General features: G+C 40.8%; 1 protein-coding gene across 1 annotated transcript; it reads left to right on the top strand.

Moving 5' to 3' along the window:
• The first annotated feature begins 13,810 nt into the window (after positions 1 to 13,810).
• Positions 13,811 to 68,075, top strand: cdh2 (cadherin 2, type 1, N-cadherin (neuronal)). Its single transcript, XM_058066613.1, has 16 exons — positions 13,811 to 14,143; positions 15,883 to 15,991; positions 45,632 to 45,837; positions 49,627 to 49,794; positions 50,658 to 50,813; positions 51,346 to 51,490; positions 52,027 to 52,199; positions 54,650 to 54,787; positions 55,844 to 56,029; positions 56,427 to 56,680; positions 57,531 to 57,673; positions 58,460 to 58,693; positions 59,755 to 59,988; positions 60,172 to 60,311; positions 63,136 to 63,300; positions 66,934 to 68,075. Exons 1-16 carry the CDS (start codon positions 14,075 to 14,077, stop codon positions 67,138 to 67,140), a joined length of 2,727 nt encoding a protein of 908 aa, XP_057922596.1. The 5' UTR covers positions 13,811 to 14,074; the 3' UTR covers positions 67,141 to 68,075.
• The last annotated feature ends 4,014 nt before the right edge of the window (positions 68,076 to 72,089 follow it).

The following is a 72,089-nucleotide window of genomic DNA, read 5'->3' as shown; positions in this document are numbered from 1 at the left end:
TTCTAGTAATTAAAAAGTCTCTAATTTTTCAAAAAATACTACACACATTCTCATGAGAGCAGACTTTTTTTAGGGATATGGTTTATATAATAAAAAAAATATTCAAAAGATGTTGCTGACAATGAAAATTTTAAAAGTTACTCAATTTGAGCTCATTAAGTTCTTCATAATTCTTTTAAAAAATCTACTGAAATCAGGCTCCTTTGGGGTAGATTATGTTCATTAAATAATAACTATGAACATTACTGTTGCACTAAAGTACCTTGCAATGTTATGTAGTAGTTACTATGTGTTGAATAAGTGCATTAAGTCAACTGAAATGTGTTTATATATCCTAAATATGAAAAGAATTCAATGACGATGACACCCTGGTGAGCCATATACAGTACATAAAAACAAAACAGGCGGAGTACAATTGAAAGTTTACAAACATAACACTTGCATGAGGCTGATTCATGTCAAGATGCCACAGTCTCGCTGACAAAGCAGTTGTGAGCTATATGTTTGTCCATGAATGTGTGTGTGTGTGTGTACTGTATGTGCACCCTCCTGTGTTTGTTCATAAGGGGAAGTGGGGAGGGCAGCAACGTCTGTGAGCTGAATACCAAATCAACCTTGAGGAGCTTGTCTTATAATCAGACATTTATAATGCATGACAGAAGGTGGACACAAGGTGACAGGAGCAAACAACGACACTGTTAAGACTTTTTTGGAAATGGATTTCCCATCCATATTCAATGGATTTGAAACACCTTCTCTTTCCACAACATGAGAATGTGTTTGCTTTCACACTATTTTAGTTTTTCTTTCGCTTTTCAGAATCGCACAAAAGGACTCTCAGTGAAGGCCAAAGAGGAAGTTTTGGATTTATTGTCTGTATGATTGAGAGATACTGAGTAAACTATGATCAAAATTTTGGGCTATTTGTACTGGGTTGTGGACTCCTATAGAGCAGCTACACAAGATAACCAGCCAAGAAAGCTTTGTAGTTCTTCCAGAATATGCACCTATCTGGCTGTTTTGTGCTGCTCGCTGCAAACCCAACTTTATAGGAGTTAATAAACGATGATGTATCTTGTCCGCTTTTAACATACAGCCATTCGTGTTGAATCCGATGCATAAGTAGAGACTGGACAGTCCACAGTTCCTCAAGAAAAGAGGTTACTTCACAAAGTTTCTCAATGGTAAGTCACTTTAGCATTTTAGCATTACATTTCTACAGCAGTATACAGTAGTTTAATTTGTTTTGCAGGACTACCTGCAAAAACCTGGGTAGAGTCACTAATTGCTGTGGGAAAAGGCAATTGGCAACCCCACTCCCTGTATGCACACTCTTTAATGCTAGACAAACAAGCGCTTTTGCTCATTGGCTCACACAAAATAAACACACTGAAAATTTGTTACGTACTAGTTGCTCTTCTGACTCAACACGACCAAGTAATTTTGGAAAGACGTCAAGCCCCAGCAAGTTTGTCGGCTAGTCCAGCTTCATACTTACCCATGTTCACAAAACAGTCCAATGTAAAAACTGTTTAAAATGTATTTGTTTTGCTGGTAGGAAATCAGAAACTCCAACCACTTCTGCCTGATGGTGGCGTCTTTAGGAATTGTAAACAAATGTGGCTTTCCCTTATGAGCCATTTCTATAAACGTAAATAGAGAAGCAGAACTTGGGAGAGGGCGGAGAGCTTGTCTGGCTTACAGCTACGCCCATATAAGAAAGTCTGCTCCTCTGTGACATCACAAAGGGGAAGTTTAACCACGCCTTCTGAAACAGAGCGTTTGGAGCCATCCCAAGCTTCTTTCAGGGCTCACTTCCAAAAGCATGACAGGTCCCCTTTAAGAGCAGTTGATGAAATTATATTTTGCTCTGTTGGATCTTAAAGAAATAGAGAGTAGAGCTTCAAAATTCAAAATGCGAACAAAACAAAATAACATTGGAGTAGGCTGTTTGTTGTAAACAACATTTCAAGTGAAATAAGGTGTTTGTCATCTGACCAAAAGTTTTAGCAAAATCTTGGCAAAAATGTGGATTCTGCGTCATTTTCTGTTAGGTATTCACACTGTCATGATGGCAAAGACCTCCTTTAGGAGCTATGGTCTTCAAATGTTTGATCAGTGAATGAACAGCCTATTTCAGTTTCTCACATCAGTATCTGATGCTGGAAAACTGTAGCACGCTTCATAACACATTTTGGAACCCATTTTTAATGTTTTATTCAAATCAATGGACGCTCAGTCCTCATTCACGGTCGCAGTTGTTGTCACATATGGACAAGTGGGCACCTGGCTCGACTTCCCCTCCGGCCTATCCTTCACACCCTATTCCCAGCAGGTTTTCGTCCTAACACTTCCTCCAGAGAGCCCAAGGTGACAACGTGGTTTCCCGGTGAACAGCTGACTGGCTGTTTGTCACAGAGTCTCTTGATGATGCGCCATTTGGCCCGCCGCCCTCAACTCCCCCGCCCCTACCCACACCGCCATCCAACGCCACACCGCGAGACCTTTGGATTGTGTTTTTGTTTTTTTGTGAGCCACTAATCTATGGTTCCACTGTGAGGGGCACAGTAGCAGCAGGTTGACTCACTTCCAGCTCACTGACACAATCATTCACTGCTTGTATTGGGAATTTTATGTGTGTGTGTGTTTGCAGGGTCAGCAGAGAAGGCAGCCAAGTCACCATCGTGCCCGAGTAAATCAATGGAACCCAATTAGAGGCCATGAAAAGGTGTGCGAGAAATCCAGCCTTTCAAAATGAGAGGTTGAAAAAAAGATGATCTTAAAAAGACCTTTTGTGAAATGACACAGGGGGGAGAGAAAGAGGAAATCAAGCATCCTTGACAGTCTATTTTTATTTTTTATTATTAAATAACACAGGCGGATACTAGTCAAACCATGTGCTGGATGCTGAGTGCTTTGTGTGTTGTTGTCACGTGTGATTAAAGCAAATAGTCCCGTCAATGATTGAGAATGCGAAATTGCAGAATATATTCGGGGAAAGCTGTATGACATATTGACATTACAGTCATGTCGAGGGAGGGTAGAGGGTGCATTTGTGTGTGAGCCTGTGTGCGTGTGTGTGTGTGTGTGTGTGTGCACAAACAAGAGTGAAGGCTGGGAATAACAGCAATATGTCTCATGATCACCTCCGGAGTGAGCCAAATGAGCAACCTGCCACCAACATCTGCTGTTTTGGCTGGAAGTCTTCTTTTAAGTTGTATAAATCACTTGTGTACACTGCCGAATAGTGAAACATCTTCAACATTTAACTTTTTTTTAATACCAATTTGCTTTTCAGTGCAACACAGAGGCTATAGAATGCAAATATTCTAAATCGCTACTTCGATTTGGATTTTTTTCTTCCCTTAATAATAAAAACTTTCATTTTAAAACTGCATTTTGTGTTCAGTTGTGTTGTCATTGCTTAATATTTGCTTTGCTTGATGATATGATATGATATATTAAGTGTGACATGCAAAACATGCAAAAAAAAATAAATAAACCACCACTGTATGTGACTGTGGGATACTTTTAATTAGGAAACTACTCATGCACTATATTTCGTATATAAATTTACTAAAGTTAAGTAGTTATTTTTTGTTTGTGCGCTGAAAAAAAAAATCTGGAGCGACATTTACATATAACAAAGCCCAGTAACTTTTTCCATATAGACAATCTAAGTAAATATTACAAGGGTCAATCTCATGTAAACTCTGCTTCCTCTGCTCTCGGGGGTGTAAGACTAATGTGATGCTGGTACATGAATACAAATGAAAAACAATTAGCGACCATCACAATTGTGAGTGTGCTGCACGCCTGTGCTGCACATTCTCTTGTTCTTTTGTTGTTGTCGACTTATCCTCTCTTTAACAGTACTATATTGACGGGCAGTTGTTTTTCGTTGTTTCATAAGTTCCTGGTTCCTGTGGTTAGCATCACATTTGTTATCTTTGCCATCATTTACACCCTTCTGTGGCGGTATCACAAAAAAAGTACATACACATAAAATACGCATGCAACTTTAGAGATGCATTATTCCAGGGTATGTTATTGAAAATTCATCATTGTAGAAATTCAGTTATAGCTGTCAACTTTTGCATCAAAAAAGGGACATTTTGTCAAAATGGGAGGTCGACCAAAAAAAGGGCAACATATGGTAGGGTTGAAATGGGTGTTTGACTGGAGGTTCTACTGTTTTAGTATGGATGCTAGTGCTATACTTGACTGAAATCAAAAAGTACATCTCCAAGTACCACGATTAATATGTAAGTTGTGTTTGAAATTATCTGCAGCAGTCTCATCTTTAAAAAAAAAATACAATTAAACCTGCATTTGAACGATGAGATAACCTGCTGACTGCTAATGAACTGTGGAGGTAGCAGGATGCATCACATAATAATCTTCCTGCTCACATTAAAGGATGAAAAAAAAGATGTGAACACCCGCCGGTTAGTGTGGAATATCAACCATAGCAATTACAATAAATGAGGATCATCTTGAAATGCATGTATCGAATCAGCACTGCTGTCTGCTGTAATGTAACATCTTGTTCATGTAGCTCTTTTTCTAAAAAAAAAAGAATACATGCATATAATAATAACAATACCAACATATCCTGTTATATCATTATCCATTTATTATGGTTATCACAATTTCATTATTGTAATGAACACACTGTACATGTATGCAAGTTGAAAGACCACAGTAATTATTCACACATTAATAACCATCTCCTGTGCCACTTGCATAAAACTGGCCTGATGATTTTAAATTATCCCGTTGATAGCCATGTCAAAACAATATATTATTAAATTAAGCCCCAGTTTGTGATTAAATGTAATAATAAACTACCTGGCTGACTTTTGGCAGGGTCTTTTCAACATAAAAGCCATGCTGTGAAAGTGAGTTAGAGATCAGGAGGACAGGCGTGGAACACCAGCAACAAAAGTTCCCTCCAAATCCATCAAGGACCCTGCGCCTCCACAGCCGGTGACTCCTGCACTCCTTAAATGAGAAAGGCCACATGCAGTGGACCAGAGACTTTGGACTTTTAGCAGATCAATAGTGGAAAAAGGCAAAATTCACCACATTTTTTAGATATAAATACCAAGGATGTACACCTGCATGGTCAGACACTGTATTCCTTGTATGTTTTGGAAAATATACAGGTGGTTCAAATGTTTCTACTTGCATTGCAATGTTGTTGTTTTAAACTAGCAGCTGCTTTCCAAGGTTGCATTGTGGGTAATATGGGTATCATGCTTTTCCTTTTTGCTATCACTGCTACTGCAAGGCTATGCTGTCTACCATAACCCCTGTTACCACACCCAATGGCCAAAGATTATCTATATGATGGGAACTCTCGGTTGTTTTTAACGATTTTTTAACGTATATCACGAGGGATTATGAATGGAAATAATTATTTTTTATTTTATAATTATTAAATTATATTCATTATATTCATTCATTCATTTTCTATCGCTTTTTCCTCACGAGGGTCGCGGAGGTGCTAGAGCCTATCCCAGCTGTCTTTGGGCGAGAGGCGGGGTACACCCTGCACTGGTTGCCAGCCAATCACAGGGCACATATAGACAAACAACCATTCACACTCACATTCATACCTATGGACAATTTGGAGTCGCCAATTAACCTAGCATGTTTTTGGAATGTGGGAGGAAACCGGAGTACCCGGAGAAAACCCACGCATGCACGGGGAGAACATGCAAACTCCACACAGAGATGGCCGAGAGTGGAATTGAACCCTGGACTACTAGCTGTGAGGTCTGCGCGCTAACCACTAGACCGCCGTGCCGCCCATTTTATAATTTTGAAAATAAAAATATTTTTTTAAAAAGTGCACTTCCCCTATAAGTATCTACAACAAAAAAGCATATGACAAGTCTGCTAGTAGAAGTTCCTCTTTATGACACTAAAATGTGCAAAAAAACTTTCCAAGTATATATTCCTCCCATTTTTCTATTAAAACATGCTGGATAATATTCAGTGAGCTTGGCCTGCTGTGACCTCACCAGCCATAATTAAAACCCAAGAGTAGCTGTGAATATTAACGGTACAGATTGAAGAGTCCCACTAAATGTTTAAACATATGCAGGAATCGGTTGCTGAATGCAAGCAGGACTCTATTTGGCTGCACTGTTCAATAGAACATGAGATTGAACGAGCTGTTTTTTGGCAGGGGAGTAGAATAATCACAGTATTACTTTGGTCCAGAGAGGTTCCTTATTGAATGCATAACAATGAGGCTTGATTGGAATTGATAATGGCTCTGAAGAACAGGCCTCCAACAAATTTGTTTCAAAGCAACCTTTGACCTGTACCGGATTGCCAATGACAAGGTAATTAGAGTTGAGAAGGGTCAAAATATGTGTGCTTGTACAAAGAGAATATATTATCCCACCGTGCTGCCATGCTTTCACACAAAATCAGCAGAAAAGAAAAGCGGATGTGTGCATACTTTGTTTCAGAAGTTCATCTATATTTGGCTTATGCATTGCAGCATGTGCGAGCTCGAAAAAAAATGTGACCTGTGGGATATTCCTGTATCAACACAAAGTCAGCATGAAGTATTTGGTAGTGCTGCTGACCTCGTCCATTTTTCTCCTTCAGTGTCATCAAGGCCACTGTACTGCAATGATACACAATGTAACCATTTGTGCCCAGTACAAGGTGGGGGCCTCAAGGGCTTAACCACGCGCTCTCAGACACCCGCACTGTCGAGAGTCAAGCGCAGTGTCAGCATCGTCGCCGACATGAATCATACAACTAGCAGTAGAAACAACCTAATCTTCAGCAGCCTGAGAATATATAACCTATAAACTGCAACCTTGGCGGCTCCTTTGACTGCATATTTTACACAGGCATCGCATCCCCAGATTGTTTTTATGACACATAGAACATGACCGCGTTTTGACTCAACTGCACGGAGACCAAATCGGCTTGTCGGGTGCCTCCGAGACAAGCCCTGATGAAAGATAGCCTCCTCTGTATTAATCAAAGAGATGAAGCGGTTTGATCCCACTCTCAATTAGATTAGATTACATAAATTGAACAAAATGTGATATCAATTTTCAACAGGTCATTTGGTTTGATCTCATGCTCTGTTCTCCAATGTTGAATGGGGAATGCCTTTGATGAAAACATGGTCTTGTCACGTTTGCTAATTACGAACAGTCTTATTTTCATATGAAACTTTGGCATTTGGCATAAAAGCAAAACAAATGACAATTACCAAATCCCAGAGTTGTAGGAAGGGATGACATTGGACCAATCAGCTCAGAGGAGTACATTCATTTTTCCAGTTAATGTCAGTGGCTGAGAAGTGCAGAACACTGACAAAAAGTAAAACAAATTGAAATTAGGCCACCCAGAAGTAGGGTTGGGCATTAAGCATCAATGGGAACAAGCACTATGATTCCGAATCATTCATTTTTTACTATTTCGATTGTACGTTTCATGACCAGCCCACTGACTGGAAAAATGGCTGCATAACACCAACAAAGAAGAAGCAGCAGGAAACATCTGACTTCATCCATTTCAGCCATGGACATTGAAATTTTGGCTGTGCAACGTTTGCAACGCTATTGTATCATGCAAAGGAGAGTGTGCCACTAAAATGATTAAACACCTCATGTTTTTGACGTGCAAAGCCAGACTTCTTCAAACAAACACTGTAGTTGGGATAGCAGTGACAATAGGGAAGTAGTAAGACTCAAATGTGATTATTTAATTCAAGGTATTTTAAAGAATATTTTTGTTTTTTCTCTCACATTTATGTTTTAATCTCACTGAAACAATACCTTAACATTGATGTTTTTATATCCATGTTAGCTTGTGATGACTGGTGTGGTGACTGTATAGTTGAAGTGGTTTCATTCTTTCTTTTGTACTGGACTACGTACGATGCGATGACTAGTAATGAACTGGTTGCTCTTGGCACGTAGTTGGGTGCCTCAAGGTGGGTGAGGGTGGTTGGATGTGGTGTTTTCATTCTTGTAGACAAGGAATAATATATGTTTTGTTGGGATGAGGTTGGAATCTGGGTGGTAGGGGGGTGGGACTAGATAAGTCTTGACTTCTTCCCATTCCCTTTCGAACATGTATACGTTTATATAACTCTCCAATTCTTAAGTAACTGGATTTGTTTTGTCATGAGGTTTTCTAAAAATCAAAACTCCTATGTAAAGACTGGATAAAGTCAGTATTTAAGAGCATTAAATACTGGTTAAAATAACACAGTGAGAAGTTCATATAATCGAAAAGAGTAATGGATATATTCGTTTGGTTAGCGTCCTGAAAGCGAGCCCTACCTCTGAAAAGAGTCAGAATCGAGAATTGTTCGGAACCAGAATCAAAACAACAAATCTGAATCTGAACCAGAATCACTCAAATTCAAACGATGGCCAACCATACCCAGAAGGGGATTCTACCACAAGAATCAGACAGGAAGCGGTAACATTTGGACTTGTGGCAGGTTAATGAGGGATCTTGGAATTATGTTTTCCTGCTTTTGTGGCACACACTAGAGCTGTTTGACGCAATTTTATAGTGCTTGGTCATTGGAGTGGTGAAATGGTACTCACCAGAAGGAAGCGACAGATGTACTACAGGAGTCCATCAAATATTTTAATGAGGGTATAATAGGGGTACAATCCCCTTCTGGGTTGTTTAATTGGAATTAGTTTTGCTTTTTGTTCAAGTGTTTTGCACTTCTCGGCCACCAACATTAACCGGAATAGGAATGTACCAACTCCCCGGAGCTGATTGGTCCAAACGTGATTACTTGCAGTAACTCTGGGATTTCATACATTCCCCTTCTGGGTGGTGCAATTGTAATTTGTTTTGCTTTTTGTTCATGTGGTTTGCACATCTCGGCCAGCGTATAATTCTGATTTAATGCCTTTATCCAATTTTCGGACTTTCTCTATCAGGGGGTCACCAACATTTTTTAAACCGAAAGAGACTTCTTGTGTACTGATTAATACAAGGTGCAGCCAGTTTCACTTGTTTTTTTCTGGGCTTTAACTACAAAAATCAATTAGAAATGGAGAGCTTTGAAATATACAAGTGCGTTTTTATACTTCAATAAGCCATTATCATGTAATTTGTTTTCTGTTGTCAATAACATAGTTTCATTTGTGTCTCAATTTCTTTCAAACAATGTTGTAATTATTGGAAAACATGAAGGGTCAGGCATGATAATAAATGACAGAAATATGACGAACATGAATCACCAGCAGTGAACGCTCCTCTTCCTGGACATGCTGGCTGCATGCAAGTGGGCTGCAATAGCACTGGCTGTTTGTTTAGGATTACAATTCCCACTCAGGGGGAGGACGGTTTGATTTGTAAGGAGGAGGAGGATCAGCATTGCACCCATTTCCTTCCCTGCGAACACCTCAAAACACCAATACCATGGAAAACAATACATTACCCTGGGAGAGGTGAACCAAAAGTCAGCCCTTGTTTTTTCTTCGAAGGTAGATAAAAAAAAAAGAAAATTGAAATATCTCTTTGTCATAAACACTATACAGTATATTCCATCCCTTAATAGTTAATTAGGTGTCAGAGGCCCAACTGAGGTAATTTAACCTTCATCAGCCATACCACATGAGCCGATAATGTAAGGGGAATTATTCATTGCATATTTTAGCAGAGCATGAAACAAATGCTTAAGTGGGCATGAATGAATAGAATGCAAAACTCAAAATTCCACAGTGGCTCGGGCCGTTTGTGAAACAGAGAGCTGATTAGGGCAGACACCAGGGACGACTGCACGTGCAGAAGTGAGAGTTTTTAATAAAGACATTGCATAGATTAGCACAGTGACAATTAACAATCCTAAAAGGGGACCTATTATGCTCATTTTTCGGCCCTTTGTATTGACTCCTATAGAGCAGCTACACACGATAACCAACTCAGAAAGGTTTGTAGATCTTCCAGAATCTGCACCTATTCCAGCTGAATTTGTTTGGATTCCGTGCTCCCCGCAATAACTGGATTAATTAATTAGCTTCCACAAACAAATAAATAGGGGATGATTTACACAAAGTTTACCGAAAAAAACGACTGAACAACGGTGGTAAAAAGCCCTAGTTTTGGTATATGTTGTGTTAAATATTATTATTATGTTCAGTGTAAAAACTTTTTCAATAGCATTTTCAGTCTCATAGCATTTCACAGAACAATTCTCAGCATAATTAGAGTTGCACAACACTCACAGACAACACATGGAAAAGTACTGAAAGGAGAACATCGTAAACAGACACATTTTTTTTTGCTATAAATGAATTACGTTCTGGCATTTTGTGCCAACTATGAATATGAATTGTGCGTAGCTATGAATAGGACCAACTAGGTCCATAAAACAAACATTCGGAGACAATAACTCTAACACTTCCATTAGTGCTAGTGAAGACATTACTGGGCAGAAGCGGGTAAATGCCTCACGTCGCTAACAACACACCAAGTTGCACAATGGACAAGTATTTAAGTCCACTTGATCAAGGGCAAACCAGCTATGTTTAGGTAATATGAGGACAGCAAGCAAGTTTTTATGACCCTACTCCTGAAAAGAGTCAGAATCGAGAATTGTTCAGAACCAGAATCAAAACAAAGAATCTGAATCTGAACCAGAATCACTCAAATTCAAACGATGGCCAACCATACCCAGAAGGGGATTCTACCACAAGAATCAGACAGGAAGCGGTAACATTTGGAGTTGTGGCAGGTTAATGAGGGATCTTGGAATTATGTTTTGCCCGTTGAAAAAATTGGAGCAATTTTATAGTGCCTGGCCGTTGGAGTGGTACTCCAATAGTACTCACCAGAAGGAAGCAACAGATGTACTACAGGAGTCCATCAAATATTTTAATGAAGGTATAATGGGGGTACAATCCCCTTCTGGGTTGTTTAATTGGAATTAGTTTTGCTTTTTGTTCAAGTGTTTTGCACTTCTCGGCCACCAACATGAACCGGAATAGGAATTTACCAACTCCCCGGAACTGATTGGTCCAAATGTGAAATAGACAAGTGTGTTTTTATACTTCAATAAGCCATTATCATATAATTAGTTTCATTTGTGTGTCAATTTCTTTCAAACAATGTTGTAATACTTGGAAAACATGAACGGTCAGGCATGATAATAAATGACAGAAATGTGATGAACATGCATCACTTGTTACCAGCAGCGAACGTTCCTCTTCCTGGACATGCTGGCTGAAAGTGGGCTGCAATAGCACTGGCTGTTTGTTTAGGATTACAACTCACCCTTAGGGGGAGGACGGTTTGATTTGTAAGGAGGAGGAGGATCAGCATTGCACCCATTTCCTTCCCTGCGAACACCTCAAAACACCAATATCATGGAAAACAATACATTACCCTGGAGGGAGAGGTGAACCAAAAGTCAGCCCTTTTCTTCGAATGTAGATAAAAAAAAAGAAAATTGAAATATCTCTTTGTCATAAACACTATACAGATACATACAAATTCCAAATAGACAACATTTTACTGAGAGACTTGAGACTTGGTAGGAATGGTGGGAGATTGCTGCAAGCCACTTCACTGACAATTATTATAAATAATATTCAGATGGGGCTGCACGGTGGATGAGTGGTTATCACACAGGGCTCACCGGTAGGATACCCGAGTTCAATTCCACCCTCGGCTATCTCTGTGTGGAGTTTGCATGTTCTCCCCGTGCATGTGTGGGTTTTCACCAGGTACTCCGGTTTCCTCCCACATTCCAAAAACATGCTAGGTTAATTGGTGACTCCAAATTGTCCATAGGTATGAATGTGAGTGTGAATGGTTGTTTGTCTATATGTGCCCTGTGATTGGCTGTCTCGACTGAAGACTGCTGGGATAAGCTCCAGCACCCCGCGACCCTTGTGATGATAAGCGGTAGAAAATGAATGAATGAATATTCGGATGACAAGAGCTTTTGCATCAGTGAGTACTTTTATCCAAGTCTCGATAAGCGCAGCAATACATACCATTCAATAATGTATAGGTCGGGTATATGCGACCTGACCATTCATAATGCAGCAGCATCTCATACATATGATACATACGAGTGAGGCCTTGAAGAAATAGGAATTGTGCTGTTCACACTGACATGAAAAAATCATAATCACATGTCACGCACCCTGTGATGGTGTAGTAAGTGTACTCCGCCTTCCTTTCCTCGACTTTGTGTTCTGGTGGTGGGTTATACAGAAGGGGGTCTTGATGATATTTGATGTTGTTTATTACATCTGCATTAAACACAATATTTGCTTTGTGCTCCTCTATGAATTTTCTTTCTCCTCGTCCACACCAGCAACACGTGTGGACGAGAGCGTGCATGCACTGTGACGCAATAACGTCACACGCTCCACACACTGACGCAACACCCGCACCATACAAAACCTGTACATATGAATGTATTTACACATAAGAATATAACAATAATGAGTTCAGTGATTTGGTGAAATTAACAATAATTGTTTTAAACTCGCGAATAACACAGACAAGAACATTCACAGACCTTGGGTCATTACATGTTTGTTTCTTTTTGCCGAGGCATACAACTGCAACCCACTGAAAGCAGATGCGCATCCCACTTTTGGGTCCCGACCCACCAGTTGAGAATCACCGCTTTAAGTGTTATTATGATGCATCTTTGAGGAAACTTGGAGTATGATTTTAGTATGTCATTGCTGGGCCAAGTGTCCTGTTTTTCCAAAATATGGTCACCCTACTTTGGAAGGGTTCAAAAGAGTTCCTAAAAACTGAAATAAAATAAAACACAGCTTTATAAATTTAAAATTATCATTGATTAATGATTAGAATTTGACTATAATTTCTCTGTATAATGCAGTAGTGGGGTGGCATGGCGGTCTGGTGGTTAGTGCGCAGACCTCACAGCTAGGAGACCAGGGTTCGGTCCCCGCCCTCGGCCATCTCTGTGTGGAGTTTGCATGTTCTCCCCGTGCATGCGTGGGTTTTCTCCGGGTACTCCGGTTTCCTCCCACATTCCAAAAACATGCTAGGTTAATTGGCCACTCCAAATTGTCCATAGGTATGAATGCGAGTGTGAATGGTTGTTTGTCTATATGTGCCCTGTGATTGGCTGGCGACCAGTCCAGGGTGTACCCCGCCTCTCGCCCGAAGACAGCTGGGATAGGCTCCAGCACCACCCGCGACCCTCGTGAGGAAAAAGCGGTAGAAAATGAATGAATGAATGAATGCAGTAGTGTTGAAAGGCCCACTGATTCAAAGGTACTACTGATGATGTGTCTCAAAATGTACATCCTTGAGATAAAGTCTAAAGCCTCATGTAACTGCCATCCATTGGCACAAAGGACATTTTCTATCATTTTCCTGTGCATTTCCAAACTGTAAACTACCAGTTTGAAGACAAAACACCTTGTTTGCATAAATCTGAATGTGATACTAATTTTTAAAATATGAAAAGTAGGTTTTATTTGTTGCATTTTAATAAACAGATCCAATATTATTAAATATTTACTCTTGTGAATGTGTAATAAGTTTTTAGAACGTTGAGATTATGCAAAACATGAGGTTGATTGGACAATACCGGTATCGTTTTGCTCTTTGATTACGACTTCTCGCATAAAAGGCCAACACTTTGCTCATTAACCTTTTTTTGAAAGTGGCACTGGAGCTGATGAAGTGTTGGAAAAAGACGATCTTTGACTTATCTTAACTCTTGTAGCAGTAAGTGTGACCAGCAGGGAGAGACAGAGAGAGAAAAGAGGAAGCCAGGAAATAAAAAGGCTTTCTAGTGGAGTAGCTGGAGCTCTTTTTCATTGTTGTGTTGGAGTGGATGGGAGGCAGCAGCGGCAGCAGCTTCAGTACCAGCCAGTGCTCTGCTTCACTCTCCAGCGGATACACTCAACCAGGAGGCTGCTACATGCTGCAGCCCGACACGCTGTACAACAGTGCATCTTAAAAAGACCAAAGGAGAGGAATCGGGTTTTTTTTTTGTTTGGTTTTGCGAGCTAAAGTGGGATTGTGGTTTTGTATCTCCCCTGGTTTGGAGGATTTACCGCAAATGTACCCACCACGACGACGGGAGGGCAGCGGGCTGCTCCTGGTTCTGACGATCTTGGTCGGGCTGCAGGTAATTTCCGAACACCGACCGGGACACCGGTTTGTGTGGAGGTTGCTTAAACGTATTAGCGTCTTCTTCGCAACTCACCCTTTTTTTTAAACCCGAACAATGCCCTTTAATAAGACTCCAACGACCACTGATAACGTCTGCACTACGTTTTTTATTTGTTTAAACTACCACATTTCGACGCTCTTCAGTTCGTAGCTATATATTACAAATTCAACCGGTATTAACCGACTTTGACCTTATTTAAAAGGTACATACATGCCTCAAGATGAGTTGATAGCATCATCGTTAAAGACATTATCCTCATCAGTGCTGTTTAAATACCGAGAAATACATAACAATTTAAGTGTCTAGTCTAACACGCAACAGGGTAGAGCGTTTAAGAGACAGATTCAGGCCACAAATAGACAGCAATATTAACCAGGAATATGAGTTTTTAAAGCTGGAAATCATGGATTCTCAAACTGTGGTGAAAGTGCCACTGGTGGTACGCCGGATCCATAAAGTGGTAAATTCATATTGCATTGGTAAGGGTTAAGTTCTTTTCAAACATGCTGAAGAAAATTACAATAAGGAACATTTACATACTTCAAAATGAGGTAGGAAGAAGGTTATTGCTCAGGCGTACAAATCATGCATATATATACTGTATAGTTGAAATTGTATACATGAAATAAACAGAAATTATTAACTGACTGAAAATAGATTTGCTTTTTCTACAATATTATATGTTAGCTAATCTTGTAATGTAGTAATAATATGAGGCGGGGGGTTATAATTGAGAACATAGTCGGAATGTTACATGATACAGCTATGATACTACTAGGAAAGCCCCTCGATATTACAAATCCGAATTACGAATCATAATGTTTTGAGAAGAACCTTGTAATGACAGGACTGAAGTAAGGTCATATATTAATGACCAAATGGTGACAGTTTAAGGCGGCACTTTATTCGTTCCTGTAAATGTACTACTATTCCAGCTCCACTTCTCCCCCTCTCTCTTTCTGTGTGAGTATTTTCTATTTTAATTCCTCTCATTAAAACACCACGCACCCACAATGCTCTTTTTTTAGTCACAGCAACCTCTCGACTTACATTCAAATCTTTAGAGATGATGAATGTTGTATTGAGAGTGTACACTAGTACACTAGTAGTAGTGCTGCTTCATTCTGTCTGGGAACACGCCCTAATATTGAAAAAAAAAACGTGCCCGCTGATTCCCTGAAGTCTTCTTTATCATCTTGATGACTCATTTCAAGTGTGGAGGAATTCAAATTCCATTAAAATCCACAGTTGGTCATCGTTAAATGTCTAGTTTCTCTTCCAAATGCGCGTCTAGGGTGTTGGTATCGCCACAATAGCAGATTGTTGGCATTGCCGTTTCATTGCCTTGTTCCTGTTCTTGAAAAGTACACAGTTTGTCCAGAGTGTGTTGATCAGAAAAGCCGCCCATGCAGACTTTGGCAGTAGCACCACCCTGTGCCTAGGCCCCTCCACTGGGACAAATGGAGCTTGTTCTTGCCCAGCCATGCTTTTTGGCTAATGCTTAACCCTTTTGGCCTCATTATCCTAATTGCAGTCCCCGCTATAAAAACAACAGATGCTTTTGTACAACTGAGAGAGGGGTTAGGGAAGGGGGGGGGGGTGTTCAGAACGTGACCGATAGGTTTGGTGGGGTGCTTTTTGAAGTTGATTTATGACTCTTTGTTGGACCCCCACTTTGTCTCTGTCCACCGCAGATTGCAGCAGAATGCAGGGCCACCCCACCATGCAGGCCAGGCTTCTCTGAAGATGTGTACAAGGTCGTACTGCCCGATATCACAGAGAAAGGACAGCCCCTTTTCACTGGTAAGTAAATTTTGGTCTATTACCGTCTGCTTTTGATTGACGATGTGTGTCAGTATGCTAGTCTGTGTGTGATACATGGTTACCCTAGGTGTGGTACGCGTACCCCCAGGGGTACACCCATTTTAATAGAGGATACGTGACTAAAAATGAAGAACAATTAGTGCCTGACACTGTGCCTGAAGGCATCAAGGTCTAAGGTGAATGGAGCAGAACGGAGACAGAGCATGAAGTTGTTTATTGCTCTATGTGCATCAAATGAACAAATAAGTAAGTTTGATGATTAGTTCGTCCAATAAGAGTGTTTCATCTTGAAGATTTAATTTATATGGGTGTTTATGTTTTTAAATGTGAAGGAGTAGTGGGTTCAAAGCCTCTGGTGAAATATCTGAAGGGGTGTGCAACTGCAAAAAGTTTAGGAACGACTGTGGTAGGCCAACATTGTTTAAACTATTACCACCTGAGCAACTATGGATGTTGTTTGCCTCATAAACTCAAGCTAACATGTGGTTCACATTTATACAGCGCTCGCCCATTTTGCTTACATGTTCCCTTTTTTGTGAGCCGTGACTTGTGTCGGCTATGCAGCTTGTTACTCAATAGTGAAGGCATACATTGTGGCTGAAGAGTCGCTTCAATTTGCATATTTCACAGCGGGGGATGGTGGGCACATCATTAAAATCCATTACACACATTTCAGGTCCTATGCAACAAGAAGTAATTAATGATGTTTATTATGACTAATGAGTATTGCTCGGAAAAGTAGTGAAAAGTAGTGAAATTACAGATATAGAAATATCTAAAATATTATGTGGAATGTTACAAGACAGCCCTGCCGATTGGTTGGTGACCAGTCCAGGGTGTAACCCACCTCTCGACCAAAGTTGGCTGGGATAGGCTCCATCAAACCCCAGCGACCCTAATGAGGATAAGCGGCATAGGAAATGGATGGATGTTACAAAACAACTGATGTCATTTATCAGAAAACATTGTAATATTAAGAGAATAAAGCCACAATGTTACAGAATAAAAAAAAAACATAGTTGGAACAGGCCTGTTCCCAGAAGTCCTAATGCTATCAGAAAGAAAGGCAGAATTTGAGAAAAAGTGCTAACATTGCTGTGGTGAAACAAGATCTACTGTTGCAAGGATGAAGTCTGAATTTTCAGAGTAAAATGAATACAGCTATGGTGTTACTAGACAGAAATTTGAATTTTACAAGGGTTTAGTCTTGTGTAAAGCCAATTAGTTATTGGCAGAAAACTCAGAAGAAAGAGAGTAAACCTGTAATGTTAGAAAGAATAAAACCACAGTTTCACGAGAATATTTATTTTCAACAAAAAAGTAGAAAATAAAGATATTCAAGAGTAAAACCGTTATCGTTAAGTCATGTAAGGTTGTAAGAATAAAAACTTTTATAGCAAGCTTAAACATATATACTGTGAAGTCATACGTATGACATTAACTTTCTCATACTATGACTTTTAATTCTCACTTTAGTGGCCTGACATAATACTAATAACATTATGGACTTAAATGTTATAAAAATGTTTAGTGTGACACAAGCACTAGTATATTTGACTTTGTTGAAACCAGCCTGACGTTCTGTAGAAGTTAGTGTGCAGTGCAAAATGCCTATAAAGGGGTTTGCTACTATCAGAAGAGGAATGCTGCTACCGTGAAGCTGTCTACAGTCAGTAATAAAAGAGGAATATAACACCAGTGTGCCATTACGGAGGTTACACCCTCGAGGTCATTTGGGCCAAAAAAGATTCTCACTTGTGTTGTTGGATTTCACAGTATGCGCCTAAAAGTTACACGCCACTGTTGGTGTGATTCAGAGAGGTGGAGGAGGGAGGTAGCAATGACAAGGGGAGGAAAGTGCTGGGATGGGTGGGTGCAGCTTTCACTGAGCTTTACCTTGTGCACAAGTTTCTGTTTGATCCTGCTGGTGATGGATTTCCTACTGCCGGCTCGCGGATGAGCCGTGACCAGGAGTAATCAAGTTCCCTTTATTTTAGAGACACCCCGCCCCTCTTTACTCTGCTGTCCCCTTCCCCCCAGAGGGTTGTTACTGGAGATTTCCTTGACAGAGAGAGAAGGGGCACTCCTGTGTCATTGTAATGCAGCAGCGTGGGATGATGTTAATGAAACTGCATTCTCAAAAGGAAAGCTCCTGTGGTCTGTTTTGAAAGACAAAAATCCCCCACAGTGTGAAAAGTTTGCCTGAGTTTTTAATTTTTTTTCTTGCCTGGCTGTTTTAGACCACAAGGCGAATGCTTTGTATCCTTGCAGTTCATTAGCATTGTCAATTGTGACCAGATTGGGCTAAATAATCAATGGAAAGCATTAAGAGCTTGTTGTTGTTTGCAGGCATTTATATTACCTAAGACTTGGAAAAGGGGTCAAATTAAAAAAAGTTTTTGCACGTGTTGAATTGTATCATTGATGTAATTTGTAAACATGTCCAAGACACACCAACAATTACCGTGACTTGTTCTCTCATACATAACCATACACAACATTTTTTCAGGGATACTTCCCTTATTTGAAATAGGATCGTCTCCACAGTCTGTGTAACACAATCAGCATGCAGTGTTAAGTTTCAGAATTATGACTTGTTCTCATATTCCACTGCCTTTGCCTAAGCTATACAAACGACAAAACAGGCTGTTAAGCTGTTGTCTGGTCTAATTGCAGTCTCTCCTTTGTCGTCGATTAAGGGAATACGCAGCCTAAGGTGTGTTAAAAAAGGTGGAAACAGTGCTTTTTCACATGTAAACAGCGCACATTGTATGCACTAAATTGAGGACTTCCTGTGGATAAGTTGTTGGCGACGGTGGCCAGGCCAGCCTCTGCAGCAGAGTTGATTGTAAGATTTAATCACATTCCTTGGGGTGTCCTCTAGACTTTAACCATCAGCCGTCCAAGCGAGGCTTCATTGATTTTCTAAAAAAAATGCTTTTTGGGGGGAAAGTTATTTGGCAGAGTGTTGCAAAGAAAAGTCAGGAAGGACAATTATTATTGTTATTATTTTAGAACGGCTCTTCAGTCATCCGGTAAAAGGAGGTTATACTCATTGTGAGGTGAAGCAAAGCCATGACATGCTTTAGTAGTTTGCACTGTGTCTGGATGACCTTTCTTTGAAAGAATAGAATGTTTGCTCTGGCCTGATAAGTGAATGGAGGCTGGGACCAAAACATAGTTATTTATTAATAGCTCTGTATGTGTGTGTGTGTTCTCTCTTATCTTGTAGCTGCCTGATTAAGCGGTGTGTTGAACAAAATCACATTTAATTTCAGTTAGACAGCGGGTGGTTTGCCCCTCAGTGGAACTGTAGATGTGCTTTGTGCTGTTTTTATCCAGGTGGGGCCTTCCAAGTTGGAAAGTGTGTCAGTGGGAGCATTATTCAGCAGAGGTTTCCTACCCTAAAAAGTGGGTTAATGAAACGGCCTAGAGCCTAATTGCTCTTAAAACTGCAGTTGGATCATCTCTCTATATACTGTATATATAAAGTCATCCCTTGCCACTTAGCGGTTTGAATTTTGCGTCTTCACTCCATCACAAATGCATATTTCAGCTAATGTCATGTTTGCATAAAGTAAACATTTCCAGCATAGCGTTTGGTGAGACACACAATAACCAGACTGAAAGCTGAAACCAGATAGGTAAAATAATACAGAATAAAAATGTAACTCTGAACCTGACGCCACTTCCTGTCCACCACTCACTCTGCTCCCTGCACATTTATAACACACACAAGCAGGAGTTTAATGTCTTACATTGATTATTTACTCGTATTATGTGTACTATGCTGGGTAATACGAGTGTAAATATGACTCTAAGGGTGTTAATATCTAGAGGGCTCTAAGAAATCAGATTTAAAAAGTCGTTAATGAGGAAAATATTCCATTAATAATCAAGCAGTCCTACTTCATGGAAATTCACTTATCACGGTTTGGTCTGAAACCAAGTAACTGTGATAAATGAGAGATTAAGGTACAGGCACATCACAATGAAAATGAGCATTTTTGAAAGCTGATATGTTTCCGTAGTTCAATTCTGTAGATCACTTCAAAAAGTGATCAATCTGGAAAAATGGGTCTGTTAACAGAACTCCTGAAATTCGAAACATTTTAATTCATTGCAATGTGCCTGCATGTTCTGTGGGCTTTTGTTTTCCTCATCCAGCCTCACTTCAAGCGGGGTTTACACTTGACCAGCTTAATAAAACAATTGAAACGATTAGTGTCAACGTCAGGAATGGCAACCTTTAGTTACACGTGCTACAAGCATACAGAGCTCAAGAATGTTCTCTTAATCTATCATTAAGTATAATCACTCGTCTTTGCATTGTCTACACCAGGACAACTATTTAAATAAATGAAAACACCACTGCTCCAATACCCTATGTACCAAATCGTCGATTTTGCACCGTTGTTTTAGTTCTGAGTCCTGTTAATTGTGATGGCCCTGGGTACAGCTGTGGCCACTTACGTGTGTTTAAGGGGGGCCCCTGTGTTTGTTGAGATGTGACCCTGCACGACCCACTCCTGTAAACCAGCCCAAGTACTCAGCAACATACACAAGCCCCCTTTTCCTGCACATTGACAGGAGCTACCATTAGTAGAAGGATTGGTGGTAAGGTGTAGAATTAGAGATTGACCGATACCGAGTCAAGGCATTTGATTAATTTGCCGTAAAAGTAAAAATATCGGAATCCGATTTGTTTGCATCACTGGAGCAAAGAAGGATGCTATGCCACCCTTGTTTCACAAAGATAAGTACCTTCGAGTCTTGCGACAGGAAAAATGCAAGCTGCAGTGTTTGGGTGCCCTGCTTGAATTCACCTGTGTAGGTTTGTCTAATGTTGTGTCGGATTAGTTAGCTTTTGGTTTCTTTTCGGCCATCTAATTTAAAAAAGGCAATATCGTCAAAATGCTGAATATCAGCACCAGTAATAATACAAAGTTTCATTTTAAAAATGTTGTGTTCAGTTGTGTTATCACTGACTAATGACATTTTTTGGATGATCTGAAACATTTAAGCATTACAAACATGCAAAAAAATGCTTTTTCACAAATGTTAAATTCATAAACAGAACATAAATTGAAATCTGTGTGGCCAGTATTGTGTTTGAGGTCTGTAGGGTGTCTGTGTCTAATCTGTGTTGAGACCACATAATGCTAATACTATATGTGATCCACAGGCACAGAGCAGGTATAATGCAGAAGAGGAAACATGAAGTGCAACAAGAACCACTGTTGGATTTCTTCTCTTTTGTGAATAGTGTTTGCCCCTGCTGCGTTTGGCATATTCATTGTAGGATATAAAGAGGTACCAACCCCATCACTCCATCGCCTGCATAATCTTAATTCTTTTTTTTCCCTGGAAGTAAATCAATGAATCCAGTGTCTTTGTTTGCAGTGATCAATATGTTGTAATGACGGCCGTGCTCCAAATCCCAGGTTGGATTGAGTTTTATTCTTTTTATTGTTTTCACCCTGCATACATTTATTTTCATCTTGTACTTTTTTCCCTCCTCCTTCCTGGGAGCACCATGGCCTATATAACCAACACACATTGTGACAGTAGATTGAATCCTGGCAGAATATATTTGTGGGAAAGAACCTTTTGATGCAGTTTGCTTACAGCATAATAAGGAAGTAGAGGTAGAGGTGTTAGGTGTCCAGTAGTGCCAGGCCACTATACACGCTATTTTTTTTCCAAGCCTACACTTTTTCTTTATTTTACAACATCACAGATCCACTGCAGTCCGAGGCCAAAACAATTTAAAAGTGAAATAAAAATAATGGTTGCATTTTAAGCCAGTGTAGCCATCTGTGGCTAATTGGTGGGTGCGTTTCGGAGCCTGCTGGGTGGCATAGAGGGATAAAGCGTAATTTATTTATGTCTGACCTTTTTAGGCTCTAAGTTCTTAGCCAACTAAAGGCAGCCTGAAAATAATCCCTCGGTATGTGCAAGCACACCATGACTTAGGAGCTTAACTGAGTAAAATGTAGATGGCTGGCATTGCTTCTCTTCATATCTCTGTTATCAGCTACAGGCCCTGCCATCCGTTATTGGCACCTAACACTGGCTGACATTGTGCTTTAGTTTAAGTCATGCGGGGGGTTGACCTGCGCATATAGTTAGCGTGTGAGAGACAATGACACGCGTGTTAGTAAAGTCTATTTGACCCAAATCGGCAAGAAAAATATGCAAGATCATGGCTGGAAATCTGATTGGTTCAACTTGCATTGCCATGTGTTGCCACGTTTATTAAGTTTATCTGGTGCACACCAAGGGTTTGGATGATCATAGTTGACTAAACAAACTAGACACACCGGCATTTATTTTAGCTGAATCAAACATGACGCATATAATAACCCCAAATTTTAAATTCAGTTGGAGTAAGGCTTTCGAATGGCTCCTTCACGCAGTCTTGTGAAGGTTTTATAGCCTATTTGCTCTGTTTTGCCAAACAGGGCTGATGCTGTGAAAAAAAAGTGTTTATCGTCATAGCCACACAGTCCTACCATGCGTGAGTTGGCTACATGAAAGGAGGTGGTACCATGTGTGGATCACCCAAAAAGAGCATAAAATAGCCACACTAGCCAATGAGGTCATGTATAAATAACTATTGACCTGACACACCTCCATAAAACAAGGCCAGTGTTTTTTTTTATCTTTTAAAGAAAAGAAAACGCCAGCTTGCAACTAGAAGAGAATGCATCAGTGTTAAGATAATTGTTTACCCTCCCTGTGACTGATTTGTAGCTTTCTCAACCATTTTTCTTCAGCAGGAGGGCCTCTTTCTTAGGCTGCTAAAGCAAACAACTCCATATCTCTTTCAAGGATGCCGTCGACAATCCAACCTTGGTTCCTGCGAGCCAAGCCTATCTGCTTATTCTGCAATATAGCCTTTCGATTTAGACTACACTTTATCTCTGCGTTGTGCTTTTTTCTCATTACCTTAAACGAAATCAGAGCGGCAAGCGGCCTTGTCCTTACATTTTCCATCAGCAGCATGTGAAGGAGCCACTCCCCACAGCCATTATGTTCTCTGTCTCATTAAATCTTTGGTGCAGTAGGCTATATATTCAGGCTCAGTTGTGTTACATTCACTGGCTGCAGATCACACACTCCAAGTAATCCAGTGAAAACTAGAAAGATCCCAGTGCTGTTTAGCCCTTCCTACCCACTTCAAGCTTCATGCTGTTTTGACGAAACGACAAATTGGCTCGCCATCACGTCTCCGTTGACAATAAGAGAGAAATTTGAAGCCGGGGCACATTGATCGACCCAGATACTATAACCCATGTTCACAAAGAGGCGGCTAACTCCTGCAGGCCATGCCAACTATTGTGTTTCAACAGAGGCTTCAATTTCAACGCACCAGCGCTTCGTTAGACACTAGCCCTTCTGATGACTCACTAGGTTGTATCTCATGACATTGGGCATGCATCATCCTTTCATCTGCTATTCTCTTCCCTTCTTTCTCCTCCCTTCCTCCAACCACACATTCTGAAACAGAGGAGCTCCCAACAATGACGGATGTGACATAAATGAGTAATGTAGGGACAGAAGTGAAGCATTCACTCTATTTTTTTATGTTGTCAGCTTGTGTCTCCAAAGCCTCATTCGTTTGACCATGAGCTATATGTGAAATTTACAAAGTGTAGCTTATTGTTTTGTACGATAGAAGCTTGTAAAGATTACATTTCTTTATTGTTTTCTAGTTCCATTCCATTTCCAGACTATGATGTAAGTCAGCTTTTGGTGTAAGTCGAATCACGCACCTAAATCATACCTAAATTAGCTCCTTAGTCACTCATACCACACACAGAACAGATGGACATAAAATACAGTCGTACATCAACACTAAATACAATAATTAAATGAAACAATAATAATAGAAACCTTTCCATGTCAATATTAAGACCAATACTCTAGTTATTAATGCTGCTTTTAGAGGACCAGCGACATGGCAGTTATGTTTGTGATTTCGGATCGTCTTTGAATGTGACAGGTGTTCTTTCTTTTGTGTGCGACTGCGGGGAGGAGGAGGACAGGGGAGCTTGCAGACAGTAATCTGATTTATTTAGGCAGTAAAGAGACTTTTGATCAACCACCTCCTCATCATCCTTAAAATATGATCTTTTTCGTTAATTACAGTATGTTCACAGCCATCCACTGTTGATAGCACTGTGACTGCACGCACATTGCACCTAGTGTATCTTTCCGCAGTGCACGGCTTTGTAGCTACAGTAGTTCTGGAGCCAGTCTTGTGTTGCTAGTGTTGTGAGTCTCTACCAAAGTGTATTGATTAATGAATGAGAGTGAGTACATAACCACGAAAAAAAACAAGGACCTGTACAGCTTTGTGTTTAAGGTCCCCCATTATGCGAAAGTGATTTTGATGATGTTGCAACAACAATTTATGTCCTATGAGCAATGGTCTTGTTGCTTAACTGTCCCACTCTTTACTGTTGTTGTATGTAATATATGTCACCTATTACATTAGACAAGTAATAGAGTTACAGTGTATATATAAAAACACTGGATAAAGTGCACACTAGCGTCTTTTGGACAGGCATAAACAAACAAAGCTCAATAGCATTAAAGCTAGAGATGCACAAAACGGTGTGTTCTCAGTGGTGATTATTAAAATCAGATTTTAAACCTTCTAAATTCTGGAAACAAGGCTAGATTTCTGACGACGCACTTCCATTACACATATGTTTGACCTCTCGGGCTTAAAAAGTGTTGGACAATAGTATAAAAAGGGGACCTTTAAACTGACGTGGATACTTGATTGAAAATGTTGTCTATTTCCCAGCCCCCAAAACTGCGGTCTCACTCTCATTTAATAAGAATATGCACTATATTAAATGTCTGAAGTGATCTACTGTGACTAGATCTTGCTGACACCAGCGCCCGCCTGCCATCGCAGTATACAGATATTATGATTGACCAGCAACACTTTCCAGTCTCAATCTTGAGTGCACACCGAGGCAGTAAGCAACATATTGCTCGGTGGCTCACATCGTCTTGAGTTTATACTGTCTCTTGCCACCATCGATATTTATTGAGTCATTAAAGAGTGCGTGGCATGTCACCACTTTATTTCCTTTCGCACTGCCTGCTCAGCAGGACTGAACCTGGAGGGGGTATATTCTTCCTGAAGGGAATAATGTAACCATTGGTATTGACAGTTGTAAAAAAATAACCTTGTGGGTGTGGAAAATATGCACAAAATGACAATGACAGGATGATTTTGTTTGGGGTGCTGTTGATTTGGTCTCAACTACTTTTCAGCTCAAACTATTTTATATATAGCAGTTCATTAAGTCACTGAAATTGAAGTAGGAGTTTAGAACAATCGCAACAAACACAGTAAAAATGATCAGAAAATCTCAGGAGAGAATGATTACTACACAACTTGCGCAGGCCTGTTTTACATTACCTTGAAAATCTAACCCCACTGCAGACTGTTCCACAACAATAAGAAATACCAGCATCCCACCGTCATGCGTGTCACTCTACCAACGAGCCATACATTCAATCCCACGCCCAACATCAGCCCTTCACTTTTAACACTAAGTGCTCGAAGCATTGTGACCTTTGTAGATGATAAGCTTCCTTTGGGCGACTCGAAGAGTTTGGAATAATGACCTGGGCCACTAATTTATGGCATTGCTAAACATATGAGGGCTGCGAGCCAAGGTTATTGACCTTTCATGCCTGTCAGTTGTGATAGAGGGAGCTAGAGACAGACGAAGAACGAATTGGGCTTATTACATAGCCATATTCACGCTTTTTTGAGTATAGCTTTCAAAGTAGCTTATTGCGAAATAAAAATAACAATCCAGCACACATTTAGTTTGGAATATTTCAGTTGTGTCACATGATATGTCATGAATGCTGCCCAATCTAGTCCTTACTTTATGCATACACAATGTTCTTTACTGTCTTCGGTAACTTTACTGTCTAACGCAAACCTTTTTTTGTTTTTCGTCCAGACCATAGAGACTTAGATTTAAATCATGCATGCTTTGTCACAGTCAGACATCCAGTCATCCATCCATCCAGCCATCCATCCATGGAATCGCCAATTAACCTAACTTGTTTTTGGAATGTGGGAGGAAACCGGAGGACCCGGAGAAAACCTACGCATGCACGGGGAGAACATGCAAACTCCACACAGAGATCCCAGTTAGACATGCAAACTAGAAATTTCAAACATCCATTTTCAGACCATAAGTTAGCATTTTTACTCTCTCAAAATGTTTTTTTTTCCTGAATAAAGTTGGAAAATAGCGACGCGTGAGAACTCGATGCAGGGTATGACCTGCCTAAGCAAGGTTAATACTTGGCACGAAAAGCATATCGTTTTACAGCAGTGCATTTGAGCCATGGTCCTTGTTGTGCTGTTCTCCAAGTCTCATACTTCAATGTTAGAATTTCCATACTGACTTTGTGGTTTAATTTATTTTTTCTCCCATTGCCATTGTTTGTGGTTCGTACATTTGTAGCTATAATGACAAAGCAGCAAATCTGATCAGACAGATAAGCATTAAATAAAAACGAAACATGAAAAGAATGTCATGTAGACGGTGGAGAAACAAAGCCCTAGATAGAGCAGATTGAGCACATATTATTGCAGCCTTGTCCTCTCTTTGAGCTCCCCCGCCTGTAAAAACCAGGCAGGGGGTTAGGAAGGCATGCATTTTTATTGGCTCAACATGCCATGATGTTTTTTTTTGCTTTTTTCCACTTTTGCCCCACCACTTGCGTTTATAATCATAACCAGTCCCCTATGGGGGTTGACTGACCAGGCTTATTGACTGTCGAGAAGCATATCTTTACTTGATGCATTGTTTGTGTATCACACCACATCCCCAGTGGGGAAAAAAGCGAAATAAGTCGCTCTTTTAGTGTATTTTATCATTAAATGGATGTCCCAGTGAGGTTAAACTTGAAAAGCCATGTTTTTGTTGTCGTACATTTGCTTTGTTAATGCAGTGCATTGGATATTGCTATAGCCTCAATTAGGCAGCAAGAGCAAAAGCAACATCATTTATACTGCTTTGGCCGTGCTCATTTAGAGGGACTTTTCAAGTGTTTGTTTATATGCAGCAGAAGGCTAATGCATGAGGAGCTTGTGAGTTTGTGTGTGCAACTGACTTATCGCATGTCTGGTACTCATCAAATTATACAGCACATAAATAAGGAAGAGATGTGTGTGGGGGTAACTAGGCCATGAGGAGTGTGGGGGCTATTTTGGAGCGTGTTTCATTGAAGTGGATACTATGGACAAGTGAGTGCCAGCTGATAGACGGCACATACACTTATATATGCTCCCACCATTGCCTAATATGGTTGTCGACAAAAACGAACTTGTGTGGTCACTGTACATTTAGTGGCTGACACAAAATACATTTAAAAGTGTGTATTGGAAAAACAAACACAAAACACTGAGAAAATACATTGGAAGTACTTCTGCTCTGCTCTCTCCCAGTCTGTGTATGTGTCGACCATGGTATTTGAAACTATATTTTAAAGGTTTTTGGTCAAATCTAAGCCACCAAGAATAAAAGAATATAAAATCCATCTGTGTTAAATCTGTATTTCAACACAGAAGACGGTATTATGCTGTGTTATGGTTTATGACTTAGTGTACATCACACAATACTGTCCAGTCATGTTCTTAATGTAAGGATATATTCTTTACTGTGTAGCATTTGGTCCTATAACAAAATTACTTGTGTGGATGCTACAGGATGTGTTGTCGTTTTGGATTTACTGGAACCAGTTTTTATGAGTTTTGCTGAGCCCTTATTTCTTCCAATTATTATTTGTTTAGAGAAGGCCTCAGGTCTATAATGTGCTTACAATTACACATAGTGTCTGTTTAAATGAGATCTTGTTGAATAAATAGCAGAAAACCAACTGTGGCGAACCGATTAGAATGTTTCCCTTCTTGTCCCCACACCACGAAATGTGTGGGCCAGTGCAGACGAGGTCAGAAGACAAAAACAAGGCTTTGTTTGACATTTGTTTAGAGTTTAGATTATTAGAATGCAAAATTCAAAATGTATATTTTAAAGCTCAGGCAACAGGAGGAAGAACAGTTCAGAAATAGATGTTTAATACTGCAATTTGGTGTACAGACAAATCTAATTTTGCATATACATACACATGTTGCCTCATTCCTGTGTGCGTTTTCAAGGAATGTTTTTTTTCATGTGGAATACTACAAGGAGCACAAAGTCAAAATAAAGGTGTTATTCTATTTATACAGTTGCTGGTCGGTGCACAGTACAGCAGGAGAGACTGAAAACATATGACCATGTACAGAAAAAAAATACATGCTCAGAAAACAACAAAACAGCCAAAATAGAGAAAGAGAGAAAATGAGTATGGCAGAGGAGAAGCTGAGACTATAGAGGAATAAATTATTGACAAAGGTGGAGATGTAGCACAGATGTGGAGTATCCGTCTGTACAGCGCTACATAACCAGTGACTGGGCTGTAACATCATCCTGTCTTCAAAGTTTTTTGTTTTTTTTCCTGGGGAACACACAGGTGAACACATTGCAAGTGAGTTGAAGGAGTTTTCTCCAGGAAAGTGATGAGAAGAAACAAGTGTGTGTAACTGGTTGATCTAATATTATGAAAGCAGCTGCCCTAAACAACTGGAATACATGCTAAGTCCGTATTGCTCCACACTAGTTGAGATTTTAATGTTAATGTTACAATGGAACTAAAAGGCACTACAAAATACCATAGAACTAAACTGCAAACTTCTAAAATGTCTTTTTCAGCTAAACATGTACAGACCATGTATTCCACATTTCCACATTGGAAATGACTCATGTACGTTTTTGAACCATGATAATGTTGCCTTTAATGGACGTTAAATCATCAAGCAGAACACTGTCATGCTGTGCACCTTCTAAGCACCACTGTTGAACCCATTACAGGGGTGTGGTTGCATGTGCACGTGGAGCACTACAAGGTCTCGCCCGTGCTGACAGCTGGAAGACTTTTCCACAGCCGATATAGTCTCTCACCTCCTCCTCTGACCATTTATCGGTCTGTCGGCATTGTGCTTGGAAAAATGCAATTGCACCAACATTGATTTGTGTCTGTTTGAAATAAGGCGGCCCAGACGCCGCGCACATGCTTAAGTGAGAGGTCTTTTTCTTCCTTTTTCCCTCTCTAGAAATTTTGTAAACCTCTCTTTCTTGCACTGGCACAGTTTAGAGGTCGATTCCTTACCTCTTTTTTTTTCAGGGCCACCAAAGGGGTCTGAGAATTGCACACAGGCAGCTGTGTAGGATGAGTGTGAGGGGTTAGGCGGGGGTGTTCTCTACCCATCAGAGGAGAAACAAAAATTAAACAGCTGGGCAGACCATTTTGGGGGTAGGCAGGCAAATAGCACAAGAGGAGCTGGGTTGCCACGGCTTCCTGCCCACAGCTTGGAGCTAAGCAAATGTCTGGCTCATGTGTTATGAGTTAGCACAGACATAACTGTTTTTTAACACACGCTGCTCTACAGTGGTCCTCTAAACGTTAATGGGAGGAAGGGCAAATTATGTGCAGAGGAGAAGCTTCCCCTTGTGGGATTAATGAGAGGCTCTGTCTATGTTCACAGGAAATATGAAAGACCCTTTGTTAGTAAAGGGCTTGGTGCTGACAAAAAATAACCACCCGCGTCATATCGAGACCACCTCTCCTCTGTCCTCAAATTCATTGCCTCCTTTCCTGCTCATCTGTCACTCTGTTTTTTTCTCACCCTCCGATAAGCCTATGTGTTTTCTGTCCAAGTCGCTCATTTACGATTCCACACTGCGCCTGCTGTACGGGGCCCAAAGAGACACTTGGCTGCATTGTTAGTATTCACTGTCTCTTTACACTTCCTGCCACAGGGTGGGCAAAAGGGAGTGGAACAAGCAGCTCTGTACAGTTGGTGGTTCATGCTTTTCAACTGTGAAGCCTCTATTTACATTCAAAAGAGACAAAAACATATACAATATATTACAGTTTGGTGAGTATGTGCTGGTAGTATTGGTTTATTTTTAGCTCCGTTAGTCTTGTCTGTGTGTGTGTGTGTGTGTGTGTGTGTGTGTGTGTGTGTGTGTGTGTGTGTGTGTGTGTGTGTGTGTGTGTGTGTGTGTGTGTGTGTGTGTGTGTGTGTGTGTGTGTGTGTGTGTGAGAACGCACACTTCTTCAGGCTATTCTAAATAAAGAATGAACTGTCGGTGAGGGGAAATGACTGCTTGGCACTGCACTGGTGGTGTGTCTTTCATCAGGTCACACATTGGTCTCTTCACACCTGTGACTCAGGACAGGATGTTGGCAGGTGTTAATTGCATTTACAAAACGAGGCATGATCCCCTAAAAATGTACGCTATAATATATAACTATGACTGGGTTGCTTTGTGAATCAGTTAAATGAAAAAGTTTGTTGGTCCAGCCATATTTTTTTCATTGTACTTTCCTTAAAATCAATGTTAAAATCCCGTCTTGTCTTATCTCGTTCTCGTGGATCCATGCGACACCATGATATGAATAAATATTAACAAACAACATAAATTAATAGAGAAGTGGAGGATAATATCAGTATGCATTGTAGTGAAGCACAACATCCACATGAGACTATACTGATCTGGCGCCACTTGCTCCTCCAAATACGTAAGAAGTTATGGAAATTATCATTCAACTGTAAGGAACTGACGAGCATGTCTGTAAAATCTGAGCCCTACTTGTTGAAAAACATGGCTGCCATCAAGCAAAACATCAGGACTTAGCAACCAATTGTCCATAAGTCATTGACCATTTATCTGATGATTATACAACTTTGAGGATGTCTGTATTACACGTATAAAAGCAGTCAAGAGTTCGGACATATGAATATTGACATATTGAATGAGATCGTGTGCTTGTCTTCCAGAGCCTTTCAAGCACAATCCATAGAGGGCACCACAAATAACCCCCCACCCCCCAAAAAAAATCACATGATGCAGTCTTGCAAAGCCAAAACATTTTATTGCTGTTCATTTTTCAGCTACGTTGCTTGGAGCTACAACGATATGTTTGTGTTATAGATGTTTGAGCCGTTAGTCATAGTTGGTGTTTGCCTTGCCTCAGGAGTTCCACACTCATAGCAGAGAATCTATTGGCTCCATATTGACTTCTACCTACTGTCTCCAATGGATTTGACATGGATAACATGGTTGGGTTTGTAGCCCGAAGGGGGACGGAAGGGGAAGGGTAGGGAATTTAATAATAGCAGGAGACCCCCAAGTAAAAGGAAGAGTGAAATAAAGAAGACTCGAATGAAGAGGGCTCAACTTGGCAAAAGCCAAATGGGTTGTCAGGGGCGACAGCATCGCCCTCGCCTTTAGAAGGCTTGGAAGTAGGGGTGCTCCAGTCAGGGTTTTATTCCAATAGTGATCACCCATGAATGAGATCGGCCGATAGCTACACTAATCACATAGATTAACTGTATGCTCATTTTTCAGTTTATTAATCATCAGTGGTATTGGCCAGGGGCGTCGTTAGACAAGGTATTATTGCCTTTATTTTTGTGTAAAAATGTTTGTACTATTTGACACTAACCTATATGTAACTTGATGCATATTTTGGATTAATGGGACTAAACTTTTCAATCAATATTTTTTAGCTCAAGATAACAAGATTAACTGCATAAAATAATACATATAAGTATCTTTATTAAATATAAATATTTCCTGCTCGACTTAAAAGAGAATAAATTCAGTCTCCAACTTTCATCACTATGAGAGCTGTTAACTATTGATGTTTTATTTATGATGGGCAACATTTAAATTGTACACTACTTTACTGACTGAGCAGATCTACACTCTGTGGCCATTGTCTTTTCGCTGTTTTGTTCTTATTTGGCATTATATATAAAGGCATACAATCGGACTTCAACAGTGCAATAAAAAATTAATAAAGAGTTGAATGAATTATTGTTTGAGCCATTTTGAGTGAGGATAAGCGGTAGAAAATGAATGAATGAATAAACAAGCAACACACAAATAGTGATTTGAGGATAAGACATTATTAGTATAATGAGTAAAGTTGTTCAAGTCGTAGTGAGCTCGATATTAACCACATTGCTTGTTTGTTTTAAAACCAAAAATGTCACATTTGGAGCTTACTGCTAGATTGCTGCCACTAATGCAAAGTACAGCAACACCCATCGAGTCAAAGTGTGTAAACAAAGTTACCACATAGTAAAGGAATGATCAAACACGCTGGCATTGATTGGTGTAGCCTGTGTCAAGCTCAATATGAGATGCATCATTTTGTTGGTAACCTCTAGGATTTGCCACTGTTCTATTATATATTTTTTGTAATTGGCTTTGAAAGGCGCTCATCAGTATACATTGTTTACATGTTTTTATTTACAGAAATTGGATAATATTGATCGGTGGCCGATCGATCGGAGCATCCCTACTAAGAAGTGAGATAATGTTGGAGTAAGACTGTATGAGTCAAAGCTTATACGGCTGAGACAATACATATATACATTAAGGAGCTGTTTAAATAATTTATAATTGCATTTCCTGGGGGCCTGCTCGACTGTAATGAGTTTCATAGTTTCATTCTATGCTTTAATTGTAACACCGAAGACGACATTAATTTGTTTAATGCACCAGGCTGCACTGGCATGGTTGCATAGAGCTTAACAGCCATCCTCTGGAAAGTATAAGGCTTATTAGGCCTGATGGCCCCCATGAATGTGACCATGATAGACATCATTCTGGGTTTGGATTCATTCATACCAAATTGAGGCTCATTTCCAGGCCCTGTATGTCGTAATGGGCCATTAAGGGGCCATGTTTGTAAATGGAGGGGCCAGATGTCCGTAATGTGGCTGAGGGTCCAGCATGGACATTGACACTGCAGTTTTAAAGGTAGGAGGAGCACGGGCCGGACAGTACCCCTCATTAAAGTGACCTGTGCTCCGCTACAGTAGACCCATAAAACAGCGCTTAAATGTTCTTAGCAGAAGAGCACTGCAATTTGCCCACAGTTCCATGGCTGTAAAAAAAGGAATTGAATTCCGTAAGAATGATCTGCTGTCATAGCTCATGGCACCAGCTGTCTGACCGTGTTTAAATGAAGCCCCTGGGTGTCACTCCCACCCGGTTTGCTGGTGTGTTCCACATGCTGCAATGATCCTAAAAGCTTGGCTCCCACAGGTCTACTTGAGCAGAGATGCCTAGCCTACACTGAGGTGGACATATGTTCGGACAACATGGAACATCTCAGTGTATAATGCTGTTGTCATTGATTTATGATGCTACATGGGATTTCTCATGTTACCTCTGTGCCACCTCATTTGTCATCCTCATTCAAAATTACTTGATGAACTTCGTGAATGTGAGCCTTATAAAGTGATAATTTACTACTGCATGGTAGCAGCCATCCCTCCCTGGACACCCCATCTTGCCTTTGTTTATGGGCACTGAAACTTATCATGCAGCTGCTATGGAAGCACCTCTTGGGGGTTCAGCAATGTTCACGACCCCTCTAATGTAGATTCCAGAGGGGCAGAAAGACAAATGTTTGTGCTTCGGTCTTCCTGGTATCCTGGGTTGCTGCTGCAGCTGTCATGTTGTCCTTTCTGTGCCCATGCCTTTTAGTCACATCAAAACACAATATCCATCTCGCTTGCCGGCTTGCCATGAGATATCTGGTGTTTGACAGAAACCTTTGGAAGAAGACTATGAGGCTCTAATCCTAAAAGAAAAACATTTACGACACATGCAAAGGTTTCACATAGTGGACAGTGTCCATGGACCAAATACGGAATATTGGAATATAATGTATGAAATAGATTCTTACCAAAACAACATAGCACACTTGGCAAATAGATTTTTTTTACTTCTGTCATGGATGACCTTTGTGCTCCTCACATAGAGGGACTTTGACTCATTTAGTGGACTGTTATAAGGTATTATTTATGACCTTGTTTACTTATTTGATGAATGGCCTTGCATTGACATTCTGTGCAAAATAAGAATACTGTCCATAAGTTGTCTCTCTCATATTGTCCTTCATGTGGAACACTTGAGCCTCGTTTGTATGCTGCTCACTCATATTGAGCGCCAATGCAAATCTGATTTACACGTGCACCACCCCACCCCCACACAAGCCCTAACCCCTTCTTTGGCCAATCTTCAGAGCTTACATGGCCGGCCATTGTTTCTAATGGATGGTTCTTTTAATGTGATAGCTGAAAGAAACACCCTTCCCCCATTTAGTTTTCATTATGGACCAGGATACTTGTAGAGCTCTCGCTACCCTTACCCCCTTCTTTTTTTGCAACGTCCCTCTCTGTGGTCTGAAAACTGACTGCTTTAGGTTACTTTCAAATAACAGATAGGTCGTAGTTGAGGTGTGGCCACGGCTGTAGTGGGGAAGCAGCAGCAAGGTAGGAGACACTCTCTCTTTTGCTGCAAGGCTAAAAGCAGTCAGCTCATGCCGACTGTGAGACCTCAATCAAAGGGATTTGTGATGGGACTGATCTTTGACCCCTTCAACGCCCACATTATGTAAATATGTGTAGCAAATAGAATGATGATAGCTTTTATTATCACATAAATACACAGAGTTTACTTTTGAGATGATAAAAGTGCAAGAAGGTGTTGTTATCACAGACATCTACAACTTGATGCTCCTTTTGAACATCTCAAACCTCAGGCAATTACACAGCACTGGTGAAAACAAGGAAGACAAACCTGTTGTCATGTAATTGAGCTTCCTCCCATGTGTTGTTATACGGCAGTGGGTTGGTAAGGTAACCAGATCCTCCCATCCCCGCTGTACATCCCTCCCCCATCCGAAGCAATGTTATTGTCCCTGTGCACAAAGGATGAGGGGGATGTGTAACATAAGATGGAGTAGCTCACTGAGGTTCATGGACAACGCCCTTTTCCAGACTGTACCAGCATGTATCAAAGGACAGTTTCAGGAAGAGGTTTTACCTTCAATTCTATTAAAAAAAAATCAATCCGGGGATAGGGCAGACATGCCACTACTTGTTGCTTTTCAGTGCTTTGCTTTTTGCTTTTGAGTTAAATCAAAAAGTCCTTCCACTTCCTCAATCAAGTCCCACAGTAGGACTCAATCATTTTCAGAAATAGTTTTACACTTAAAACATTTGCAGGTTTGATCTTTTTGTCTACTGTCCAGTATATTTAGTCTACAATATTGTGATATGGATAATGATTTCTTAATCTGAGTAAAGGTCCTATTATGCAAAATGGTTAATGTTCTAACAGTAATATATGTCAGTAGAGCCTGTTTATCAACACTAAATGTGAGAAAATGATATTGTCTCCCTTATCATTGGCAAGGAGGTCAGTTTTGAAGTTCTGGGTCAACAAGATGTCATTAAGGAAAAATGTATAGTACATCACTTACAAAAAGGCTTCACTACACATCATAAAATAAAGCCTGGAGCTCAGTTAAAAAGACAGTGCTCGGGTCTAGCAGAACTAAAAGTGAGACTGCCTGCATCTGTGTTTGGACGGATATAATTTGTCACCTTGATCAGAGCCGTCTCAGCGCTGCAGTAGGTGGGGCATAAAGCTGATGCTATTACAATAGCTGATGTGAATTGTGTGTCTACAAGCCCATGTGTTTACATCAAGTGATAGAGGGGATCCTTTGCTTGGCTTTAAAGCTCAGTATAAGTCATGTGTATTTGATTCAAACCATGTGTTGTCGAGGCATGAAAGGGTTTCTACATTTCTAGACACAGCTGGCCGACAGTCTGTGATCTCAAACCCTTTATGCTGTCTTTGGTGATCTTGTCTCACTCACCAAAACACGGCCTTCTCGAACTAATTATTTGTCCTCAAATGACGCACTGTTACTTAAAAGCGGTCGCTTAAGAAAACCAAATGACATGGTGGGGTGGGTTCAGTGCTGACGTTGTATGAATGTTATTTATTCTTGTGTGCCTGTCTTCGAGGGACATCTCCTCAGCGCTCCCATATTATGTTTACAGAATTACAGTCGACATTGGCAATGAGGTGGCCATGGACATTTGAGTTACAGTCCATCTCCCTTCAGTGCCGATCATTAGCTCTTCTAACACACAGGGATATTAAAGTTTGTTTTACGGCTCCCATCAACAAGCATGCAGGGTTGGGGATTATTGAATTCATATAATATGAGTTATTAGGCCGTACATCTTTTGGTGTCCACGTTTATCTGGTGTGGTCCTGGAGGAAATAGAGCAGCAAAGGAGATCATATTGGCTAATAAGGAGGTAAGTCATGGCCTGACCTCTGGAGATATTACGACAAGTAAAACTTTATTGTGGCTGGAATTATTTTTATCATCACCATCATGGTTGGTCTTTCTGAACATGCTCACATACTGGGTGGGGGTCATAAATGACGTACAGCATCCACATGACGTCAAATGTCTGAAGGGGTCCGTGACTGTAAAAGGTTTGGGAACCACTGATCTATTCCACCCACCCTCGGCCATCTCTGTGTGGAGTTTGCATGTTCTCCCCTTGCATGTGTGGGTTTTCTCCGGGTACTCCGGTTTCCTCCCACATTCCAAAAACATGCTAGGTTAATTGGCGACTCCAGATTGTCCATAGGTATGAATCTCAGTGTGAATGGTTGTTTGTCTATATGTGCTCTGTGATTGGCTGGCCACCAGTCTAGGGTGTACCCTGCCTCTCGCCCGAAGACAGCTGGGATAGGCTCCAGCATACCCGTGACCCTAGTGAGGATAAGCGACAGAAAATGAATGAATGGTCTATTCCAATTGGCACTCCAGTCCAGTCCAGTGAAGTCCAGTTCCAGGTTTCCGGTCCAGCTTTTCTCAGTGTCTCGGTCCGAAGCTTCCTGCTGCTCAGGTAATGGGCCTTGTTATGTTTTTCACAAACACTCTTGTCAATTTTGTGAAGACAAACACTTTTAATAAGCTTTCTCGACCACAAATATACCTGTAAGACAAAGCATCTTTCAGAATTCTTTATAGGGAAGAAATACAGTCATATATTTGGGTCAATGAAGTATTTTATAACCGACAAGTGCAGAGTAAAGTGCAATTGTGAAGCAAATTGACGTTTCTGCACCATAAACACAAGCCAAATAATACCAACAAGAACCTCCGCTGTCGTCTGTTTGACACAGTGAATCAGAGGCTTGTGGTCAAATGAGGAGAAGACTAGCCGCAAACCTTAGTGTGTTCAGCCGCTTAGAAGAATAGTTTCAATTCCAGTAACAGAAATTACTCTCTTTAAACCTTGGGGCTTAGCAGAGAAGTTTTAAGAGGAAAATCACAGCCCACCTGGAACAATTTAATTCCCCCAACCATTGCCAACAAGGAAAAAGTGTCTTGTTTAATGTGCCTGCCAAATATAAATTCATCCAGCTCAGGTCTGGCTTTGTCTTTGTAATGAGAATGCTAAAAGTCTGTTTTCGCTCCATCAAATTCATTGTAGCATTTCCTGTTTTGTCAGCAACATCTGCAACAAAGAAACAATCTTGCCATCTGCCAACAAACGTCTTAGCCATGGGATTAATTTAGAATAGTCAGCTTGTCTCGAGTTATGTATATTTGAAGAAAGAAAGTACGACAAACAGGGAGGCATACCAAGAATTGGTGGTGGATTAGGCTGAAACACTTTGGTTTGATGTTTAATCACTCCTTGTGCATAAGCTGTGTAAAAGGGAGATAGAACGGATTTTCAGTAAGCTCTAATGGAAGCGGAATGTCCTTCTGGTGAATCTTGTTCTCCGCCGAAGTAACACACCGTGAACTCACATTTGTGTGTTTCCCTGAGAGCTTCCATTGAAGCAGAATGATAGGCCTGGGCTGACCTAACACAGAACCCCATTTCTCTACCGTGCGCCTCTCATCTTTGGCGGGTTGATTAGGGTGATGTGCAACAAAGAATCACGGTTTTATTGCATTTTTATGACACTGCGTCGGCCCTGCCTTGAAAGCACTGCATAATCAGATTGTTATCGTGCCGAGAGCAACAATGCATAGTCATTTTAGTGGCATGATATGCTGGACTATAATAATGACGATATGTTACTGACAAGATCACCTTCTGTAGTGTTCTATAGTACTGGTGGTAGTGGAACTACAGTACCAATCCAAGTAAACTTGCCAAAATTATCAAATGTTCTGACATTTTTTATGTCCACATCTTTGTTGGCTAATGAGTACATGTTTACCACCGTAGCAGTGCTGTAGGCCGGGGAGTCAAAAAAAGTACAGTCTGCCATCTTCACATTGCACTCCATCACAGTAAAAAAGTAGAATCAATAAATCATGCTATTTTGTTGTTGGCTACAGAATATTAAAACATTATTAAAATGTGAGTGTTGAAGAAAGGTTACGTTTTTATTCCTAAATTATTTTAGCATTTTAAAGCATAAAAATGGCAAAATAAACAAAAATACAAACATAAGGTACTGTGAATGGTTGTTTATCCTTTTGTGCTCTGTGATTGGCTGCCGACAAGTCCAGTGTGTACTCCGCCTCTTGCCTGAAGACAGCTGGGATAGGCTCCAGCATGCCCGTGTGCCCTTGTGAGGATAAGCGGCCAAGAAAATGGATGGATGGATGGATGTACAAGCTGCATTCAAAGAAACTGTAAATGATATGTAGTATTCAACACTGGTCACAAGGTGTCAGTAATCTTACTGTATTCTATGGTGGACACAACCGTCAGACTTAATTGCCAGAACAACAACATTATGTATCTTTAAACAAATGTTGGGGTTGTTTTGTACTGAGTACTATTCTACACTACCAGTTGTCAGTAGTGTGACTGTAACGTTCGGGGAAACACACAAGCACCAGACTTGATTTTATTGCAGGTTTGAATGATCTCCCAACAGGCACAATAATAAAAAAAACTGTTGTGGGTGGTTGCATGAGCTCAAAATGTTTAAAAAGCCACTGAAGTCTATTAACAAAATTTTATTAAAAAAAAAAAAAACTAAAATAAACAACACACACAATATACTTTCCATGCCGGATCTTCTTTCTTTTTGGGCTTTTCTCTCCAGGGGTCGCCACAGCAAATCAATCTCCTCCATCCAAGCGTGTCTTCTGCATCTTTTTCTTTCACACCAACTACCCTCATGTCCTCCTTCATCCATAAACCTCCTCTTTGGTCTTCCTCTACACATCCTATTTGGCAGCTCTAAACGCAGCATCCTTCTACCAATATATTAACTATCTCTAATCTGGACATGTCCCAACCATCTCAGTCTGGCCTCTGACTTTATCTCCAAGGCCTCCAACATGTAATGTCCCTCTGATGTACTCGTTCCTGATCCTATCTATCCTGGTCACTCCCAATGAGAACCTCAGCGGATGATATTAATATTTATTAATACAAGCCACACAACAAATGCCCTCAATAATTGACTTGATTACTGTAGTTTCTGACCACATCACTGTTGGCTAAGATATGCATGTTTATTGCTGTGGCCTGAAAGAAAAGAACACTTCACAACTGTTGGAGCGAAAACCCTGTCTTTCTGCAAGATTCAACTAAAAATTTACACCAAAACAAACTGCTGAGTGACCTCCAAACTGCCACAGTCCTTTTCTTGGGCCACCTGATGTTCATGTCGTCACCATACACGTTTGTGTGACCCTGACCATCACGGCTTGTACTTTGCGGTGGCGGAATCTGTCATCAATCCTCAAAAAAACCTGAAAGTCTGGAATCATTTCCACAGATGTTTTTTTTTTTTCCAAGCACAGACAGATTTGTACATGGTCATGCTTGTGGTTTGGTGTTATGTTATAACGTCAGACAAACTGAGGACAGATGTGTGTGTTTGGAGTTGACACAGTCCTTCCTCCCCCCCTTTTGATTCCCTTTTCTCTTCCGCCCTCCTTCCACTTCCCCTAATCTGGGACTCATTGTGTCTATAATAAAGCACAGCTGCACACATCCCTCTCTGAACCCCACTCAGTTGAGCTGATTACATGGGAGTAAAGAGTCCAGTCACACAGCCATGCCCCCTGAACACAGATAATACATTTTAGAGGGGATGCTTCCTTGTGTCGGACCCATGCCAATACTAATCTCTCACACCTGACGTTACAGAGGAGGGACAAACACAAAAGCTGTGAAGATGTACACTCTTAATTTGTTTTTAGTATGTTTATTTCACTGCAGCATACAGTTTGAGTGGCTGCTTGGATGGTACTGAATTGCTTCAATGCTGAAATAAAGTTATACAGTACATGAGTGTGAAAAAGATCAATACGACCTCTGAAACAACACCACAGTTAGGTCAGGGACAACTATGATGTACTAGCACTAATGCAATATTATACTGTGACTGTATTTATGTCATACTTCATTGGGGATTTTGACACCACTCTAATTGCGATGTAGTTGGATTACCATGGCAACAGCTGAGGCATCCAGGTCAGCCCTATACTTGCAACACTTGCAAAAGCATTTAACCAAACTTTATACGTCATCCATTTTAAAATAGGTTTTCTTCATTTGATGGACATATTTATTACTTTACCACTCTACCCAACCATCTCTCATGCAATTTTCCTGTTTTACTCACTCTTTGGAGCCCAGATGTGGGAAGGAGGGTCAAGCAGGTTGAAGCGGATTTGGGATGAGATAGAGGGAGCTCTTGCTCCGTAGTTCCATTAACTGACAAACAAAAAAAGTAGTTTTTTTTAGATAATTGCACAAATATATGCCCCAACTGTTTGGTCTGTGTAAGTCAAGCGGCACATAACAAACAAAAAAAAGCCATGGCTGTGTTTCGGGTTTTAAAATCTTTTAAGACCAACGTTGGGCTTCTCTTTATTCTGTCTTCCCCCCACTTTGGTTCCTTGTCAAGCACAGGCTAATTGTATTTCAAGCGAAATTTGACACGTATTGATTCAAACATGCGCACATGCACTGTGTGTATTGGCAGCTGCCCTAATCCTTCTCTTTGAAGAGGCTTCTTTTCCTTGCTCACGTTGTTTTTTGTACGTTTTTTTCCTCAGGCTTGTGGAGCCAGTGCCTCTGTAGCCCTGGGTTGGTTTGTTTTGTTATCATGAAGGGGTTTTAAAGAAAGACTCCCCGGTATTTTGAAAAGTGTTGAATAAGAAAAAGAGGATAATGGTGGGTAGTTGTGACTACAACCTACCACTGACTCATTTGCTTTGTTCGTCTTGAAAGGAAGCATTTCGGCATCTATGTGGCTTTTCTTTTCCTTCATTTATGCTATTTGTTTTAAAATAGATTTTAATCTAACTACCTTTAGGTTGGTATTTTTCTAAAATGAATGATTATGCGGCACAAACAAGCTATAAAAATGTTCTGCTTCCTGAGATTCAGTCTCTCAGTCTGCATCATACAGCATAACAGTGCTTTCCAGAGGCTGTCAGCCTCATCTTTTGTCTGCTGCTTTGTTTTGCGGCCAAAGAAGATCCACATGCCTCCTGTTCCTGCCCAAAAGGCAGAAAAGCAGAAATTCCTTTTGCTTTGTTCTCCAAAATCCAGCATGAGCTTGTGACTAAGTTCCGCATGACATTATGGCATTCAAAATGACCTTTTTTATATTAAAATATATATAATCCTCCCTTTCTATAATTGGCTTGCAAAACAGAGAGCATGGGGTTTGTGTTTGTAATTGGATGCAATGGAGCGCTTCAGTCTATACTTGAGCAAGTGGTTGAAATGGAATCGACTGACAGCAGACCCGGACAGAAGAAACATGGCTAATAATTCCATATGTTACACAAACTTTGCCTTTTTACATTAGCACACATCTTCTCTGGCAGTCTAGCATTGTCATAATTGCGACATGCATGTTTTAAATACACATCCCATGGTAACACACCACTCAGGTATGCACAAAAAGAATATAGTGCCAAGATGATTTCATTCATCACATGACAGCACTTCAGAGACATGAGGATTACCATTTCGTAGCTATTCTTTGTGAGGTGTATTATGTATGAAGACTCCTCGTCATGCATGAGGATGATTATTATAATACAAGTTGCCAGGTCTAGTTTCCCGCACTACCAAGTGAACGGCATACAGAATGAGCACGTGAGGAGGTTTGACGGTTTGGCAGAATTTAATCACGTCCTAATATACGTCGCGTCAATTTAATCAAAATTGATAACATGCGGCTTCCTCTGCGGTCAGTCTCCATGGATAATGGCTTTTGTCTTCCTGCTCATTCATTTGCACAACCTTTGCTCAGTGGAAATCAAAAGATTTAATGAACTGTGCACACTGCTGGTGCCCAGTAAAGGTCGCCTTATTCAGTCTTAATGGTTAATCTGATTTATCACCAGTATCTTTTTATAGTTCATATCAGATCTGCATTTGATTGAATCCTCAAACCATTGTTCTTTCAACTATCTTTCAACTAAGTCAACTATTTTGTGGTGAAACATTTCATAATGATCAAATTGTCAAACACAATTCCCTAACCACTTCTATGGCTTTTACATATTTCTTCCTCATCCATCTTTTTGCTAGAACAGAACGCAGCTCAGTTGTAACTCGCTCCCTGCACAGATGACAAATATGCACACTGTCAGGAATTTAATGGAAACAATATGTTTCCACTCTTTGCTAAGCATACAGCCGTGCAGAGAAACTGGGCTACATTCTTTGACCGCAGTGATTTACATCCTAACCCAGAAAGTGTTACTCTCCCGTTCTAAAGCAAGTTGCGGCAAAAGATCCTTATTTGATTTGTCATGTTGTCTAATGTACTTATTTAAGATGACAAGTATTTCTTGGCCTCTGTCAATGACAGATGATATTTATTGCTTACTACAGACAGTCCAGTCAGAGAACATAGCTGTAGTGACTTTCCCACGTGCTGAAAAGCAGAAAGGAGGCACTGACATCACAGTGAAAGTCACCTAATCTGTTTTTCCATAAAAAGCTCTCTGGATGCTGATAGTCTTTGTGGGGGGAACCATTGGCGCACTTAAGGACTTGTTTCTGGTTTTCCTCTCTCAGCAGCAACAGAAGACAAAGTGTGCCATCAAAATGTCTTATGAGATCATACTTACATGCTTACATTGAGGAATATCAATATCAATATACTTAACAATAACAATATCAATATACTTAGACTTGCACAAATCAACATGTCTGAAAAGGAGTAGGACATTTTGCTGGTGGACAATGGTGATATTATTTATCAACCGATATTTCATAATTTGATAACAGGAAATAGTGTCAGTATACCTTTTAGGGGCCTCTTCATAAAGCATTTCTTAATCGGATTCTTCAAATGTGTCCTTCGTATATGAATTGTTAAATGTTTACACTTGAATGGAGCAGAAACACTTAATGTCATTTTTTTCTCCACATAACCTCACATATTTTTAGACTTGACTGTAAATGCGCGGGAATGCTTTGCTCATTTGAAGTGGAGTACATCACTGCCGTCAAGGACTTATTTAGTCAGGCAAAAAGGCATTCTTATTTACAGATCCAAGCTGCATTTCCAAGCAGTTGACTTCCTCTGAGGTTTTTTTTGGACCAAATGCATCAGGTCACGTGTGAGTGCAATACTTGTCGTCATTTTGTTTAAATAATGCCCCCCGAAAGACAATGATTTAAAATGCCAATGGATCCATCATCTCAGAAACAGTAATTGATAGAAAAGTGCAACTTCAATCAATAAAACACATTCACATATCGACATATCATAGCAACAGCAGTCAAAATGGATGAATTCCATATTCCAGATTATTCTTGTTTTGTCACGGGTGCTGTGGGGGATGTGTAAAATAGCTGGAATATCTAGGATTCTGTTTCAGAACTGTTGGTGACCTCACTTCCTAGCAAATTAATGACTATGCTGGGATGCTCTCCCCTGAGACGTTTCCAGCAACATTTACAACACATTAGAGGAGGGGGACTATAAGTGTTTCCTTGCGTAAAAACACGTTTATTTGCCTGTGTGCAATCACAAGAGTCCACATTCCATTTTATGAATTAAATGCATCTCTCGCTATCATGCTATTATTTGTGTCTGTACGAGTAAGGATTTTCACGCAATGAAACAAACAATGGAGGGTCACTATGGCACTTTGGGGTTAGTTGGGGTTTTTGTGTTGCTTGTCAGTGATGGGGGTGGGGTGGGCATGCAAACTTTGAATAGGATCATTGAGTCGGAGGTAATTCCAGGCCCCGGTGCAGGGCATTAGTTGGACAGGCCATTCTGCTGACGGGGCCTGTTTGTCCCCACCCACCCTCCTTTTTTTAAACCCTCGGCCCCCCCTTGCTGCATCGGCATTTCTTTCCGCATGGAAGGCCTTTATTGTCGTAGCCATGACGACATGTCTGATGGGGCGTGGCAGCCACATGCGGCCTATAGCTTGGTGAGTTCTTCAGCTAGGTTTGGTTGAATCTGTGCTCACACATTGAATCGTTCAAGTTTGATGAATGAATACACACACGGGACATTCTCATTTCTTTTCATTTCAAATGTTTTTTTTCTGGGAATGAGTGTTGAAGAGTCACTATGGGGCATTCCTGTGTCTAAGTTTCAAAAACTGTTAAAGAGTTTTAGTTTCACACAGGAAAAGAGACCACATTGGGGGAGATGATGCTATCAAATCATTCACTGCATATATTGTTTAATTTGGATAGACATAGGTAGTAATAACGTAAACATTCATCTCTGTCATCACAGATTTATTACTAACAGGGGTGAGGAACATTCTGGCCATTCAGTTAGGCCTAGAGGTTAAACTTATGAGCCCAAGAGGAACTTCATCTGCCACAAGTATAAAATGATTCTCTGAAGACACCGCCAGGTCCCCAAGGTAGTAAGAGAATGAAGAGGTGCCCCCTACCCTTGCAGTCTTTTGTGAAGTAATGCCATATCTGCTTTAATAATTCAGAGCTTCTTCACAACAATATACTAGTCTTATCTCTGCCTTTGTGCCATTTTTGTGCACCCTAAAGATGAGCGATGATAGCCTGGGAAACAGGCCAAGACAGATGGATCATGTAGTTAAAAAGTCAGTATGGCTGCTGTGTGTTTGTGTGTCCATGCATGCAGACCATGCTTTTACTTGCCATTCAGTTGTAACATGGTGTTGTTACACTGCCACTGAGGCTCCGTTGGGACCCAAGACACCCCCCCCCCCATGAGGCACCTGTCTACCATGTCTTGATGGCATGTGTGTATGTTGTGATGAAATAAACATCACACGCCGTCACTTTTGCCTGCGGAGGAGATGAGGATGAGGATCTATCTGCCGTAGGAAGAACAAACATATCATTTGAAGGTTTTGATATGATGCCCAAGTAGATATTGCATGCATTTGTTAACTAATCCAATTCTAGCTATACTATTTTCCCTTAATAGCACTTAAAGTTCAACTTCTTTGTTTCTTCCCCTTCAAATCCTGTATTCCACTGCACCTGTTTTGAGCGATACCTTAGGGACACAGCTTGAAGTGAATAATGTATGAGCTTGAAGGAAGGGATCTTCCAATGGTCTGTGTGTTTGTCTGTCTTCCACCTCCTTTTGTCTTTGTCCTTTAAGAGTTGTGTTTTTCTTCATTCTTAACTTTATCTCTCCCCTACAGTGAGATTTGTCGACTGTGGCCGAGGTGGTCTGGTGCGGCTCGAATGCAACAACCCTACTGACTACAGGGTAGAGGCTGACGGGGTGGTCTATGCTGCCAGAAGTCTCTCTGGACCCCAAGCGTCACCTTTGCTGATTAAGGCCATTGATGACACAACTCAACAGCAATGGATTACCCTTGTTCGATTGACGCCTTCCAACCTGCAGGTGAATACCCAATGAATCTACATATTTGACTGCAGGATAAAGTCGCAATGATCAATCCCGACACTGCATTCACAGATGGCTCGTTCCCCAAATTGTAGCAGGTGGTCCATGAGCCGCGATGGATGCTCACTAATTAAAACTTAATATGTCAATTTAGTCAGAAGCACAAACATATACTTAATACGGTCAGTAGTTAGCAAGAGCAGATGAACAAGCGACTCCTTATAAAATCTATTTCAGTCAGCATGTCTTGTGATTGCAAGACTTTTGCCTCGCCATCTGAACAGGGGGGGAGGCATCTCGCTCATGATAGAGGAGACAGTCAGCATCTGTTGGAGGTACAGAGCGTTGATGAAACAGTTCTCCTGGACAAGACGAGCAGTCGTCTGCGATTAATTACAATGTCCGACTGCTCATATGTCAACATTGTCTTTGGCTCAGAATAAAAGAAGGTTCACATGGGAGGAAATCTGCTGCACATGACATATCAGTCCTTCCTTGTAGTCAGGAAATGAAAGCAGGTTTTAGAGGCTGTCTTACTTTGGGAGGGTTTAACTTCAGTGCCAAGAATTGTGTGATCGTGCTCAGCAAGACATGTTTTGTTTCAGCTCTGCATGCTTCACAGTAGGCAGACCTAACTGTTAGCCTTTATTAATAATCACAGCACTCACATATCAGCAACCATTGTTGTTATAGAGTATCTTCTCAAGGGACAATACAGTAGAAATAGAACTTGGATATACTTTAGAGTAGTCAGTGTATAGCAATGTAGATTTATCCACTGAAAATGACTTCTCTTTCGTTGCCATTATAAGCCAAGCTAAATCCACGGAATCCAGATTGATTTCAGAAATATGCCTCGCACACTTAGTAACCACAATACAAATGACAAAACATATTGGTACTCTCCACTAATCAATGACAATGAATGATAAATCCGAAGCTCGTCCTCGCTTTAGCCTGGTATTCAGGCTAGTGCTTACGTTGTTAGGCTGCCCCATTTTCCCCTCACACTGGGTTGTCCCAACCTAAGCTCGCTGTCGGAGAGATGAATGGACTGTCGGAGTCACGCTATCGCCACAGCTAGCCACACACACGAGCGACACTAAAATAGTGATACTTCTGATACCAGCTCTTCATGCTCTAAAATTGATTTTCAAATCAAAATATCAATAATATCTGATTTCTTACTTCTTTAGTCATTTTCGGTCAGATTAATAAATCCCAAACAGGTAAACTGTCAAAAAAAGTTTTACATCATAAATTAGACAATTTATATGTATTTAAGATCGTGCATGCTGATGACAATCTCCGAATCACATCAGTGATTGTTTTTTTATTAGCACTGTGAATGGCGGCAGCCTTGGGGGATACATTTTAATCACTGACAACAAAACAATAACCTCATTACGATGAGATGCTGCCCTTGCACGCCATCTATACATCCATGCAGCATTCTAGAAGGGTAAAACACACCAGAAGGTTGCAGTGGTTGGTGGGGCTTCTCCAACAGATACACAAGGCTGACCAAACCCAACTGCCATTCATCATTCCACATGCAGGTTGTGCAAATAATTGCTGCTTTCACTCATGCCCATTTTAATAAGGTAATAGATATATCTAAAGCACGCACACCAAGCTTCTCTATCTCAGCTTGTTGCTTTTCCAGGGCGTGAAAGCAGTATAATCAAATTTCAAACATGATTAGTAGAAGCTGTCTTGACAGTGGTGGTAGTGTGTGTAGGACAAGTCATTGCAGGGTGGGTAAGTAGTAATTCATTGCTGTGGTTACACTCCAGGCTGCGTTTAGTGAGAAGACACTGATGATACTAGCCCACATATCATTTATCTACACACTGACAGATTTTGGTGTTTTGGGTCCCCCCTCCCCCCTCTTGTTGCGTTCAAGGTTTTCTATGGCGTTTCTTCAATCTCAAGTGGTGCATAGGCAATTTGAGCCATCTGTGTGTTTAGTGCCTGGCTTGCAGGTTGCATCCCTCCTTTGTTTCAAATCTCATTCATTACAGCAGAGGAGACTGGCAGATCCATTATGGGAGCTGCAGTATCTGCGTGGGTGCGTTTTGTCAGGACATGAGAAGAGCTTTGCCATTTTAAAGCCAACCTAGAATGCTGGTGCTGTAACCAGACCAGAGCATTGTCACTGAGAATCATATGTACACTTATGTACACATTAAGACGAGGGACAAGGGTCATTTGATTACATAAAAGGTCTCATATTGTAATATAGTTTGACAGTTTTAAATACTCTCAGCAGTACCATGTGTTGGAAAACTGATGCAAAAGACGAACGTACAACTGGCAGAGAGAGCACGGAGGGTCAGACAGATGTGAGCAGACTGACACAGGACATCTTTGTCATTTTCTTTAAGAAACTCACATGAAGCGTGTATTTATTGTGACTAAAAGCATTCATGGAAACGTGGAGATGATCCACACTTCCATGTAGCTGACCATAATAATAATAATTTGATATTATCTTATGTCATGTTGCAGCTTCAATAGTTATATGAGATTTGGCGATTTGCTGTTACGAGCTGATTCTTAATAGCCTGTTCCGAGTGTAATACCACGTGTGATAGCTTGTAAACAAGGTGCTAATCGGCACCATCTAATTAGCGAGTACAACTAGTTCTTACCTGGGGTGCTGAAACAGTAGAACTCTTCAAAACATGTTTCTTCCTCCGTCTTTGGCATGTAGGAATGAAATCCAAATAGGTTTCTCTGCGTTATAATGGATGAGAACATGAGCTGGAGACCTCGCATTGAAAACCTGCAATGTAAAATGGCGAGAAATACCTCAATACTGAATAAAGCGAGGTTTGTCTAAGATCAATAATCACTACATGCACTTTATTGTGCACTGATATTACCATATTTAACATACTGTGTGGAGATATGGGGAAACGATTCTAAAAGTACACTCACTAACTATGCTCCAAAAACGCTCACTTAGGATAACCCATAATGCCACTTATGGAGAACATACAAACCCTTTATTCTTACAATTACATTTACTAAAATTTGCTGACTTGGTAAATTTTCAAATAGCTAAAATTATGCATAAAGTTAAAAATACCCTGCTGTCGAAAAAGTAAAACAATTCTTCTCAACAAAAGAGAAGAAATATAACCTTAGGGGAAAATTCAACTTAAGACAGGTATTTGCACGGACAACGCTAAGAACTTTCAGCATCTCAGTAAGTGGATTCAAATTATGCAAGGAACTCAAACTGTCAGTTATTGTCCACTAGTTATCATACGCTCGGTATGTAAGACTTTATTGTAAAATTTATTCGTCAGATTTTCTGTCTTTTTTTGTCTGTTCTCCGTGAAGTGGTGGGCTCATCTAGCTAGGGGCGACTCAAAGGCAGTATCATATCCACGAGGAAAGTGACAGTTTGAGCCCATCTCTCGACTGAGGGGGATGATCGCTTTTTCTCACTTTGGCTGCTCATAAACAGGCCCTAGGGACACATATCGCTGCTATAACATCATGGAAAACTCAATTTTGCACAACAGGTACCTTTAATTGGATCGGGGAGTTGTTTTCTCAATGTTCTGAACTCCTGCTTCTATGCTGTACTGAGCGGAATACTGGTACACACAGGGGTTGGACCATAGTGTGGATCAGATTCTTCTTTAGATAGCAACAATCCTAAATAATAGACTTTAGTAGGAAATATTGCCACTGACATAAATATACAGTCTGTTCACATTTTATTGCATGTGATTGCTAAGCCTATGGACTAAATCATATCTTCTTCCACAGGTCAAGGCAGCCACTCCTGTTGTTGTCATGTCCAAGGATTTGAGGGAAATAGCATTTCCATCGAGAAACACACAAAGCCAACTGAAACGCATGAAGAGAGACTGGGTCATTCCTCCAATCAATGTCCCTGAGAACTCACGAGGTCCATTCCCACAAGAGCTTGTTCGGGTAAAGTTGCACCCCCTCACACCATACACCCCCCAACACACACGCACACACACACACAAACGGTGAAAATCCCTCTTGCTCGATTTGACAACCTTGTAGGTCGCCGTTGCCCAGAGCTCCCCCTCAGAAGGTCACAAGACATTTGAAGAAAATGTTTCTTATTTACACCTTTTTGCTGAAAGTCACAGTCTGCGCTTTTTTGTTGTTGTTTTATGGGGCATACAGTACGTACTCACTTGATGGCACAGAGTAATCTCAAGTGCTCACCAGCAGTCACGCCAGCTCTTCAGTTGCTTGTGGTGATATTGTAGTCCTTTTATCATGGCTCAAGGACACGTTCAGAAGCCTTTTATTTACTGGCGGAAGAGAGTCAGCGTGGGCGGCTGACAGAGGACAAGCAATGCTCAGGACAGCTAAGATCCTTTTCTGTATATTAAGCCCATTTCCTTATCATGTGCTAAGTCCCGTACACGCAATTTGTACGTATTATATTTAATCCATCCACATTAAATTGGATATTTCTTGGGCTTAGTGGATAATATTGTCAGGAGGAAATGCAATGCTGCTCAGCATGGACCGGGAAGAAGTGTTTCAAGTTACACGGCAAAAGGACAGAACTTCAATACTACATTGGCATACAGTTACACCTTCTTTTTGTACCAATATTGTCAGTGGTATTAAAATAAATTGTCAATAAAACAATCACTCCGCAGGAACCCATTAGCATGTATGATGAATCATTTGTGGGATTGGGTTAGTCCTCCTTTTGGTAGAAATTGAATATTTTTACAAATATTTTAATTAGGACTAAAAGAAAATCGAATGCAAATAAGAATATGGTATCGTGTCATTTCCAACCACAGATCCGATCAGACCACGACAAAAACCGATCCCTGAGATACAGCGTGACGGGCCCTGGTGCTGATCAACCTCCAACTGGCATCTTCCTCATCGACCCCATCTCTGGAGAGCTATCTGTTAACAAGCCCCTGGATCGAGAACATATTCCCAACTTCCATGTAAGTCAAGACGTTCACGATCGTTTCTAAAGCCGACTTTAATGATTTCCTTATGATGTCTCTTTCTCTCTTGTGTTGTTGTACTTTCCCTCCAGTTGGTATGTGCTCCAGGGTCATGTGTAGCCTAAACAGTCTGTTCAGACTCAATAAAGACTTGTGGCATGATGAGGGTCTCTCAGAAAAGTGTTCTTATCCGTCTGAGAATTTATAGGATTTAATGTGGAGTTTCTTTTGAGTGAGCTGTGAGTGTTAGATACATTAAGATAATCCCAGCTATTAAGAAGCGTTCTCTGTTTTTAGTGCTTTTCCGTGACATTTTAATGTAACTTTTCGGTTATTATTTATGCACTTGAACACAAACAACGGAAAGGGAATCAAGGAGCACCTTGGAGATGTTTGTCTTTGGATAACAGACGTAGCCCCCACTTAAGCATATGATCTTTGAAGCGTATTCATTTACTACTTACTACTAGTACCTTGAAGCATGAATTCTGCCCGTTGATGTGCTTCATCTGTGGATGTTTTCTTGCAGCTGAGAGCTCATGCTGTGGACCTGAATGGCAACCAAGTAGAAAACCCCATTGACATTGTTATCAATGTGATCGACATGAACGACAACAGGCCAGAATTCAACCACCAGATTTGGAATGGCACTGTCCCCGAGGGTTCAAAGCCAGGTGATATAAACAATATATATTTATATATTAGGGGTGTAACGGTACATGTAGTTGCAATCTGATTTTTTGAACAGTACAAAGGCGTATTGGGTTCCCATACAGAACAGGCATTAAGTGAGGGTCTCACATCCCATTGTTCAGTAGAGATCGGGAAATCGGAAGAGGGGCTACTCATTAGAACTACTAATGTTACACTTTAGGCACAGGGTGAACATTCAGACTCCAAACGGAGATGCCCAAACAGAGATACAAAACCAGATCATTGGTCAACGGTAACCACTAGGCCACTTGTGGCCTATTTGATCATTGTAAGGGCAAACTATGATTATTTTCTAATAAAATGTATATTTTAATACATTGTATACATGGACTGCTTTATGTTTCATTTTACACCACAGTTAAGCAGTTTTTTTAACAGAACGGAGACCTGAAACTGTGATTATGGTGTACCGTTACATCTGTATTATATAAACTCATCAAACTAGCACATTGTCATACTGTGTTTATACTCACATCATTGTCTTGCTGCCCAAAAGGCACATTTGTGATGACAGTGACATCGGTTGACAAAGATGATCCCAAAACTGCTAATGGGATGCTGCGCTACAAGATCCTGTCTCAGACCCCCGATAGTCCCACCTCCAACATGTTCACTATCAATAATAAAACAGGAGGCATCATTACTGTGGCGGCTGGCTTGGACAGAGAGGTGGGTTGCTGTTTTTTCTCACTATCGTTGCACAAATTCCACAACAGGATACATACTTAGCTTACATTACCCACTGACTGTCATGTGGTATCATTGTTACTACAGCCGAAGAGCGTGACAATAACTCAAATTTTTCTCAAAAATCTGGGGTCCCTCATATTGGTACCATTGTGTTACATTTCAAGCAATTAAGTACTGCTTTTAAATAAAACTGTGAAATTATTTCAAAATGTAATCAGATTAATCTGTTTTTAAATAATTAACCATGATTAATCACCATTAGAAACTGTGTAAAATGATAGCAGTTTGGGATGGCTCAGAACGCTCAGTTTCAGAGAGTTTTCTCTAACACTGGCTCCCTGTGATGTCACATTGAGCCGGGCTTCCTTGTATGGGCATGCGCTGTAGGCCAGATACACTCTTGGACTTCCCTCCCGACAGCTTTGATTTGCTCCATTTAAAGTTAGTTATGGATCGCAGGAAATCTTTCTACGAGGCAAGCTCAGACAGAAGTGGATGGATTTGGTGATTCCCAGATAGAGAAAATAATTTTTTTCTGAGCAGGTTATTGTGTGTAGCTGCTCTGTAGGAGTCAACAACTCAATACAAAGGGCAGAAAAATGACCCTATGAGATTTCTTACTTGACAATTAAAATTTGTTAAATTCACTACTTCAAGGACTTAGGTTTCTCCTGTAAGGGCTTTGTGATCCGAAAAGGTTCGACAACCACTGCTCTTCAGCATCAAAGTGGTATTATTACACAATTGATGGATGGTGCGTTACAATGTGTTTGTGGTAATTTTTATCTTTACATCCTAGGGTTCTGTTAAGATATGGTGGCAATCACAACTTCGGCATGTTTGTTAATACAGACGATTAGAACCAATGAGCCAAAGTACATTTGCTATTTACCACCTATGGCCTAGGCTTTTTTTTTTTATCATACAAGAAGGTTGCACGGCTCACCGATCATTTTAATAATCCCTATTTCCAAAGCACACATGTTAATTTATAGCTCCATTGTGCTGTAAACACCTCCCCCCTAATTGGATCACAGGGCTGTGGGAGAAAATAAATAAAATGAAGTATAAAGCACAAGCCAAGATGACGTAATCCTAGTGAGGGCAATCTGGCTGGGTTCCTGCTCAATCACGTCCGCCTTGGGGCTGAGGTTTTATGTGCGACAGTCGCCACCGTGAAAGTAATTTGCCCTATTCTCATTACCGAGTGACTAGTCCATCAACCGAGTAACTGTTAATGTGAAAATAGTCATTTGTCACCTTGGTGCTAGTGTACAGTAGAGTGGAGAAGCAGTGGTGCAACTCACTTACTCCCCAGATAATAAATCAATATCGGTCACCATTGCCTTCGTAATGAAGAACCATTATAGCTTTGTTTCAATATAACTCTGTGATTTTATATTATTGGATGCTGACTCACCAGCTTCTTATGGGTGCCAGTCACATTATTAATATACTAATTTGTATTTGATTTTCATTTTGATAGAAAGTATCCCAATTTTTTTCACATGATTGTAACTGTTGATGCTGACTACTTACAGATATCGTCAAAGTTGTATAATTATTAGATACATGGTCACTGATGTTTTGTTAAGTCTGGCTCATGGCCCTACAAAGACGTATGGCTTGACAATGGCCATGTTTAGCTAAAAGTTTACAAACATGTGCTTGTTAGTTCCCTAGTTTGCATTTTGCGAGCGTGCTGAGCTGTCTGAAAAAGTACAAAGTCAATCCAACTTATAGGATTCAAGCATTTGGGTTTAATAACAGTGGCAACATTGGTGTATATGTTGGGAAAATTTTAATTAAAAACATGGTAAGAGTGCATCTTTTGTCAAATTTTCACCCTTGGTGCAACAGTTCAAGAATAGAAGAGCTTACATCAACAAATACAGGTGGATCTTGGTTTATGGGGTTCCGAGGTTCAGCATTTTGTGTTTATTAATTAATTGAAAATCTAATTTTGTTTCATAAACATGACACTCACCCGACAACTAATTACAATTGAATGCTGAACAGTATCTGTGCCACACTACTCTCATCTCTGGACTGCTGCGACCATCATTAAGGATAAAGATGGTATTGTAATGTCTACACAGATGCTGTAAGGATGATAACGAGGTTGTTGATCAACAAATTTTTGTCTGCCACAAGCACAACAAAAGAACATCGGCAGACTCAACTGTTGTCTGCATGGAGCCATCCTCCTCTCACGCACACAATCAGGACTCAGTCATGTCCGTCACCAGTCGAAAATCATATATCTCTTTAATAACTACCAGGTCGCCACAGTATCTTTTAGGCATGTTAAAGGATCTGCTCATTTGAAAGTTGTCTGTTCTGGAACAGAAACTCATACCAGCGGACCACCTGTATATACACTGTATACAATTCCTATATTGTCAACAATTAATTATTTTCCCCTGCAGAAAGTTCCACAGTACACACTGATCATCCAGGCCACTGACACTGAGGGCAACCCAACGTATGGTCTATCCAACACAGCCACAGCCGTGATCAGAGTTACTGATGTCAATGACAATCCGCCAGAGTTCACAGCTGAGACGGTAAGCTTTGGTGGGGTTTAAGGACCCCCAAAAGAGTGGATTTATTTGGTGGAATGACTCAGTATCGATCAAGAGAGTGTCTTGCAAACTAGGCTACAAAAGTAGATAAGAAGGGACTAAACGGTCACACAGTGGGATATCATTATCTGGGCTGAACAGTGGACGAGTGGTTATCGCGCAGGCCACACAGCTAGGTGACCCTTGGACATCTCTGTGTGGAGTTTGCATGTTCTCCCCATGCATGGGCTTTCTCCGGGTACTCCGATTTCCTCCCACATTTCAAAAACATGCTAGATTAATTGGTGACTCCAAATTGTCCATAGGTATGAATGTGAGTGTGAATGGTTGTTTGTCTATATGTCCCCTGTGATTGGCTGGCGACCAGTCCGGGGTGTAACATGCCTCTCGCCCCGAAGACAGCTGGGATAGGCTCCAGCATGCCCGCGACCCTAGTGAAGATAAGCGGTACAGAAAATAGATGGATGGATATCATTATCTGTTCTGAAGCTTTTATTGTGAATTTTGTGTTGTGACGATATTTGAGCCATATATAAATTAATGTATAATAAACTATGAACCATTGTCACTGTCAAGCTATGTCTGAGTGCAGTTATTTAACAGTCCACAACATGAGCAATCAACCTGGAATCAGAGACATCCAACACTGTGAGCACTGTACTGTATGCAGTCAAGCGTCAGCTCTGCTCTCTTTTTTAGTCCCGCTCACCGAGCATTTCACAAGTTATTCAGATACAAGCAAGTCAGCCAGGCGTGGAGTTTTGCCCCCCCTCCACCCCCCCAAAAAATGTTGACACATGCAACAGCGGGGATGTCAGCCAGACCGAAAGAGGCACTTAGTGTGCTCGTGAATCACTGAGAAGTAATGCTACTGTTGTGTTGTTTGGGGAGAACAGGGGGATGAGATGACCATGACGATGTGATAAGTTACCCGAGGCCTCGTGTTTCCCTGCCTCCACAACAGCATCACTAACAGCCTGCCTCTCTCTCTTCCTCTCTCTCTACCTCCTCTCTCTGTTTTATGCTTTATTCATGCAGTTTGTCGGCGAGGTGCACGAAAACCGTGTCAATGTCATTGTGGCCAACCTGTCAGTGACTGACAAGGACCAACCCAACACACAAGCATGGAATGCTGTCTACAAAATCACCGGGGGCGACCCTACTGGCAGGTTCTCCGTGCCCACTGATCCCACCACTAACGAGGGCTTGGTAACAGTCGTCAAGGTAAGGTGCCCCCTTTATCATGCAGCTTTATTGAGGTGGATGGATCTGAATTAATTAAATTATTCTATAGATTGATCGACAAATCCCTGCAGCAAACAAACAATAAAACTAATAAATAATTGTACTTACAAGCATGTCAATACTGTAGGTAAGAGGTGTTTGTCAGTCATGTTAATTTGACATATTTGACATATTTCAAGGTTATTGAAAAAAAAACAGATGGGCTTGCTGTTCTCATTTATTCACTAAGGAATGGATAGTCTATTGTGAATTTAGGGAGGAGACAAAGCTCACATGCACACCATTTTCAACCATTTAGTGCAAGGTCCCGCCCTCTCTTCAATGTATTCCGCATGGTAATGTATGACTCACTTTAGCTTATCGTCTGTTTTTCCAGCCTATTGACTATGAAATGAGTAGGACGTATGTGCTGACAGTGGAGGCGAGGAATGAGGTTCCCCTAGCCAGAGGCATTCACTCTCCTCGTCAGTCCACCGCCACCGTCTCCATCCAAGTGATAGATGTCAACGAGAGCCCTTACTTTGAGCCCAACCCAAAACTCATTAAGCTGGAAGAGGGAATGATGCCCGAGACCATGCTGACTACCTTCACCGCGCAGGACCCCGACCGCTTCATGAAACAAAGCATCCGGTAAATGGCACACTGTCACACGGGAAACATTGTAGGAGTTGATTGTCCGCCACTCAAGATACATCTAGCGTAGATGTTTAAATCACATTACAACAATGAGCGACAGCAACAGTGGTGACACTAATGGCCCCATCACTGAATATGCATTGCTACATGTGTAAAATTCATAGTATATGATGTGTTCCCTCGTTCTCGTCTCGTTGGCTCATTTTTCCATCAGTAGTATCTTTGCTCTGAGATATTTCCCAGCCATGGTAACAACAAAGCTTGGAGTGTAATCTCTACCAATACATTTAGTCCTTTGAGACGCTTATCCATCAGAGTTTCATTACTTCATGTCCAGTATATTGTCAGTAAGGTTTAGAAATCCTGGAATGGAACCAGAACAAATATGGTGTACAGTCTTCCTGCCTTTGATTCAATTCATTCATTCATTAATAATTGCTGTTTCATGGTTTACTAAGGCCTTATTAACTAAATCAATATGTATATTGAAGCTAATTTTACATATTTTGTGGCCTAAATTAAGCATTTTCAAGCATAAAGAACATACAAATATACGGCATTCAGAAGATGCAAACACATAGTATGTAGTATTCAACATTGGTCACTAGCTGTCGGTAATGTTACATTGATGAAACAATAGCCAACACACAAAGCTGTCCAGAAAACTATCCCAATGCTGACATATGAGACTATTTTGGGTAGAACGAGTGTAGATGTGACTATACTGGTGTTCAACAAGATTGGCTGAAAAATATGGCCTCCATCAAAGAGGTGCAGAATTGGTATTTGTCCATGGGGTAGTTGAAACTTGCAAACAAATGTCTACATGTATGTCTCTCATCAGGTACACCAAACTGTCTGATCCAGCCAACTGGCTAAGGATAGACCCCAGTAACGGTCGAATCACAACAATGGCTGTACTGGACCGAGAGTCACCTTTTGTGAAGAACAGCTTGTACAATGCAACATTCCTGGCGACTGACAACGGTACGTACACATTGGAAATTACACTGTAATGCTCCTTTTAGTCACTGTGACTACTACAGAACATTCAAGAAGAGATGGTGCCAATTCAAATAGTTAAAGCCACATAGACATCCTCCTTGCTTGAAGGTCAACCTTCTAGCAAACACTGACTACCATTCACCCTAAGGTTAATGTGGTAACAATTACAGAAGCATCCAGCACAAAGATAAATTCACCACCTTTCCAACCTCTGTTCAGGTTTGCCCATTCCACAGAGCATAGCGTAGGCCAATAGGCTTAAAACTTTGCCAGTAAAGAGGTTTCTCAGTATTAATGGGTCAGGATTGGATGACTAGCTCCTTTGAGCGTGGTCTGAATGGTAAAAAAGCCTCTTAGCACAGTGAATACATAGAGGCGCCTGAGAGGAGCGACAGTGGCCTCTGTTTTTCTGCTTTAGTATTCCTATCCTATGTCCTTGGTCAGGAAGACGTTCCTCAGAAATACACACACATGCACACACACGCTAGTCAAATATTCTGATACTGCTCTTTCTCTCTCACTTGAGATTAGTTTCTAAGATCAGTATGCACTTGGGATGGACCCTCTCCCACTGGAGTACATAGCTGTTTGGAGTGTCGTATTGCTTCCCATCCCTCTCTTTCTCTGTCTTCTCCATGGTGATTTCACAATGACTTATGGAATTTCAGGATTTTTATACGTAATATCCCACCCGGTGAGCGTGTCTTCTCCATAAATATTTATGCACTGACTGCACATGTGTGTGTATTTTTTTTATGACCAATACAGGCAACCCTTCAGCAAGCGGCACCGGCACACTGCAGATCTACCTGCTGGACATCAACGACAACGCCCCCAGGGTGTTCCCACAGGAGGCAGAAATATGTGAAAAACCTGAGCCGAATGCTATAAACATCACCGCGCTCGATGGGGACCTGATGCCCAACGCGGGGCCTTTTGCTTTTGAATTGGCTCAAAGGCCCGCTGACGTTCGGAGGAATTGGACCATCACGAGAATCAGTGGTAAGACGCATCACATTGTAGTACTTCAAAATGGCACACAATATTTGCAATGTCGAGAAAGGGAATTGCACTAAGGTCACAAACTCGTACATCGAGGGGCCCATTACGTCGATCATGATCGACTGGTCGATTGCGAAGATGGTGTGCGTTGCTTGCTGTGTGCAACCCTGATATACATGTACAACGTACATAAATACTCCTATCTATAAATATACAAAATATCAGGGGCGCTCCGATCGTCCACAGATTGATATCGGCTGATATTAGTGAAAAAGCACAGACTTGGTATCAGCCGATACTTGCTTTAAAACGACGACCCCCTCCGCAGATCAGCTTCACCCCTGCTGCAGCATTCAGAACAACCATGTCTGCCATGTGTGGGACTCCCTGTCTTTGTGAGCGTGATATAAGTATTGCACCCTGCAAAACGTGCCCCAACAAAATATCTCACCAATGCCTAGATTGGTGTGGCATTTAGGGGCGAGCACTTGGCTGGGTGTCTCCCAAACAGAAGCCTTAAAAGACAATAGAGTGAAATATTAAGTGTACCTTTATACATACTTTTATGTTTAATATCAGCACTTGTGAGGCGAGAGGTAATGCAAATTAATATTTTTAAACACTTGTGCTGTGCTGGACTGTTTTTGTGCCAGTGAGTGAAATAATGCAGAGTTGCCATGCGTGACTACAACTCTATATCTCGTAGCTGTGGTCATATTGCACTTCCACCTCTGTGGGTTGCAATCAAGTTGCATTGTAGTTAGTAACACATTGTGAATACTAGTATTGTTTTATATCATTAGTGTAAAAAGCCTTTAAAAATATGCTAGCTGTCAGAGATGCATTTGTTAAAACACAATATAGCCAGATGGGATAATGCCATTGGGATAATCACGGCAAGCAGTTTTAAGCTTAAGCAGCATTATCAAATGCTATTCAGTAGATTTATGATGCTCCAAATCCTAATTCCTTGTTTTGGATTTGATATTGTGACACAGCCTCCAGGTAGGAAGTATGAGTCACATTGTATTAATCATGGCTTCCTTTTGGACCATCTATAGGTGACTATGCTCAACTGCGCTTGAAAATTGGTTTTCTCGAGAGTGGAATTTACGAGCTGCCCATCATCATCACGGACTCCGGGAACATGCCTCTGTTCAACACCTCCCACCTGAGGATCAAAGTGTGCCAGTGTGACATCAATGGAGACTGCACCGACCAGCAGCATATCATGGCAGCCGGGCTGGGCACGGGCGCCATCATCTCCATCCTTCTGTGCATCATTATCCTCCTCAGTGAGTGGCGCAGATTACTTGAAATGCCAGCTAAACATGATCCCGATGATCGTTAAGATTAATGCCGGATTAGCAAAACAAAATATACACCGTCTCCATTCAGGATATGACACGGGATCCGATTATATGTGTATGAAAATGTGTCTGTTTTGTAATACGACACCTCGCTCTCTGCCTCTCAAGTTCTCGTGCTGCTCTTTGTGGTTTGGATGAAGCGCCGCGATAAAGAACGCCAGGCTAAGCAGCTCCTCATCGATCCAGAGGATGACGTGCGAGACAACATTCTCAAGTATGATGAGGAAGGCGGCGGAGAAGAGGATCAGGTAGGGATGATGTGACGTGCATTAAAATCTCTAATAACACTGTGGATTATTTCAAAAGCCTTGAAAATCTATTTTCTCACTCAGCTTTTGTTTTTGCCATGGCAATCAGTTGCTTAAACATTCTCATGTTTTTTTTTCAAGGCTATTTGTGGTTCTTATTTTGTGGTCCTGGTTAATGTCATAATCTATAATGATCAATGCTATAAAAGTCATAACATTTTAAGTTCAACGTAACACATTGGCATTCGTAAATTTTTTTGGGCGACCAAAGTAGGGTGCCAGTAATATCACAATGTGATGATAACCACAGAATGAGGGAAGGGTCTGACTGGTCAGTAATGACATCAATTTTCAAAAGTTTTTCCTGTATTTTGTCGTAAGTTCATTCCACTTATATGATAGAGTTGTTGTAGTTTGGCTTTTTGTGATAGAAAGTGTGATGATAATCATGCATTGTATGACTTTGGAGGCCCCGCTCTATGACTGCAATAGCTAGTACACATGCTTCCTGTTATTTCTTAAGCACACTTTTTATTCCATTCATTCCTACACGAGAGCAGAATAACAATGGAAGCACATTTTGGTCCATTTGCTTGTAGGAAATATTGGACATGTTTGTTCAAGTGAAACTGGTTTTCACCTCAGAGCCCATACAACCCCCGAAATGCCACAGGCATAAATAGTGACACCGCTGCATCTCGCTGCACTGATCAGGCATGTAGCGGCACAAATTCAATTGTCCTAATGACCCCTTGTTAGCAGAATGGAATCACTTCATAAAAAAGGCAGTGTTATTCCATATAGGCTGTTCTCTCTCTGGATGAAGTGCCATGGTGGCTCACAAATAAGCGGGAGACCCCGCTCTGACCCGACAGTGGAAAACTTAGCCTGGGAGACTTGTAATTGGTGGGCTGATGTCATTTGGAGACAGACATCTGCTGTGCGCCAATAATGAAGCTTTGTCTAAGGTAACAATATGACTGGAAGACCATCAAAACATCTGCCGGCTGTTAGTGCTCCCACTTGTGTATTCTAGTCCTCACTGTCCACACATTAAAAAAAAAAAGAACTTGTGGAAAAGGAAAGTAACACCGCTCAAACGCAAATTAGTATAAGCTGCCACATATTGCAGAGTGAACAAGTGTCCATTCTCAATGGCGCAAAGGACAGCAGGCACCAGGAGAAAATGGTCTTGTCTGCGTTGTCAGGGGAGTCAGCATTAGGTATTGGGGGGGGGGGGGATCTGACTTTCCCAGCGCTGTGGTGTGTATAATACCCACCTCTGTTCTCTGTATCTCCCACCAGGGAGGAAATTGAAGTGTCAGTCCATTTGGTGCTCTCTCACTATATGATTTTAGCTGCTGCCATTGGCCTGGCCTCAGCACTGCTTATCACAGGCAGGCAGACAGCTGATCACTGACATGGATGGATATACCATAATAGCCAATTGAGAGGTCAATGTGGATAACAAAATAGATGAATGCTTGACAAGTACAGTGGAAGCATGTCTTTAATCCTGTCCAAAAGGTCAGAGGAAAGCCATAACATACGAAAAAACAAATACATTTTGCCCTTAATAATGTAAATCAATAAAAAATGAACACACATTTTATAGACTTTTACCTGGATGGAAGACTTGTTGGTGAGAGCCTCATTCTAGTCGTAACAAACGTAACCTGAATGTGTGGACGGTCGATATACTCGCTCACTTGGACTTCATTGTAAACCTGAGCAGCAGGTGCAATCGCCATGATGTGTGTCTGTTAAATCATACCCCTTGCAATGTGTGTTAGTTAAGGAACGGTCCCATTGTGACAGATCGTGCCTTCTTACTTCATTAAGAGTTCTTTATTGAATTCAATCGTGTCTTTATCGAAGTTCTCTCACTGCAATTTCTTTTGCAGCCATATTTAATTAAAAAAACATTACCTTAACACTCAGAAATCCACAGTGCTCTTTGATGCCTCATTAGTAGAGCGCGGCACACTGTGCTTATTAACGAAGAAGATGCGTACACTGTTGTTCATTGTTCTGTGTGCACTCTATCGACAAATAACCAAAAACTCACACATCATCAAAATGATTAAGGGATTCCCTACCCAGAATCTGTCTATGGTGTCCTGACTCTAAAAGAACCACTACACGTTCTTCACCGAGACTAAGACACCAACGCACTGTTTGGATGTGCGATAAGCGAGACTGTATGAAAACAGGGACAGTAATTCTCATAGAAAACCAAATCATACCAACGTTCCACTGTATTTAACTCGAGAAAACTGTACAAATTTTCTAACTTGCATTTGAATTTCGGGATGGGATTTGTTGCTCAATTATGAAAGGTTACAATTTCATTACTGTCCAATGAAAGGCATGTATCTCCAAAAGTTGCAATTGATTGGTCACTGTAAGATGGAAAGCATGTATCTGCAAATTGCACAATTACATTATGTCTGTCCAGTGGAAAGTATTCACTTGATTTATTATTGTAGAAACCTGTATTGATCAGCCAATGACATGGCTGAATCAGTATTTAAAGGGATATTACATTAGACAGAGTACCATCTATACAGCATGCCTATTAGGCACACACACCTTCTGTTAGTGATAACATCTTGTCACTCCTCCCCCTCTCCTGGTCATGACTGCCATTCCCGTTGCCATGGTAACGTTAATAGGATTAGACCTGTCTTATGCATGGCTACCATGCTACTGTATGTCTGGTGATTAGAGCCTGCACTTCCGGTCCTGCCTGCAGCACATTGTTGTGGCGCAGTGTACCTTTATTTATACCATCACACTTTAAACCTCTCTCATTTCTCTTTAGGATTACGACTTGAGTCAGCTCCAGCAACCCGATACGATAGAACCCGATACAGTCAAACCAGTGGGGATCCGACGTCTTGACGAGAGACCGCTCCACCCTGAGCCACAGTACCCCATGAGGTCTGGTGCTCCCCACCCTGGAGACATCGGAGACTTCATCAATGAGGTAAAAAACAATAACAACTAAACTATACCATAATACATTTCACACAATACGGTGGGTTAAATGTAAACGTGAATGCAAAATAAACTTTCACTCGTTCGATTCCACCCTCGGACATCTCTGTGTGGAGTTTGCATGGTCTCCCCGTGCATGTGTAGGTTTCCTCCCACATTCCAAAAACATGCTAGGTTAATTGGCGACTCCAAATTGTCCATAGGTATGAATGTGAGTGTGAATGGTTGTTTGACTATATGTGCCCTGTGATTGGCTGGCGACCGGTCCAGGGTGTTGCTCTTCGGGCTCTTGCCCGAAGACAGCTGGGATAGGCTCCAGCATGCCTGCGACCCGAGTGAGGATAAGCGGCATAGAAAATGGATGGATGTTTATATGACATCATAAAGGAAAAAGTTTGTCTTAAATTGAAATTTTCTATTCTACCATCAAGGCTACATTTTTGGCAACACACTCTGAACTTAAATGTGTTGTAAAATAGTACATTATAGTATGGACAGTACATTATGGGATCTTTAAACTTCACACACCATTATAGTATATAGTATGGATCAGTACCTGGCAGACCGCAGTCTTGACATTGAGACTGAGATGTGCCTGCCGTAGGGCAGATCAGACTGGACCTTAGCTTGAGGACATTTTCTATCTCTGGACCTATTTGAATTTTACATATTTCATGTCTAGAGGGCACTAATAATGTTCAAAACTAAATTTTGAAGGTCGTAAACAGGTTTTGTAAGCTCTAACTATGAAAAGGAAGAAATCCTCCTTGCAGAAATTTACAGTCAGGTCTGGAAGTAATTATCTGTGATCAACGAGGGATAACTGTACATGCTTTTCATACAGTTCATAGAGTCTTTAACCCGCCTGTTACTACCTTACAAGCCATCTTAATTGCAGAGAAAAGTTAGAATTGTTTTGCTGCTGGAGCAAATCCAATTCCAGGATGGATACCGCAATGAAAAGCTGAATTTTAAAGGAATGTTCTCATAATAAAGAGTTTGGTTCACAGAATTCTGCATGATGCTGACTTGGGAGGCAATTTACCTCAAACAGAATGATTGTTTTTTCCCAGAAGAAGAGGCCTAAGGCATCTTGCGCACGTCTACTCAGTGATGTACAAAGGCAGAAAAGTACATGATGCTAACACACTTAGATGTAATTTTTTTCTCTCCCTGTGTCAGTAAAGAAAGACGAAAAAGAGGAAAAAAGTAACATTGCGAGTGCAGTGTTCAGAGTGGCCTCGTTTGCCTGAGGCCCTCATTGACTCCCGCTCGAAGGGAGACTGTCAAATGAAAAGAGCACATCATGTATTTTTCACATGCTCCAAAGGACGCAAGTTCCACAGCATTACCAATGGAGCTGGTGTCTGCTTTTTGGATGGCAACCATGTTTCTGGAGATGAGAACTCTGAACTCCGACCAGTCGTCCCTCTTACATCTTCTCACCTTGCCAACATTAATTTACCCTCACGCTGTGTATCGGCAATACACCTGGCACGCAAGGGAAGTGATGTTTTTTAGATAGTCGTCTGTTGCCACCATTTGTCATTTTGGTGGATTCTCTCACAAGGAGTCAGAGCAAGTGGCGACCCAGAAAACCTACAGTTGTTTTTGTCCCAGATTCCGCTGCCAGTATCGAGAATCTTACCTAAGTAGATCGGAGGAAAGGGGCAGTGCTTGGTTTTACCACCCACACATCAGGGACTGATACCAGTGGTAGTGGTAAGGAGGGAAAGAGGGGATACATTATTAAACTCATTAGCGCTCACTCTAGTGGGTACAGGAAGTGCAAAAACTGACTCTGGACACCAAATGCCTTGACTAAAATTACATTCTGTGATTGACTAACCTTATGAAGTCGCCTGTGGCGTTTTTGGCTGCAGATGGCATCAGGCTATAACCAGCAGAGCAATTATGGTTGTAATTGTAATGAACGATCCATGTGTAATATTCCCCACCAGATTATCAGCCCCCCCAGCAAACATTTGACAATGGCTAACAAGTGGGAAATAATTGCTTATTGTCGAGACACTTTAAATCAATCTCTTTTTGTGAAAAGTCTATAACGGCAGCACTGAGGATGGTTTCCCAGAGGGAAAGGCGCTGCGTCCCATTCTTTAATCCATTTATTGTTTAAGAAGGTGGCTGCAGTTCAGGCCAGAGCGCCTCTCCGCTCCTACATTACCAATCCATCAAGTCCTTCGTATGCCCTCAGGAGGCAGTACAGTCTTGAAAATCAATAGCGATCAATAAGGTGTTATGAAGATTTCTGGGAATGTTGCACGCCAGTCACATGTGCGTGACAAACAGACTGTCCCATTGGCTGAGCCACAGATGTGCTCAGTGCTCAAGTATTTATTCATGAGCCGGAGATTGCTATTTAGATGAAAGATGACACGGTATCGCGAGGTGCTATCATCTCTCAAGCCTCGCAAAAGCTTCTGAAGAGCTCCCTCAGAATCCAGCAAATTCACACTGGCCAGCAGCAAGAGAAAAGGTTCAACCGGCTTTAATAGACAGTGAATGAGCCGAGAGATTTCGCAACATTGGGACAAGCTAGTACAGGGGTGCTCAAACTCGATACAGTCGCTAACCACTTCAGACATTTGACCTGAAGCCATGTACCCTTTATTCATTCATTTTCTACCGCTTTTCCTCACGAGGGTCGCGGGGGTGCTGTAGCCTATCCCAGCTGTCTTTGGGCGAGAGGCGGGGTCCATCCTGGACTGGTCGCCAGCCAATCACAGGGCAATGTACCCTTTACTCCTGCACAATTAAAACACATTAACCTTTTTTTATCTTTATAAAGCTGAAATATCCCTGCTGAAAAAAACAGCATAGACCAGCTACCAGCAAGACCAGTACATGTTGTGTTTTCGTGCTGGTAGCCTGGTCTGGAAACTAGCTGGGAGCATGACCCGCACGAAAACACAACCTATGCTGGTCTTGCTACTCCTGATACCAGCATACCATCACGAAAACACAACGGATGCACAAAACATATGCGAGTCTATGCTGTTTTTTTGCAGCAGGGATTGAATAGAATTGGTTAATTAACATTGTATTTTGCCTGGTCAAGTTTTTGTAACATAAGTAACATAAGTTGGTATGCGATGTCTCTTTAATTCAGTCGTGTTTGTCATCTCCTTTATCAAAATGCTGGAACTTACAACTTTCTTTGGCAGAGACTTGCAGTATAACTGTAATAACTGGTAAATAACTACAGTGTCAACTGCTGATGACATCATGGACAGGCAACACAGCTGGGGACAATAATGTCCAGTTCTGGTTTCTATTGAATTAGCATGCTAACAGGCTGCTAACAAGGATGTTTTGTGATAAAAAAAGATGTTACAAACACAGTTGGTAATGTCATGTAATGTCTTCATAACACGACAAGACGCACGCCACATTGTATGGAAAACCAGATTTTTTACATAAACGGAAAAAACACGCTAACCGAGGTTCCATTGTGTTTAGTAATATTGTAGTATTATATCATAATATCTTACTACAGCTGACACAAACAGTTAGCTTTTAATGCTAACGTAAACGGGGACAGAGCTTGTACATAGTGTCCTTACTTCCTCCCAATTCATTGGTTGTGTTTACCTCCCTACAGGGACTGAAGGCGGCAGACAATGACCCCACGGCTCCCCCCTACGACTCACTGCTAGTGTTCGACTACGAAGGCAGCGGCTCCACCGCAGGATCCCTCAGCTCGCTCAACTCGTCCAGCAGCGGAAGCGACCAGGACTATGATTACCTCAACGACTGGGGGCCTCGCTTCAGAAAACTGGCGGACATGTATGGCGGAAGTGATGACTAGGACTAGCCACTTGATTGGAGGATTAAAAGATAAAAAAGGATAGATTCCTTTGTGGAAGGACTTGGAAATGTGATGGAACTGTGAGAGATTTTTTTCAATAAAAAAAAACAAAAAACAACCAACCAACCTAGGCTTATTGTTGTAGTCTCCGCATACATAAATGCTTGTTCAAAGCTTAGGCACAGGCTGCGCTCGGCGGATGCAGGAGGCAGCACTGGTGGACGGTCACACCATTCAAGACTGTTGCTATCGAATGAGCTCAGTTACACTTGAATTTCACAGTACAGAAGCACTGGGATATAATGTGCCTTTTTGTACATTTCTTTTGGAATCAAGATGATTAGTTTTATGTTACAAGGCTTTAACGGTACTGACTTTTTGGAGTGATTTAAAAAAAAAAAAACAAGTATGTGACACTCTGGTATTCACTTTTTTTTCTTTTTTTTTCCTTTGGTTCCACAATGCTCCTGTTTATGAAGGCTTATTTAAATATGGTTACATAGAAATGAAGGAAGGATCATGTGTCAATTATAGCAGCACTGTATAGTACGCTAGACTTTTTCACTAAACACGCAGCTGGTTGCAACTAAAGGGAGTTATCAATCACACTTTTGTAGCACATTATTTTCACTTTTATTTTTCTGAAGTGATGTAGTATTTCCAAAAACAAAAGGTCATCAATGTACACTTTCATTGCCTTAGTCAACATCATCATCATTGAGTTTTACTTCACTGTAAAAAGATGTGTGTACATAATGTTTTGTTTTTTCTTATCTTTTCTTTGGGTGTAGTATATGAAGAAGTGCAAAAAGTTCCGAACCTGTAAATGTATAATTTGGACCACAAATGACAACAATTTTTTGCATGTTTTTATCTTTTCATGACGGAAAATATGTTGTTTCCCAAATTTATTTAGAAGATGGAAAAAAATAAAAGACTCTGGGTGACAGAACATGTGTAGAAGTAAAGAGTGTTTTTGTATGAAAAAAAAAGATCTATACATATATTCAAAAAGATAGAATACAATTTGAAAAGTGGTTCTAGTAATGTCAGCACAACTGTTGGATTTGTACCAAAAAGTCGGGGGGGGGGAGACATGCAAGGCACTAAAAATATTAAAGCTGAGCTTTAATAGTGGGAAAACATTTTGAGCTTTGTGGAAAACTTTTGTTCTGGTCTCTTTCTCTCTCACCCAAACAATCCAAATAAAATTCCAGTTTGGAGCTAAACTGTGCTGTTTATTTGGGTTTTATTTTTTGTTTTTGTTTTTAAGTAAAACAGGTTGGCCTAAATAGAAGGCAATATTTATTATTGTAGAAAATAATCTGAAATAGCCATGAGTGAAGACATTTAAACAGTAATCCCTCGTGTCCATAGTGTTGTTGGAAGTATCTTGTCCCGGTGCAACTTTGTCACTGATCCTTGAGCATTGTTGGCAAGAATCTGCTGATACTGACTGGAATCCATGCGGCCTTCAACTTTACCAAGATTTCCAGTACCCGCACTGGCCACACAGCCCCACAACATGATGCAACCACAACCAAATGTTACTGTGGGTAGCAAGTTTTTTTTGTCTTGGAATGCTGTATTCTTTATCCGCCATGCATACCCGCCACTTGTTATGTCCAAATAACTCCCTTTTAATTTCATCAGTCCGTAGCACCTTTTTCCAAAATGAAGCTAGCTTGTCCAAAATGTGCTTTAGCATACCTCAAGCGGCTCTACAGCATCCCCTTGTGCAAAGTGCACTGGTCATTGAATATATCGCCACAGCATTCATGAGGTACTTTGCGTGGACCATTCATGCTAAAAATGTGTGTGTTTGTCAAAGGCGGTATGAGAGGTGATTCGAGCTGGAGTGTGATTTATAATGGGAAAATTGTGTGAAGGTGTGCGTAAGCACGGTTTTATAAATCTGAATATTTTTTGGCAATACACGCACACCTTTTCAGCTTTTGGGCGTATGCACACTTTAAGTATGATTTCTACGCCATGTTTTATAAATGAGTCCCCTGTACAAGATGTATTATGTCTGATTGTTGCTGTGCTGGCCTGGAAATACTGAAGAGGATTTTATTTTTTGTGAACGTTAAAATGCAGGGAAAATTCTGGAAAGTATTCCAACGGAAGGGCACCGGGAAAGAAGGGCATGACATGGTGAAAACAGGAGGGTTGTCAGGTATACATGCTGGTTTGGGCTTAGTTTTTATACCGGATGTCCTTCCTGACGAGAATCAAACCCATGGCCTTTGCCATGAAAGCAAGGAGCGTGTACCATTACACCACCAAAGAGTTGTTTTTTTTTTTTACTGCAATATACTACAGTTAACATAACAGTTAATGATGTTTTTTGCGTGGAAAAATTCTCCAGGGTTTGTCTTACATTGGCGTCAATACTGTATTTCTGTGTAAAGGTTAAATATCCAAAGCAATTTAATTCACAGTTGTGCAGCCAGAAGCAAAACAACATGTTCTCACATTAAGGTCAACCTTCTGTAAAAATGCTGAATCCATCCACCAAGCTGAACGACAGCAGATATTTCTAGTGTAAAGAACAGTAGGTCACATTGTACTTGACCTAAAAAAATCAAGAGCCCTCCGAAAAATAATTTTTAAAAAGTGCCTGTAAGGCATGTATCAGTGCCTCTGGGATATGTGCGGGATGTGGACCGGAATGACAAGTGTGTGTCTGTGTGTCAATGGTGGGCCAGGCACGCAGGGAGGCGGGTGGTTGCTCGACACAAGAACTTGTTCGGCACCCGGTGTGCCGTGAGGACACTCAGTCGGGGAACATCAGTCTTTTAGCCTTCACCCGTCCATCTTTCCTCCTTGGATTCAATCGAAAAAACAAATACACACATTCCATTCTGAGGCTTTTTTTGAAGAGAAATAGTTGAGTGGCATCGCTACAACATTAATTAAAAAGACACAAATTCAAATAGGCTTCTTAGACACTCAACATGTTTCATTGTGCCTAAATGAATATATCCATCATAGGTTTCCATGGTGAAAAAATAACTTTAAAACCTCTTAAATTAAATGATAGAAATAATGTCTCTTCTGTATTACAAAAATTGGTCTGTGAGGAAATTGTGTCTTTTTTTAAATATTTTTTTACAGTAAATCTTACTGCACAAACAAAAAAAAGGTGTCATCCAGCATTTTTTAAATATTGGTTTTCATTATCATAAAAAAAATCCCATGTCTACCAATATCACGTTTTATGCTGACACTGGGACAATAATTATCACCCATCAGTATTATCTATATCAGTGGTTCCCAAACTTTTTAAAGTCACGTACACGTTCGGACATTGTGACCTGTAGCCATGTACCCCCTGTACACTTAAAAACATAAACCTTATCATGTCAATTACCTTGATATATTGAACATAAGTTATTGGTTCATTGATTTTTTTATTGTAATTCCGGGTGGAAAAAATATGTATTTTACATGATGACATTAGGATAAAGTTTGACATGAGCACTGATAAATAGCTTATTATCCTACATATATTTTATTCCACTTTATCCGGCCCTTTGAATTTAATTAATATAAGATTAATTCATTTTCTACCGCTTATCCTCACACGAGGGTCGTCGGGGGTGCTGGAGCCTATCCCAGCTGTCTTCGGGCGAGAGGCGGGGTACACCCTGGACTGGTCGCCAGCCAATCACGGGGCACATATAGACAAACAACCATTCACACTCACATTCATACCTATGGACAATTTGGAGTCCCCAATTAACCTAGCATGTTTTTGGAATGTGGAAGGAGACGGAGTATAATATAATATTAATTAAGATTCAGATTAATTAATTAATATGACTTTTTGTCCATTCAGGACGGCTATGGTTTAAGTCTGCATATTCATGTTATACCAAATTGAAGGGGAAAACAGTATCTGTTTAACATTGTCTGCTATAAGTGGAATATTTTGTAACATTTATTGTTCTATGAGCAACAAGCGGTTGGTGTTGTAAATATCAAGTACTTTGGGCATGTGTGGGTGTGTTTGCTGTGATTTACAAGTGCAGGACTGACAGCAGTTTGCTCGTTTTGTTCCTGTTTTTTTGAGTATTGAAGTGTCCATTGTGTGACTGGAATCTTTCCATGGTGTCCCAACTGTAAAAGAACCACTACCCCCTTATTTATCGTATCTGAAATACAAAAATACATACAACCAACAATAAGGCGTCATTTTCAGGTCATTTTCCACTCACGGTGACAGGTTTTCACCGTTGGGAATGTTCGGGGATTAATTGGAATGCCAATATAAATGATATCTTCAAGATGAAACACTCTTAATAAACAAAGTAATCATTCAAACTTAATTATTTCTTGATATGATGCACACAAAGCAAAGAACAACTTGCCGCTCTGTATCCTTCCTGCTGCAATCTCCTGCACTGTGAGGCGTTCAGGCGCACTTGTAATTTTGAGTGTTAGGCACCAATTGTTTTTTCTTTTTTTCCCCGTACCCCCTATGGCAATTGATGTAGTCTAGTGGTATGCAGCTGAGTGTCCTAAAAACCAGGACATTTTCATCACTTTCTAAAAAACTAAACCCAAGACATGGTCTGGGAAAACAGGATGTTCAGTCACCCTCCGTGATAAGAGATACTAGGGGAGTATGAACATGATTTATCGGTAGTTATTTTGGGTACAAAATAATCACACATTGCTGCTTTAGCTTGTGGATCTAATCTTGATGTTCAGATTGCTTCCAAGAGGTCAACTCCCACTGACAAAGTGATCTCTTTCAATCCCTCGGCAGGTGAGGAGAAATAACTTACATCTCTGGACCGCACTCCAATTTCACAGAGTGGAATATCTCCCAAAGGCAGCGAAGCACAGGACATAAAAAGGAAGGCAGGCACATTCACATTAACATCCACCACAATGCACAGTTGGTAACATTGACAGAGCGAGAAGAAGAAGTTTATGGA

The sequence above is a fragment of the Doryrhamphus excisus genome, chromosome 3 (genome assembly GCF_030265055.1).
Source record: "Doryrhamphus excisus isolate RoL2022-K1 chromosome 3, RoL_Dexc_1.0, whole genome shotgun sequence".
NCBI lineage: Eukaryota > Metazoa > Chordata > Actinopteri > Syngnathiformes > Syngnathidae > Doryrhamphus > Doryrhamphus excisus.
Note: the sequence above shows the minus strand (reverse complement) of the source record. Positions and strands in the feature narration are given on the sequence as shown.

Coding starts and splice junctions, on each gene's coding strand:
- cdh2 (XM_058066613.1), top strand. CDS start 14,075: ATGTACCCACCACGACGACGGGAGGGCAGCGGGCTGCTCCTGGTTCTG. Junction 45,838..49,626: donor TGACGCCTTCCAACCTGCAG/GTGAATACCCAA, acceptor CTTCTTCCACAG/GTCAAGGCAGCCACTCCTGT. Junction 59,989..60,171: donor GTGCATCATTATCCTCCTCA/GTGAGTGGCGCA, acceptor CTGCCTCTCAAG/TTCTCGTGCTGCTCTTTGTG.